This window comes from Vanellus vanellus (assembly GCF_965231255.1).
Source record: "Vanellus vanellus genome assembly, contig: HAP1_SCAFFOLD_34, whole genome shotgun sequence".
Lineage (NCBI taxonomy): Eukaryota > Metazoa > Chordata > Aves > Charadriiformes > Charadriidae > Vanellus > Vanellus vanellus.
This window is the reverse complement of record NW_028128340.1, coordinates 626,388-697,713: the sequence shown is the minus strand read 5'-3', so window position 1 is coordinate 697,713 and position 71,326 is coordinate 626,388. Positions and strand designations below refer to the sequence as shown.

General features: G+C 49.5%; 1 protein-coding gene across 1 annotated transcript; it reads right to left on the bottom strand.

The window, feature by feature from the left end:
* Positions 1 to 18,117: 18,117 nt before the first annotated feature.
* LOC309684549 (electroneutral sodium bicarbonate exchanger 1-like) lies at positions 18,118 to 70,644 on the bottom strand (the record flags this gene model as incomplete). Its single annotated transcript, XM_082500446.1, has 9 exons — positions 18,118 to 18,189; positions 61,261 to 61,395; positions 61,497 to 61,670; positions 62,935 to 63,003; positions 63,794 to 64,045; positions 64,641 to 64,718; positions 69,479 to 69,604; positions 70,042 to 70,129; positions 70,502 to 70,644. The coding sequence occupies 9 exons, from the start codon at positions 70,642 to 70,644 to the stop codon at positions 18,118 to 18,120; spliced, it is 1,137 nt and encodes a 378-aa protein (XP_082356572.1).
* Positions 70,645 to 71,326: the final 682 nt, after the last annotated feature.

The following is a 71,326-nucleotide window of genomic DNA, read 5'->3' as shown; positions in this document are numbered from 1 at the left end:
AAATACTGTTCTACAGACTGTGCTGCTGAGATTTTTGTTATTTCTTTGTCAGACTACTGATTTGTTTCACGGAAGTAAACTTGCACTTTGAAGGGTCAAAATTATGACTGTTCCTTCTTAGAAACTAAACTGCTCTATCTGGTACCCATTTGTAATACCAGGGACCCACAGATTGGCTGAAGTTACCTCTGATTCTTCAAGAACACAAAACTGTAGCACAGGCTTCATTTTTTTGGTACTTACAGAGCCGAGATAAAATATCTGAGGACTTCCTCTTGCACTGCCGTGTTCTCTATCTGTCAGTCTCAGAGTGCTTTGTGACCAAGGAGAACTGTGATTTGGGGTTTGGGTTTTTTCAGTACCAGGAGAGAACAGGTTATGTATACAAAGGAACTTCCCCGTTCACTAGATTGTCAGAACATAATGTTTTGATGTTCAGGTTTTAGAATGTGTTTTCACTGCTTTATGTTGGGTACAAGTGCTTTATTTGAAGTTCTGATCCCCTTTCTTTCTTCTCCTAGAAGTCGAACTGGGCCTACGAGTGGAACATCAAAAGCAGTATGTAAAAACAGTCTCAAAGGTTTTTCTACACACTGCACTTAATTCTAAACAATGTCGCCTTGTATTAATTTTCCAAACATTGACTTAATCTATTTTCCAGTAAAATGTAGTCTATGTGGCAAATACAATGTATTGAATTCAGCATAGCAAAAAGTGAGTAATGCCATCATTTGCGCAGTTCTCATGTGAATATCCGTATTTGTGCCCAGCAGTGCATTGTATTTCATAGTGAATATGCTGGAAAATTTCCTGTACGACTTTATGTTGTACAGATAATGTATGGTGGGTTTTAGATCATGCAGGTTCAAGGTTTGCACAGCTGAACTTGGTGCCGTGTTCTACCTCTGTCTGCCCGTAGCTTGTGATACGTATGTTTGTATGGGTTGTTGCGTGCTTTTTGTTTCCTGCAATGAAAATTCTTTAGAGGGTATTTTTTTCCTTTTTCACATTGTATTGCTTAGCTTTGGTTTTGGAACAACTTCCCCGACTCTTGAGTGTCCTTTTAATGCTGCAAAATATAAATAATGATAGTTGCATGCATCTTTCCCCATTAAATGAACAGTGGATAGCTTGTCCTTCTAATGGTCCGGAGCTTAAAAATCCCTTTAAAAATACGGGATAGTATATTTTTTTCTGCACATAGCTTCAGTCCACTTGGAAGAAAACTGGATTGTTCACACCAGTCTTTCTGTGAGGTACAAACAGATCCGAAGGTTCTGAGTGCCCGAGAATGCTCTTTTCAGGGGGGTGAACGGTCACATAAACATCACGCGATGGCATATGGACTCCCCAGAACACGTTCAGGACAACTGTATTTGATCGAAGCAGCTGTTTTCACGCAACCTCAGCTAGCGTTGTGCTGCTCTTTCCAGGATGGGGTGAGCGGTGCTGTCTGTGGCGGTGTGGGCTTGAACGTGTCTCTAACGTGTGCATCAAATCCTTCCCTGTTACACAGAGTGACGACCTGGCCGGTGCTTCCGAAGAAGATAGAACGAAAGCTACGATGATCCAGTCGTGCTGTAAATACGATCCAATGAAGTAAGTGTTGCTAATGTCACATCTCTTCTTTGAAGATTATGGAAAGATTGTAGAGGTGGGTTCTTTTAACAAGAGAGACAAATGCATACCTTTTTCTTCTTTTCCCAAAAAATTGTTAGTTCCATGAAGAAACCCTTGGCTCCACCTCCACCATCATACATTTGCTTTCGTTGCGGAAAACCTGGCCACTATATAAAGCACTGCCCAACCAATGGGGTAAGGTTGTGGGGTACTTCTGGTGTTACTTAGCTTTTCTTATTTTTACCTTGGCAGTTACGTAACAAACACGGGAACGCTCTTATTCGGAAGTGTTTCTCTTGGGGTGACAGACAGATGTTATATGGCAATGTTGCAAAAGCCTTCAAAATTCAAGGGAAACCTAGAATTAAAAATGTGACATTTTCTTTTTTCTACGTCATAGACATTAAATATGTCCATAGATCTTTCTCTGGGAACTTTCATGTGTATTTACATATATTTCAATACTATTGATGTTTCTGTTGACCCCACCTATTGAGTATTTGCCTGTTTTAATGACACAAGTCTCTGGCTGAGTACTCATGCCAGGTAACATCAGTCGCTGAATGCATGTGCAGCCTTCATGTATATAGGTGGTGAAAGTAAGTTTCTGCAGTGGCCGATTCCGAGCACTGAGTTCAGCTCTCACTCTGGACTGCGCTTTGGAGCCATATGCGATTGTGTCTCCTCTCTGAGTGGGTGGTGAGCTCAGGGATATGTTACCCTTATGGAACCTGAAGTTAAGCAAAAGAACATCGATTGAGTTCAATACGCTGCTCAAGTCTTTGAAACGTATTGGCTCTATTAATTTAGGAAAATAAGTATTTTAGTTGAGAAACCCTTGCGCTAGGTAAAAGGAGAGGATTAAGGGCTTTTGCTGCTTAAAATAATCATTGAAATGTCATTCTAAGCGTGGGTCTTAAGATGAGATATGTCTGCATTTCTTTTTTTAACAGGACAAAAATTTTAAGCCTTTTCCCAGAATTAAAAAGAGCACAGAAATACCAAGGAGTTTCGTGATGGACGTGAAAGATCCCAATAGAAAGGGTGCTATGCTGAAAAACACTGGAAAATGTGCACTACCAATTATTAATGCGTAAGTATGGAGTTAATTGGATGGACCAAAAAGTGAAGGAGACAAACCATGCGTAAATGCCTGAGGGACGATGCAACCGAGTTGGCCAGCGTCGGTCATTACGGGGGAGGAAGCACTGGCATTGCATCGTCACCTTAACAACTGTGATACTTGCTAGTATTAAAATGGGGTGGTCCTACTGTTCGTGCCTCTGGAACTTGGTTAAACTTGCAGTGCGCTAAGAATCTGTATTTCTGTAAAACATTTCTGTCGTGTTTAATGTGGAGTTGTTCTCTTGGAAAGCTCATTTTGCTTCTGTTTTATGTTCCAAAGGCTTCTTGTAAAATTTAACAAATAGCTCTTGGACTGAGATTTCCTCCCCTGCTCTGACTTTTATCAAATCCCATGTGGGAAACCCATTGAGATTTTCCTGTTGCTATAAACTAAGACAATAGTACTGTGTGCTGGCAGGAGTGGCTGTTTCAAAATGCACTTGGTGGCACTTCTGTTCTTCTGTCACGCATCTCCTTTTGTAGAAGCTGTAACATAGACCTCTTCCATCTATAAAATGCACTTACTCGGAGACAAACTTTATCCTGAGCCTACAATTTGCATGTACCCTCTGGCCCAGGAGAGGTGGGATTCATTGCACCTGATTTCTGGCTGTCAAGAAATGATGTTTCTAGTCTGAGCTAATTTCTTAGTTGATCCAATGAATGGGAAAGTTCTGCAGAAAGAAGATTGTTCCCACCTCCCTCTTCTCATATTGTGACTATTGCAAAGTGGTTTAAACTAAATGTCTGCGTCTCAGAAGGCAAATGTGAAATGAGAATTCCATCTATTGTCTTCCTCTGGTGATATCCAAAGCTTCGAACAGTTTTCCTTTACCCATCTGTAACTTTTTTCTTCTTCCTTCCCCACCCCACCCTCCAGGGAAGCTTATGCTGGAGGAAAGAAGGAAAAGCCTCCCTTTTTACCAGAGGAGCCGTCCTTCCCCTCGTCCTCAGAAGACCCTATTCCAGCTGAGTTTTTGTGTGTCATTTGTAAAGAGATAATGACTGATGCCGCTGTTATTCCCTGCTGTGGAAACAGTTATTGTGACAAATGTACGTGTTCTTCCCGTGTTTGTTAATTCAAAACATCACCTCTGATTTTCTGAGAGCAGAAATAGGAGACGGCGAAATTACGTTGTTGCCCGTTCTATTTCATACTAATGTATCCCCTGAATAGGAAAGGGGTCTTTTTGTATAAAGGAAAAAAAAAGGCAGAAAGCTTTTTTTCCTTTCATGTATCCGGTTAAATCCTCTTTCCATGCGGAAGGAGGCGTATGAGAAGAGTGCATAACTGCGCAGTGCATTGCAGTATTGGATATCAAATGCATTTAGTTTTTTCACAGCCCTTTCTCTCACACATAATTGTGTGCTCTGCAACAAACAGGTCGTTGGGCATTTAATCTGCATTCTTCTCCAGGGGAGAGTTGGTGGAATCCTTCAGAACTCAAACCTACTAATGTTTTGTTGAGGTGTGTTTTATTCATTAACTGTGAGGTTGGTGACATCTCACTGCAGCGGATAGTGGAAAAGAGACTGGTCGAACCATCAAGTGTTACACTGGTGAAATATCAAAACTGTATACCAGAAATAAATGCTGCATACTAGAAATGTTTTACACTATTGAACATTTACAGCTTCACGCTCTCAATTAAAGCCATATTCCCCCATCAGTCATATATGTCTTTTTATTAGAACCCCCAACATTGCTGTCCTTTGGCTAAACCTTCTGTGATGACTCTATTGACACACAGGTATTAGAACGGCATTACTGGAGTCTGAGGAACACACATGCCCAACGTGTCATCAGACAGATGTTTCTCCTGATGCTCTCATTGCCAACCAGTTCCTGCGCAAGGTAACGTGATGACTTCTACGCAAACTGTTTGTAAGAAAAGTCTGTTAGTAAAAGGTGAAAGGGAAGAAAATAATAATTTACGTCTCCTTAAGCAAGGCTAAATTGCATAATAAGGCCACGTTTACTTTCTAAATACATCATCTGCTGCTACAGAAGCTTACAACTCTTTAGAGACAATGGGGCCACTTCAGGGCACACTTTTGTTTTCCAATTTGGTGTTAACACTGAAGTGCTTTAAATACAGATACTCTGAGTCACTCGTCATCAATATCAGTGTTTAATGCGATGTGTTCATACACCTGTGTGTTGATTCATTTTAGGATTGATAACGTTTGCAGGAGCACACAAGTAACATTAATCTGTGGAGCCTTTTCTTCGTGTATCTACTGAAGTTTCATACTACCTTTTTGTAAACGTTTTTCTGCCTCTAGGCTGTGAACAACTTCAACAATGGAACTGGCTATGCAAAAAGGCTCCGTCAGCAGATTCAGCAGCAGCAGCCGCCACCGCCGCCACCACCTCCACCACCGCTCATGCCTGTTTTACCTCCTGGACCTTTTCGGTAGGAAATCTGTAGATCAACATGAATATGAAAGACACCAAAATGCTGCAGTCAGATTCTTCTTCTTGAGCTTCTCCGCTGGCGATTTATGCATCATTAGTGACAGTTCCAGATAACTGTGGAATTTCTGGGTTTTGTCTTTACTTTGAATGAGGACACATTGATAAGTTGGAAGTGTGCCTCATGCAAGAATTTTCTCAGACCTGTTTCTTGCTTGGTTGCCTTATCAGTCGTTCAGTAAAGGTTTACCCTGAGAGAGGAACGTTTTTTCCCCAGAAGCCCTTTGATTGCATGTGGCTCACAGTTCCTAAAGGAACCATTTAGTTATGTCAAATCTTCTTGAGTGCATCAATTTCTCTTTAGGACTGGGGAAATAATATTTTCATGAAAAGTGTAAAAGTACAATTATAGGTAAAATTGGCCAGGTGTTTTCACATTACTTTTTTCTACAGTCTTGATATCATCGATACTATGATAAGTCAGAGTCATCCTCAGCAATACACAGTGTAGTCAGTGCCACATACAGATTGGATAATAAACGTTGAAACACTGTAAATCTGAAGTATTTACAAACATGACAGACTAAGTTTGCAACCCAGTGAAGTCATATGAAAATACATGAGAAATCTGTGCTATTGTTTAGGGCTTATACCCTTTCGACTTCATGCGCTGAATGCAAACAGCCGCTCTGCCCAGCAGACTGTCGGGCTCGGCCGTACCGTTGAATGCACCGGATCACAGTTCAAAAGAACCTCTCGGGCAGTCTCTGAATGATCACATCGACATTTCCCAATAGAATTGCAGCTCTTCCATCTTCCCACACTGAGATTGAGCGTGTGGGTTACACGTACTCTGATCCTTTCATGTGCAGCCAGCTTAATAAACTATTTTTCCCGTGAGATTTCTCTTTCAATGCCAGTAGTCCATAGGGACTTCTCGACAGGGCTTCATTTGGAATCGGCCAACTTCACATTTGTAAATCTGAAGTTGTTTCTTTTATTTATATTTTTTTTCTCCATTTCCAGTAGTCAGCCTTTTCTCACCTTAGACTTTATATTTCAAGCAGCATTCCAAAATGCTGTTTGATTAATAAAAGTGTGGGTTTTTTGTAGTAGTGCCGATAGCGTTATACCTCTTGCTGCTCTGCTGACAGCTGCTGAACCTCCTCAATCTTCCTCTCTGTCAATCAGCAGTTTGTTGGAAGAGAAGGTAAGTTTGATGTCAACATAGGCAAGGATTCTTGTATTTTAGTAGAGCTTATTTTCCAACTGTTTGCATTTACTCACAAGACCTGTCAGGTTCCTGTGCTGCGACAACCAGCGTTCCCAACTCTTCCGGGCCCCCAGGGACAACCGATACCCACAACTGGTAAGGAACGATAACTTCAGAATTTCGTTTAAAAAATTGACCTTCAGACAAACTCAATGGGATTTTGCTCTTTGTCCTCTCCCCACTCCAACAGGTCGCCCAATGGGAGGCAGTGCGCCTCGCTCAGCAGGTGGCAGACCGGGCTGCGAACTGTAAGTGTCCTACCGAAATTCAATATGTTCCTACTTGTAACCTGCTCAACGAGGCCGTACCACATAACTTACACAACAGCTGATTTATAATGAAAAAAGTCTGCACAGATAGTTGTGGAGAATACAAGTGGTAATTAAATTTTAAATGCCTTAATTTGAATTGGCCTTAGCAGAGGGGATCTGCGCTTGCAGTAAGATGATTTAAAATAAAAGCCCAGTACAGGATTGAAAAGAGGACTCTGAAAAATGAATGCTTTTTGAGGAAACCATAATTCCATGTAAAACCTAAAGAGAATTAAAGGATCAGATGGAAAGCCGCCCTTTAGATTACTGGCTGAATAGAGCTGGAAAAATTGATTTCCCCATAGAAATCAGCCTCCAACATTCTTTTTTCTAAAAATTTTAGTTGATACTAATTGAGCAAATCCTTGGAAAAGTCAGTGCTGTCATTTTATGACAATTCTGAATTTCTTCAATGCGTTCATGTCCAACAGCCAAGCTGCTTTCTCTCAGTTGGAGAGAGCAGAGACTGTTTTATCCATCATTGCAGTGTCAAGCTGGTCCTTCCTTTTGGTATATATTTGTTCTAGATAGATTGTAAGGGCACAGTGTGTTTATAAAATGTTATGAGCAATAAAACCAGAAACCAGGATCCATTCCACAGATTATCTAAAAATCTCAAGTTCAGTAAGCAAGAAAATAACAATTCAGGGACAGGAACAGGCCAAATACATCATGGTGAGGCGACAACATCGGAAGTATTAAGTGTCTCACGGAGCGGCAGAGGAGCGGTGGGCGCTCAGCACATGGGAGATGGGAGTCTCTTTTAAGCACGGGCAGCCTCCACCCACAGTCGCAAGGCGAGAAGAGGAGAGAAGACTGCGGGAACTGTTGGGGGTGAGGGTGTGGAAGGCAAGTGAGAGGATCAAGAAATGAGCGTAGTCTCAAATGACCAGGAAGCAGGGAGCAATATGCTTACGTTGAGAACAAGAAGCCACCATGCTCCCGCTTTGTTCTCTTTCCTCTGTAAAATCAGGGCAGAGCGTTACAAACAGTGACACATGTCTTGGGGTCTCTTTAGAAGTTCAAATCGAGGATTCCCGCACAGCGAATGTTCCCAAAGAAGGGCTCAAGCCCAACGCTACCAACATCAACACCAGTCTTTGTGCCTGTGCCTCCACCTCCCTTGTATCCTCCACCACCCCAAGCACTTCCCCTTTCCACCGCCCTTCCACCACCCCAAGCACTTCCACTCTTCCTCAGTTTTCTTCCTCAGTTTCCGCCTGCTCAACTTCCATCTGCTGCGTACACTGTCCCCCCGCTCCAGGGTATGCCCCAGCTCCTGCAAACGTGTCATCAGCTTGGATAGCAAGAGCAGTACCATCCCCACGACACACGCACCTCCTGTATCTCGGGAGGAGTTTTACAGGGAACAACAGAGTCTGAAAGAGGAGTAAGTAGTTGGCTCAATGAAGTTGTGTTGCTCTTCACTTCTGCATTTTGAGAGCAGACCGGACTGCAGTTACACTAAAGTGCATCTGACATAAGCAAAAATGACATAGTGCTCTTTCCAATCTACGTTTTCATTGGAGACAGTAAACATGCAAAACTATTCTAAAGGATTCAAATGAGCATAGGCAAAAAAAGCCCAGATGACTGTTTGACATGTCCGTACTGGAGAAGCAGGTTGTCTAGAAGAATCAGGAGGAGTTCCGCTCCAGCCCCTGTCATTACAGGGGTTGGATGATTCAAGGGATCACCCTGACAGGAGTTTCCTACGTAGGGTACTAGCTCACATACGGCAGAGGTTACAGCAGAGCCATCGTTAGAATTGGGCAGCAGTTGTTCAGGAGCAGGTGTCTCCGTTACTAAAGCTTCACTGTAATGACATCCTTCACCTCCTGACAGCGGTGACGAGGCCAGAAGCTGAATAGGTGTTATTGCAGGATTTTCTGCGTCTCCCTGTTCTGATTGTAAGCGTTACCTCGAAGCGCTTTGAAGGGGACAAGGAGAGAAGGTGTCTTTCTTTCCTCTTTTCCTTATCACATGTGGATACACGTAGAGATATTTACCTGGGCTGAAAACTGGTGGCTTTGGCTAGTATTTGGTTGACATTGTTGTCGTGGTTTGGCCTCAGCCAGCAACAGAGAACCACGCAGCCACTCGCTCGACTCCCACAGCCGTGGGAAAAATCAGCAGAAAAGGGCAAAACTCGTGGGTTGAAATATTATAATTTAACAGAACAGACAAAGGGAAAAAGAAAGAAAAGAAAGAAAGAAAAACAATAACACCGGTAAAGGAATACAAGAACACGATTACAGTAACGCCGCGAAGTGCACCGACGGGGCCCGCACCGCTGCAACCCACCCCCGAGTGGCGACTGACTTCCCCGCCCCGGCTAGCTCCTTTTATAGCGGGGCATGGGTCACGTGGTATGGAATACGTGCCTCCCCTGCCGGCTCCTTGGAAATTAACCCCATCCTTGCCGGAACCAGGACAATTGTTTTCTTTGGAATTGAAAGATCAGACTTGTTTGTCAGGAAACTTTACACTGGCGAAGGACTTTGAGAGGAGGAATGATGCCAACGAACATATGAGGAATACTTTGAAAGGGTTCTTCAAAAACTAATGAAAGACAAACTTGTGAAGAAAAGACTCAAAGTAGCTGATGTCTTCTATGCCTAAAAGTCACTTGGGCAGGAGTGGGAATAGGCGGCTCTTAGTAATGCTGCCAGAATCTCTCCTAGAGGAATGGCATTGCGTCATAGTGCCAGAGGCTGAGTTTAGAAGCTTTTAGACAGGACTTTTCTTGAAATGCTGTCACTATCCTTGGTGAGAGCTATTATGGGCAAAATTTTGGTAGGCCATCAGGCCAGAAGTGTTGGTTAAACAGTCCTGTGTGTAGGACTGCAGGACATGTAGTTTGCATCCTGTACAAATTGCCAAATTTGTGAAGTTAAAATGACAAAGCTGGCATTTTAAAACTGAGCTTTACTGTCTGAATCGTGTTTTCCCGATGTTTCACAGTGTGCTGTAGGCATTAAGACTTGCTCTTTTTGCATCTTACTGCAACAAAAATGGTTTGCACTGCATGGAGTTGCTGAGTAGTGAAACGTGTGCGTTCACGCACCAGTAGAGGCCAGTATACACCACCTTATAGCAATCAATGGCTGTGGTAGTTGATGTGCTAGAAGTGAGTGGAAACAGACTTCCCCTTCCCGTATGCTTTTACCCTAACAAAGCAGCAGCTGTTCTGTCTTGGAAGCAGAAACTTTTACGTGCCATCAAGTTCTTCAATTGGCAGTAGTGCTGTCAGCAGCCAAAAGGAGTTTTGACATAAGCATACGGAGAGGGAAAAAAGGAACAAACCAAATTGGTGAGGAAACAAAATTTATTGCTTTTGTGTTGTGTTTTTTTAAAGGTCCAAGACTCCCTATAGTGCTTTATCTTACCGCCGTTCATATACCTACTCCACATCAAGACCAGGTTCTTGCCGCTCTCGCTCCCGCTCCCGCTCTCCATCATTTAGTCGTTCCCATTCTCGTGCCTATTCACGATCACCACCGTGTCCAAGAAGAGACAAAGGGAAGGGGCAAAGGGAAGTTCCAGCATATGACAGGGAAGCTTACTACGGCAGATCGGTTGACTTTCGAGATCCATTTGAAAAGGAAAGACACAGAGAAAGGGAAAGGGACTATAGAGGACGGTGTGGAAAGTATTACAAGGACTGTGCTGGTGGTGCTCATCCTCGACCTCCAGCAAGCAGAGACACATATTCTCCAGAGAGGTTTGGTCCACCTGGGAGCAGACGAGAACATTCACCATATGCTCGAGGACATAGGGAGGACTACCCTGGTGGGCAGAGCCACCAAAGTCATCATAGAGCTGGAAATCACCCTGAAAAACCTTCTGGAAGGGAGAGCCATGGCATCAGAGAGCCTACAAAATTGAAAGACAATCAAGTGGGAGATAACAAAGGACATAAACATCAAAAACATTCAATTGCTTTCAAACTGGTGTCTGAAAAGGAGAAAAAAGAGGAGTATAAGCCCAAAGCAAAAATTGAAAAGCGGAAAGTAGAAGCAGCCGTTCCTCCTAAGAAAGACAGTATTATAAAACCATCAAAGGCTTCCCAAGAGAAGGTCGACACTGATCATGAAAAATCTCCGCGAAAGGAACCTCCTGTGAAAAAGGTGAAAAAGGAGTTGCCAAAGACAGGCAGTGTTAAAACATCTTCCTCTTGAAAGGATGAAGCTATTTTGATACCATCATTTAAAGAGTAGTCCCCAGTGTGGGAAGACAGAAGAGCATTACCTTATCAGCCTCGGCGTAATGTTGTAACATATTACTCGTCTTCAGGTAACATAGCAGAAGCGCTTGACCTAGTTCAGATGAATTTTTATTTCTTGAAAACTGTTAATTTTCTCTTGTTTGCTACCATGTGCGTAAGCACAAATCCCATGTTCATCAATAAAGTTAACGGTCTTGTAGCTTCGTGTGTTCCCTGTTGTGTCCATATTACATTTCTAAGCAGCACCTTACCATCAGCTGACAGGTGTCTCAAAAAAAAAGAAAAAGGGAGAAATGCTGGAGTGGGAGAGAAGACTTAGTGTTAGTGAGAACTAATCAAAGTAAATGAAAGACAAAGCAAACCCATTCCCTTCTTGTTTGCTGTGACAGCACCTGGTGTGGGCTGTGGGCAGCCACAGGGAGGGCGGAAGCCTTGCGTCACTCTGTACGTTCCTCTCTCTCTCCCCCCCTGTAAAAGCACTGCGGCTGCAGGTGCTTCTCGTGGTGGAGACACAATCCGCTTAATTCTTAAAGCTAGCTCAGGGCTTGGTCTGAAGTGTGGGGGGTTTCTTCTCTTCGCCTTTTTTTTTGTTTGTTTTAAATCCACTCATTTCTGTACCTGTTTCAAAGCAGAACCTGGATCTTCGTGTGGCAGGAATAAATCACGGGGAAGCTTGCCAATTATTGTTGAACAGGAAAGCAGCAAAATTAAAATCAGTTCAGAATTTTTTCAAGAGGATGCACAAAAACTCATCATTTGACTATTTCTTCATTGTCTTGCTGCTCTTACGTTAGCTGTCATTGCACGCTTGCAAATCTGCGCTGCTGTCCTGCGATTACTACCACCAAAGCAAGAAAGCGGATGCGTTTTGTTTTAGTGTAACCACGGCAGTAACTGCACGGACCTCTAGTTGCTCTGTGTCCTGAGAGGCTGCAGAAATGCAGAGAGCCGTGCCCATTGCTGCATCGCCATCAAGCACAACTGTCATCTTTCCTGGCTGAATCTGTAGTTTAGTCAAGTTACTGGGTTTTAGGAAACCACCGTGAAGTAACTGTAGCACCCCAGCAGTGACCTTCCCCTTCCCCTCCTCTTTCCTGTCCCCTTTCCCCCTTACTTTGTGCCAGTTTCTGTTTAATCTTCTGTTTGAATGGGATTTAATACACTGACTGTCAATTCTGTTTTTGGGGGGCTTGTGGGGTTCTTTGGGTTTTGTTTTCTTTTTTTTTTTTTTTTATTATTCTGCAGTATTATCTTAGAGTTCTATACAAGTGTCATGGACATGTTGTTTCTGCTTGACTGACTGGAGGGAATACTTCAGTATACTTCAGTATTACTGAATAATACTCCAATCGAGAGCTTTCCTGATGTCTGGTTTGTGCCTGAAAAACCACAAAATGGGAAAGGCTGTGCCTGCCACGAGAGAACATAGGACTGGTTTTCCACATGTGAAAAAGAGTGGCCTATGGAGCATGAAGCTTCAAAATACTTGATCAGGCTTTCTTTTCCACAGAACTCGGCACAAAATGTTCTGAGGAGAGGGAAACTTGAATATTCTGGTGAGACTTGCAATGAAAGGAAGTTCTCTGTTCCCAGACCTGGGTGTTCCTCTCCAAAGGCACATTCTCAAGAACTTTATAGTTCTTAATACCGTAATGTTGTGTGTGCTTTCCTAAACACAGAGAGAAGGAATGATTCACGGAAGGGAGGTTGCAATCTACATACATCTTCTGCATGGAGATATTTTTCCCCGAGTCTGCTAAAACTACTCCCTTGGCTTCTTCCACTACATTCAGTAATAAAGGAGAAGAGCTTTTTCCAAGGAAGGGTTTTAATATCTCTTCCAATCCGTTTAGTGACCTTGCGAGGAGAGCTGTTCAGTTGGCATTGTGAAATTTTACTCTCCATTTTTGAACAACTGAAGACGGAATAAGCACTGATTCCAGTGTCTTTCTGAGAATGTTTCACTGGTGGAAGCTTAACTGCTGCTTGTGGCATAATATAATTCCATATCCCGAAAAAGGACCAAGATAAGAGTTACTCCTTTTACTTGTGGACCAACCACCCTTCAGAATTCCTTCTCAATAAACGCTGCCGTCCATTCCTAACTGGTGGCCTGAGGACTTCATTCCTGCAAGCTGCTGCCGTAGGTAGCCGGGAGGGAGGAGTCTGATTGCATTTGCAGGATTGTGCTCTGAATCCATGTTTCCATCATCATTAAAAACTTGTTTTGGTCGGATAGCAAGGAGAATAAGATCAAATTCTCACACTTCCCAAACTACTTTGGAGAGTATGGCCTGTGGTCTAATAAAATACATAGAAATAAAACAATACCTATAAATAAAATACGTATAAAACAAGATGTTTCTTGAGGGAAAATAGCAGAAGATCGGTGAGGAGGTTTGTGAATGTGTTCGAGTGACTTGCAGCTGGGGGGTAGAAAAATAAATATAACATTCTAATTGTTGTTAATTGCTGTGTGCTTGACAAGGAGAACATCTGTGCTTAGATAACATCAGCCTGTGATAGACTTAGAGGCCCCCTATGCAACGTGCTTGAGATTCTTGCCCTGCTACGGGGAAGGTCCAGCCACAGTGGTAAACTACTCCTGCGTGAATCCCTGAAAACAGGCAAAAACAGCAGGTTTGGTGACACTTGAGCACGGCCCGAGCTGCGCGGTGCCCGCATCCCCGCTTGTGTGCCTCTGCCCAGGTCCTGCTTCAGCAATCCCCGGTTGGCGAGTTAATGACAATAAATTTACTCGTTGCATTTTATCTGTGGTTTTGTGGTCGCTCCTGCCTCCTGCTTGTGCTGACTCACGCAGACACCGTACCCGACTCTGCACGCCTGCAGAGCACATGTAGTCCTACTTCCCCCCACCCACAACGGAAGAAGGAACCAAGCGTACAGCGCACGATGCCATTGAACAGAACACAAGGCTGACAGAGCAGATGAGAAACTGGCTTAGCTGCAACTCAAGTTCTTGCTAACCCTGATTTGAAGGCTGCAGCATAACAGTCTGCAATTAATGCAAAAGCAGCCAATGTGCTCTCAATAACAGCAGTAATGTGCGTTACACAGCGTCTGTACCCCATGGCGAACAAGGACGGGGTAAGACAGAACTCCCTTTGGAAATGCACTCTGAGCTGTGGTGAAGCGAAGGCTGAGAGCATCCCCGAGGCAAGAGAGCCAGGAGGACCATGACCCCAGTGGCTGTGAAGGGGTGCACAGCCTGTCCTGGGTCACCCCTGCATCCGTGATGTCATTACAGGGATGTGATGTCATTATGCAGCACGTTCCAGAGCCACCAGCCAGGCAGGGGTTGGGAGACGATGTTGGAGGGAGGGCACGGACAAAAAGCTGTAGCACCTCCGGGAGAAGCACCTTCCACTGCCGCAGGCTGTGACGTGGGCGATAGCTTGGCTCCCAGCAACACTCATCCTCACCCAGGGAGAGGAAGATGAGTGCTGTGCTTTGCACCACCTGCAGTGAGCTTTGCCTGGAGGAGAGACTCTGCGATGTGGTTATCAGCGTGGGTGGCATTGAGTTCAGTGCTCACAAGAACATCCTCTGTAGCTGCAGTCAATACTTCAGGTCAGTGCTTGGAACAAGAGGGGATGGGGACACACAGCATTTCCCAGGCTGTGTCACGCTGCCTTAGTGTCTCTCCAGCACTTACCTCAGCCTGAAAACTCTCCTCCAGCACTTCCCCATAGTCCTGGTGCCTCCCTGGACACCAGAATTCATCCCCAACCCAAGATCTCACAGCAGCGCTGGAAGCGGTGTCTGACGAACCCCCAGATGCGGTGCAGGGCTGGAGCGGGGCCAGCCGGGCTTGTCTGCCACGGGGCGGGAGGTGTTCCTTCCCCACACACCGCCATTCTCTGGTGGTCTTGTTGAAGCAAGGGGGGCACTGGCCATGTGGCTCTCTGTGCACAGCCGGAGGCAGTGACTCCTTGTTATACAACCGGCTCGTAACACATGAATTAATAAACCCCACGGCCTCCCAGCGTGGCTACTGTGCGTGCCCAAATTGGTGCCCCGGGAAGGAGGCACGGGATAACGGGATCTGGGTTTAACGCAGCAAAGCTGCTTTTCCCCCAGCACTGCTTTGCTTTTTCCAGGGCTTTGTTTTCCACCAGCTGGAGCAACGCCGGGAAGGTCGTCTATAAAATCCCCGGCACGTCACCCGAAATGATGCGGCTCATTATCGAGTACGCCTACACCGGCACAGTACCAGTCACAGCCGACAACGTTGAACATTTGCTGATAGCGGCCGACCAGTTCAACGTCATGGGCGTCGTCAGACTGTGCTGTGAGTTCTTAAAGTCCCAACTGTGCTTGGAGAACTGCATCGGCATCTGGAAATTCACTGAGTATTACTACTGCCCTGACCTGCGAGAAGCAGCCCATGCGTTCGTCCTCCATCACTTGGAGGAGATGATCAGGGTGTCGAGAGAGTTTCTGGAGCTCTCTGTCAACGAGCTCCAGCGCGTCCTGCAGAAGGAGGAGCTCCACGGGAGAGAAGAGGCCGTGTTTGAGGCCGTTCTGCAATGGATGGCTCACGACCCGCAGAACAGGAGGCAGCAGGTTGCAGTCTTGCTGGGCAAGGAAGAGTGGAAGGGGGGACAGAGGGGATGTATTTAAAACAAGGAAACTCTAGGTTATTCTTAGTTTAGAAAAAATAAACTCAGCATTGGTGACAGTAAGGACTTTGCTTGAAACTTTTGACATCCTGCCATCTCAATGGTATGAATTTGTCGTTCATATTCACTCCATGTACACGTCACTCACCCAAATCCGATTGCTTGTTGGCACGTGCATGGTTTCAGAAGGCACACACACTGACACTGATGGGATGGAAATGATCAGGTATCTGTTTTCCATGAGTGCCCAGGCCACAGTTGTGTGAGGCATTGCGCAAGCATCTGAAATCCTTGTCCAAAAGAGTTTGCAAACCACCTGTTCCTTTACACAGTCCCTGGATTGCAACCCTTCCCCCTGTGACAATCTCCTCTCGGGGCAGACTTGCCTGTTCTCATCAAAGGTTCCTTCAGCCGAGTCAATCCTGAACCAATATAAAAATGGAGCCCAACCTCTATGTTCACCCTTGGGCTACAAGACCCATACCACAGGGCTCTCACTTCAGTCCCACCTGAGGTAAGTGACTGTAATTTCATTTCCCACTGGTCAAATATTCCTCTTCAGAGCTCTCTTTAAATGGAGGTCTGCCGGTAAGGGAGAGCAGAGAGTTCCTCACCTCTTACGCAGCCAGGGCACGTTCCCCTGCTCAAAGCAGCATACTCAGGCCTCCCATTTGGGTGGCATCTGTTAAAAGAGGAACACTGAGTCTGAAGTTTATTCATTTCACAGAATCACAGAATGGTCGGGGCTGGAAGGGACCTCTGGAGATCACCTATCCAGTTCCAACCCCTGTGACAGAGCAGGGGCACTTACAGCAGTGGCACAGGACACGTCCAGATGGGTTTGGAATGGCTCCAGAGTGGGAGACTCCCCCACCTCTCTGGGAAGCCTGTGCCAGCGCTCTGCCACCCGCAAAGGAAAGAAGTCCCTCTTCATGTTGAGATGGAACTTCCTATGTTCAAGTTTGTGCTCGTTCCCTCTTGTCCTATCCCTGGGCACCACTGAAAAAAAAGACTATTCCCATCCCCCTGGCACCCTCCCTTTAAGTGTTTGTAAGCATTAATGAGATCCGCCCTGAATCTTCTTTTCTCTAGACTAAAAAGCCCCAAGTCCCTCAGTCTTTCCTCATGAGAAAGATGCTCCAGTCCCCTCATCATCTCCGTAGTCCTTTGCTGGAACCTCTCCAGCAGTTCCCTGCCCTTCTTGACCCAGCGCTCCTGATGTGGCCTCACCAGGGCAGAGCAGAGGGGGAGGATGACCTCCCTCCACCTGCTGGCCACACTTTTCCTGATGCCCCCCAGGATGCCATTGACCTTCTTGGCCACCAGGGCACATTGCTGCCTCATGGTGATCCCATTGTTCCCCAGGACTCCCAGATCCCTTTCCACAGAGCTGCTCTCCAGGAGGTCAGCCCCCAACCTGTACTGGTGCAGGGGGTTATTCCTCCCCAGATGCAGTACCCCACACTTGCCCTTGTTGAATTTCATAAGGTTTCTTTGCCCAACTCTCCAGCCTGGCCAGGTCACACTGTATGGTGGCACAGCCTTCCAGCGTGTCAGCCACCCCTCCCAGTTTTATGTCATCAGCAAACTTGCTGATGGTACACTCTATCCCTTCATCCAGATCATCGACGAATATATTGAACAGGACTGGACCCAGTACTGACCCCTGAGGGACACCACTCGTTACCAACCTCCAACCAGACTCTGCACACCACTAACCCCAACCCTCTGAGCTCTACCTGCCAGCCACTGTTCAATCCACCCCACTGTCCATTCATCTAACCCACACTTCCTAAGCTTGCCTGTGAGGATGATGTAGGAGACAGTGTCAAAAGCCTTGCCGAAGTCAAGGTAGACAACATCCACTGCCCTCCCCCTCATCCACCCATCCAGTCACACCATCGTAGAAGGCTATCAGATTAGTCAGATGTGACTTCCTCTTGGTGAATCCATGTTGACTACTTCTGATAACCTTCTTTTCCTACAGATACTTGGAGATGATGCCCGGAACAAGCTGTTCCATCATCAGGGATGGAGGTGAAGCTGACCAGCCTGTAATTTCCTGGGTCACCCTTCTTGCCCTTTTTGAAGACTGGAGTGACATTGGCTCTCCTCCAGTCCTCAGGCACCTCACCTGTTCTCCAGGACCTTTCAAAGATGATGGAGAGCAGCCCAGTAATGACTTCTCTTCCATCATCAGGGATGGAGGTGAGGCTGACCAGCCTGTAATTTCCTGGGTCACCCTTCTTGCCCTTTTTGAAGACTGGAGTGACATTGGCTCTCCTCCAGTCCTCAGGCACCTCACCTGTTCTCCAGGACCTTTCAAAGATGATGGAGAGCGGCCCAGTAATGACTTATTAGGGCATCTTCTAGTCGTGGAACTACTCCGGCTACATACAGGGAATCTGTCACTACATTTAAAAGTACTGTCAACCATATAGTTAAGGCCCACACTACTGCAGAGAGCTCCAATGTCTGAAGGGAGTCTTGCGGCTCTCCCTCTAGTACGTGCTGGCACCACTGTCCTCGATCTTGCCAGACGCATACCACACGGCGAAGCCGTTTTCCAGCATCTGTATATGCAGTGAGGCCATTAACTAAGGGTTCACGCTTAACCTTTGTCTGCGTCATCCATTGGTTCCGTTTTAGCACTTGCCACATTTTCCCTTTTGGCTGCTGCGAGTGCACACGTCCTGCATAACCTAATAACGCTTCCTGAATGGGGGTTGAATTGCGCAACCACCACTCTAGGTCTGTATCGTTTACCGGTACACTGATGTCGTCAGGTTCCTGTCCGCTAATCTCTACTATTCTTGTTCTTCCATTCCTGATCAATTCTCCTACTGCCTCCGGCCTTGTTTGAATGCTGTACCTGGGCTGCACTCTTAAGAACTCCCATTCTAGGATTTTAAACGTCTCCTGAAGCTGGTGTTTTGGCAGTGGCACAGGCTTGAACGCTGCTAACTCCCGCAGCAGAGGGAGAGATACCTTCCCCCTTCTCTTTTTGCCACTGACAAATCATTGCATATGGAGACTCGGCAGTATTACAAATTAATAGTGAGATGCAGTACGTGTGTAACCCACAATCGACATCCTCATAAAATTAATACACAATAAATATTACTGTTAAACACATACCAATCCATGAACAACATACACTACACCATCCAGTGCATGTATGTATAATAGACTTCATATTATATAATGTGTATCACATTATATCCATTATATCATACATAGATTATAGACCATAGGTTATATGTTATGCTTATTATATTATATGCACATATGCATGTACGTTTAACACCTACAACATACACTATATCTGTTATACATAATACAAAACACTAGACACATATGTCCATAACATTCTTATGTATAAGTTGTTATTTTATTTTGCTTCGTTTTGTTCCATCTTCTTAGTGCGTGCCTCTCTGTGGACATTCTTGTGCCCGCTGCAGTGGCCGGTCAGGCTGGTGGTGCTGCGGGTGCCCGCCGGTCGCTGCCTGCGCCCCCCGCGCAGATGAGTCTATGGATGGCGGTAGGGGAGGGAGGGCACAAAGGAGCCGAAGGTGCAGGTCGGCATTCTTCCCCTCCCTGCTGTGGCAGTGGCGGAGGCCACTCCTCTGGGGTCTCCTGAGGCACTCCTTCCGCATTTTGCTCAGTCGCTGGTCTCGGCTCGGGCGCGACAACTTTCACTTTTTGCGTACCCACGGCAGGTTCACCTGGGCTTCTGCTTTTTGGGGCGGGGGGACGGGTCTGCAAGTTCCCGAACTTCGGCAACGGTTCTAAACAGTGTTCCCAAGACCCCTCTCACGGCTGGCAGCCCCCAAAAATGTGCCCATGCACCGGGTCTTATTTCGGCGCTCTGTCCTCCAATTTTGGACTGCTCTGGGGCTAGCATCTCTGCTGCGGCACAAGCAACTTCCCTCTCTGCTTTCATGGCTTTCAAAGTTTTTAAGATCGTGCACCACAGCTCTCGAACGGTTTTTATCTCTTTCTCTTCTTCCCCGTTTATCGTCTTTTCCCACATTGTATCACCCAGGGATCGCCAGTCCGAGGGGGAAAACAGCAAAGCCATATCCTTAGTGTCCCCATCTCTGTCCCAGTTTAATCAATATGATTAGCTGTTCCTGCGATGCTTCCACACCTCTCTTAAAGAGTATACTCATCAGCAGTGCTGCCGCTGCTTCAAGCTCTGTGATAGCAGGTGCGGTCTTCCCTTTGTCTGGAAGGCAAGGAGCGACCTTGACCGGTGTCTGCCCTAGCTAATGGCACCAGGCAGCACGCTCTTCCAGCACGTTTCCCACTCCCCTCCTCTTGCTGCTTACCGCAGTCTCGGAGAACTCAGTCGCGCTGAAGGTGCATCCTCTGCTACCAGATGTCGGAGTGGGATTCTGTCCCGGAGTAACGACGTAGCCTCAATGTGAGTATGGTCGTTCTCCTTTATTAGGTGTTTTAGCAGAGTATATATAAGCTTGCCAGTAGCAGAGTATATAAAGGCTTACAAAAATAGCACACACAAACAATATGGTGAATATATATGTGATTCCAGAAATAGCACACATAAACAACGTGGTGATTGGTTTAACCCTCTTGCTTACACGTAACGCCCCCCAACCTGATCAGCGATGTGCTATGCCCATGGACACAGCACACGCTGATTGTTTTCCCTTCTGCAGTTTCGCTCCCAGGCCAAGTTTGTTCCCACGTTGTCCAGAATAAACTTCAAGGAGAGCAGGCGTAGGCCTCTGCGCCTGGCTAAAATCCTGGGTTGCTCATAGGAATCAAATCATGACCTCTCTCCCTCAGGAATTCCTCCACAATAGTTAATTAAGGGTAGTTGTGGAAGTGTGCCTTACTGAGCAACGTGCTGCTGCTGGCTCGGGGACTAAATATCTCCAAGTGCTTTAAGTGCTTTTTGGTTATTAGCTGGATGTCACTCTTCCAAGCGCCTCTTGCGCTCTCCACAGGGGTTTGCTGCTGCCTCCTGCGTTGAGCCGAGGGGACCGGCAGCCCTCAGGACAGGGACTTTCTCAGGCGTGGAGGTTAAACCCTGTCCGTGCTGCTTAAAAACTCCTCTGGTGTTACTGCGGCGGTCACGATGTGAAATCTGGTGGCTTAGGGGAGCCTAAGATTTGCATTCCTCGTAACTCCGGGGGATTTTGGGGAGCCTGGGTGGTACAGTCCCCTTCCTGCTCCCAGATTCCTGTCGCTGACCCTGCAGCGGGTGGTTGGAAGAGCTGATGCCCACAGTGGCTGAGGGTCGGCATGATCCCGGCATCGCCGGAGCTCTGGAGCCGAGGAATGGGAGCGTAGCCCGTTTCCATCACGGCTTGTGAGGGAAATAGTGCGGTTTGATATAGTCGCGGTGTGGAAATGGCGATTCCTCTTTACACGTGTGCTTACAGGGTGCACGCAGGTGTCTTAGGCTGACTGTTGCTTAACGACCACGAAGATTTATGAGATTGGTTAATGAGCGTTGCTTTGCTGTGCAAGTGCAAAGTGTTAATTTCATGGAGAAACCAGCTCAGATGTTCCCTTTATTTTTCTTTTCTTAAAGGCAGAATGCCTATTTTAAAGCTTTCCTTGCAGGCAGAATAACATCTGCTTTTGAGGATTGTTTCTTTACCTGCAGGGTGGAAAAATCTACAGCCTCGCTAAGGCCACAGAGGAAGAAAACTCATCAGTTTTCTAGAGAAAACTGCAGTTTGGAGGGGGGTGGAGGTCTGCCATAGCGCCTTTTAGCACCTCGTAGGGCACATTTCTTTTCCCTGGGGGCTGAGATGTAACATAGCCTTTTCATGTGGCTGGGTTTTGGTTGTATGAATTAATGGGTGTTTCAGTGAGAACCACAAGACCTAATTTCTGAGTCACCATCCCAAAAATTGTGCAGGGACGGAAGCAGGACACAGAGGTAACCAGAGTGAAATGCTGAAGGCTTTTAAGGATGGAATGAGGAATGGCCGGGCTTGTTCTGATCACACACTATGACAATAAAAGGCTACAAGTTCCCTGTGGAGGTAAAGAACCGACAATTCACATAGCCGCTCAAAGGAGGAGGGATCTTAACCACCTCTCTTATTTCAGGCTGCATCATGATAACGCCAGGGATTGATGTCCCGCTGGGGATTTTTCTCCAGTTCCCACCTTTTGCTGCTAAATGAGGGGCAGAGATTTCCCTGCTAGACATGCAGTGAGCTCTACGCAGGGAATGTGAGCATGGTTGACGGTGATTACACTGTTTTGTTCAGAGGCTCCTGCCTTCCAATGAAAGTCTGGAAAAGTGAAAAAGGATGTGCCTTTCTCCTTTGGGATTGCTATTGTAGCAGAGGGGATGGAAAGAGCCCACCGGGGTTTTGCTCCGCTCCTGGCTTTGGCTTGGAAAAAGCCCTGAACGGCTTAATCCCTGCGGGGCCGACTCTGAGCAGGGTGAGGGGCAGCTGTGCCAGGAGATCCGGAGGGTCCATCTCTACAGCTTACATTTCCAGTGAGCGATTTCACTGAAAGCAGGGAAATTCCAAGAGAATAGGGGGTGGTGTGCGATGATGAGTGCCGTGAGGCTAAAGGATGGTCTCAGCGGAATGATTTTTATCTTGAGTGGATTTTTTTTTTATATATCTTTCGGGCAGAATGGACGGGGACTTTGGGTTTTGGCCGATGAAGGATAACCCTAAAATCCACGTTGGGCCGTGAGTTCTGGCCCAACGGTCAGAATAACCGCAACCCCTTGGGAAACGGGGCTGAGGAGCAGGTGTGATGTTGGTTTGGTGCTGGGGCTCGGCCGGCCTTCATTGTTGCTGTTGTCCTTCTCCCCATGCCTCGGCCAGTTCTCCCACTGCCCCAAAGCACTGCTGAGGGTAACAGAGTGTTTTTGTTGGCCAGAGGATCCCCCCGAGCTGGCCAGAAATGGCCAGTGCTAGCCCAGGCTGGGCTTGCCACTCAGGCTGGCCTCATGATGCTGTTTGCCGGACTCCCACGTTCTACACAACATTCTGGCGCTCATTTTGGCCTGCGGTCACAGCTCTTCTGCTGCTGGCCGTCAGTCTCAGAGTAGATCTTGCCACTCGATCAGGTTTTGAGGAAGAAATACCCAATTTTCTTGCCTGATGGGGCACAAAAGGGCTCGAAGGGCAGCACGGTAATGCTGTTGGTGCCAAGACGGGGCTGTGGGAGTAGTTAGAGGGCAGTTGGTGATGCTCTGCTGAGAAAAAACTGCTGTACCTGACGCGTCCCTTCCTTTGAAGCAGGTGCGTGCTATCGTGCTGTTCCCAACTTGCCTTCCTCACCTCCTCTGTCTTATCGATTTCAGATACGTCAACGCCGGCAGCGACTTTCAGGCGGAGATCCCAGACCTGCAGGACAGATCCCGGTTGGAAGAGGAGGAAGAGGGAGCGTCGCTGGTGTGGAAGCCCTGGGGAGACATCGAAACAAACCTGGATACCTGCTCCAAGATCGTGCCGGGGGAAAGAGCCAACCTCGAGCATGCCTTGCACCGCCTGCATGATGCTCTGGTAAGAATCAGCTGTTTTTGAATTCCTACCGGTCTAGGACAGCCTTTGGTACTGGGGTGAGCTGGGAGTCGCTCCTGAGTTTTCTGTTCTGCAGGCTCAAATCTCTTTGCTAAAGGGGCAGAGTTAAGGTCTCGTGGGGTGACAGACCCCGTGTATCAATAAGAGCTTGTTTTGTCTCTTGTCAATTCTGTGACAATTGGGAGAACAGAAGTCCTCCTACTCCCAGTGCTGGGAATGAAGGAATATTCGCTAAAACCCGAGGTCTGCCCCGGAGAAACGTCCTGTCCTTGACAACTGCACCGTCCCTGGGCGCTCCTTGCTGAGCAAACGCCTCCAGCCTGACCCCGGTGAAGCCCCGAGCGGGTCTGCTTTGCTCCCTCTTCTTCGAAGAAGGGATTTCACAGTGCTGAGCTGCGGCAGAGGACTCGGTGTCTGCTGCGTCTGCACGAGGAGGCTCTGCCTGCAGCAGGGATGAGCCCAAAAGGACTCGAGCAGTGAGCAGTCTTCTCCCGGAGGTGGTGGCCATTGGGGTGCCACAGCTTGGTACTCGGAGATCTGCGCAGGTTCTGGTTTCTTAAAACACATCAGTGTGGATTGAGGAAATATTCCCATCAACTCCCATGTGGGGAGGTGACCCCGACACGCTGTTGCTGAGCATTGACTGAGCACCGTCTTCCCACAGTGGGCTGAAGAGTTGACCTTTTGGCCCCTCCTGAGGGGGAATCGAAGTCTTGTTCTCTGAACTCCCGCAGGAGGGTCTGGAGATGCTGCAGTCTGGGGCACCCCAGCGACCTGAATCCCATCCCCTGGCTGATTATCATTACGCAGGTAAACTGGAAGCAGAGCTTTTTCCTTCGCCGGGAATGCGAGCGGGTACTGCCATTCTCTTTGTTCTGATTGAAAGAAGTGATTTTTAAAAAGGTGCGAGCGACGGTCTGTGTTCTTTGGGTTGGGGAAAACAGTCTTTTTAATCTGTTCTGATGGGGTTTTGGCACAGGGTGAGTGGTCTAATCGTTTCCATGTCTCTGTTTCTTCCCAGGGGCAGACACTTGGATGCCTCTCGAGGAGCAGTTGTTTAAAGAGGCCTTTTCTGTACTCCAGAAGGATTTCCACCTGATACAGAAGAAGGTAAAGCCGTTAGACCGAGGCGGGTCTCGGGTTGTTAGCGTGGAGGGGAGTTTTAACCCAGAAAAGTCATCTTTTGAATGGTGTGTTGGAATCCTGTTCTTGGGATGCGCTTCACGCTAAAAAGACACCGGTACAAGACATAATGTGCCCTAATGTGTAATTACCACAGAATATTTCATCTCTCTGGTGCAAAATACCAGAAATACTAAAAGAATACTGACACGTTCCGCGGACCACCGGTGTGAAACGTACAATTCTGCCCTCCCATGGCTTCTTTACAGCCCTTTCAGAAGAAGGAGGCTCATTTTCTGCCTGATCTCTCCCATTCGTTGTGCTGTGAGAACCAGAGACAAGGGGGGACAGACAAACAGCGCTTGATAGATTTGTTGTGGGTCTGTACCCTAAATGTTTTACTGCAGTCTTTCCCTCATCAATCGCTTCTGTTTTTCTCCCAACAGATTCAGACGAAGACCGTGTCCCAGTGTGTAGAATACTACTACACCTGGAAAAAACGTGTCAGATTTGCAAATGGTCAAGCTGAATGGACAGAAGAAAAGCTGAAGGGAAACAAGGAGGAGGTGGAAGAAGCTGAAGAGAAGGTAGAAAAACTGCCGGGGGTTGGTGCGAGATGTCGCTCCTCGATGAAGCTATCGTCTCGGGATCTTGGAAATAATCCCCTTTGCGTTAAACTTGCTGATGATGATTTTCAGGGATGTTCCGTAACATCCCAATGCTTCATAAAAGGAATTGCTTGTCACACGGCCGTGCACAGGGGTTGCCAAAACGTTCCTTCCCAGGAAACAGGAATTAGGTTCACAGAATTTTTTTTTTTTTCTAGTGGTAGAAATTGGGTAACCACATCACTTCAGTGCTCAGTACTTCTACACTTTAAACCCATTGTACGGACTTCTGTGGAGGAAAGTGCTGTTCCACTGAGGACAGTAGGAATTATACGGTTTTTCTTTCAAGGTCTGTCTTTGCACCCCCTCCTCCCTGTTGAATTTCAGTGGTTTTTTAACTGTTTAGTGTTCAGAGGAGTTCAGCAGGGGAGGCTGGCACTGACAGAATGTGTTACACCCAGCACAAAAATAAATCCCTCACTGCCGTGGCCATTTGGGGATGTTTCCAGCTAGTTGTTCACTTTAGCTCTCCCCCTTGCTGAGGAGAAGGAGAAATAACTAAAGGCTGTCTGCTTTACAGGCTGCTTGCAGCCCCAAGAAGAGGCGCTGGCTCAGGCCAAAGGAAAACACCAAGAAAAAGCAGAGGAGTTGTGAAAAGACGCCCCGCAGCACGGGCAGTCCCTCCCGCTGTCCCCATGACTCTCCGTGCTGGGGTGGAGGCGCCGGCGATGTGGCTGCTTCCCTGCAGAGAGTGTGGAAGGTTAGCTGGTCGTTTTTCTTCTTGAAATCTGCTGCTTTGGGCTCAAACCGATGGAAACTTTCAAAGGTGCCCAGGGGGAGCGGAGCTAAGGGCAGCTGGAGGGTTCCCCCTGCCCCGCAGCCTTCTGTTCGACTTTTAACCCAAACCTCTGTGTTTTCTGACATGGGGAGACCCTCCCGCCGAGTCGCGAGGTTCGGACCAGACCCCCTTTGCTTTCTCACCTCCTCTGGGAGAGGAGTCTCGGTGTGGCTGTATCCAGCCTTAGCCTCCAACTGGGAAGGAGAGTCCGGAGCCCCGTCTCTGCCCCAGAGTGGCTTTGTTCCAGCTGAGCTGGGTATCTCCGAAGAGAGAGCCCTCTCGCTTGTCTTCCAGTGCCTTAGAAGGTCTATTCCCTGAGGTGTTCAGGCACCTATGTATTCTGCATGCACCGACTTTTTGTCCCAGCGATTTGTTTAATAGCTGCTTTTCCTCTGCGCTGATTGGAGCGACAATGCAGTGGGGATTGTTTCTACTCGTGCAGTTTCATCCTCCTCCCATCCAATCCGCACTAGGGTCTCCTCTGTCTCCTGCTGACTTCAGCTGGAACGCTTTCTCACTCTCTTTGAAGGCCCTTTCCTCGAATTACAGGCTTGCTCCGCTTCATCCGGTTGTGCAAGAATCCCAGCGTTTCTTTATTTTCACTAAGAAGAGGTTCCACTAAAGTTCCTTTTGTGCGGTTTGCAGCCTGAGGGCTTTCATGCTGCAGTAACTCGTGCCAAGCAACATCACTCATTCCCAGCAAAGCTGCTCAAGTTTCAATCCACCTTAATTTTAAGCAATCACACTGTTAATTCTCCTATTTTAATCCCCAGCAATCTCTCTTGTTTAACCAGCAAGTCCCTCCCAGCCAGGGGTACTGGCAGAAACTGTGTAGGACCATGCAGCAAAACACAGCAGAAACTCACAAAATAAAACTAATGAAACGTGGTCTAAGAAACTAAAAAAAGAAATTAAAAATTCCCGTTTCTTTTCTCCCTTCCAGGGTGTTTGGGAAGGTCAATGGGAGGAACGCTCACATGAAATGCCATCGTCTGTGGGACGGTTGGAAGGCCCCAGCAGCGTTTTTAAAGGGAGGCGAAGCCGAGAGAAACCCAGATGGTGACCTCCTCCAGCTGGCAACTGGGCAACTGTCATCTCAGACCGCCAACAAGGTCAATTTACTCTGTTTAGAAAACCCCAACGACCTCTAGCAGGGGGCAGCGCCTGAGCTCTGCAGAGGATCCACCACCACGAGGTCGCCCCCACTCCAGAAAGACCCAGGAGAAGCAAACAGCAGAGAAATAGTTATCGTATTTAATGGCGTTTCCCCCTTAGGTGATAGTCCCGTGTATGTTTTAGGTCTTCGTTAGCCATCTTTTAGGTCTTCGTTTTAGGCTTTAGTGTTCTTCTGGTAGGAGTGAGGTTTGGTTTTCCTCTGATAGGAGTAAGGTTTGGTTTTCAGGAATCATGAAATTTTCAGAGTTGGAAGGGACCTCTAGAGATCATCTAGTCCAGCTCCCCAGCTAAAGCAAGATTGCCTAGAGCACATGACTCAGGACTGCATCCAGGCGGGTCTTGAAGATCTCCAGAGAAGGGGACTCCACAACCTCCCTGGGCAGCCTGTTCCAGTGCTCGATCACCCTAACCTTAAAGAAGGTTTTTTCTTGTATTTGAATAGAACTTCCAACTTGTGCCCGTTGCCCTGTCACTGGGAACCACTGAAAAGAGTCTGGCTCCATCCTCCTTCAACCCACCCTTTAGATACTTAGAAGCACTCTCTTTGCAAACTCATCACCAGGGGAGCTGGAAAAATATTTATAAAATCTATAGCTACTTAGAGTCCAGATGATAAAAAGCACAACACAGGTCCCATGACAGAAACTGCAATGGGAAGAGGTCTTGGTTTGATTAGGTTGCTGGATAACAGCTTCAAGTTAAGGGATTTCTTGAGCTACCGCAACCATTTGCTGATTGTCCTCCTCTTCCTTCCCCCTTGCTCTTCTCCTCACAAATCAATGGCAAAGGACACAAAGGGACAGACTTCCTTCATTGCATCCAAATGCCCTAGTGCCTTACATGAACACATTTTAAGGAAAAGAGCAACAGAAGTGACTGACAACATGGAAGAAGAATGGGCAATAAACCATTAAAAAAAAACCCAGACAATTAAACGACACCAGAAAATGCAATTGAAATGCCTCCTCTCTTCTTTGGCACTTGGGAAACTTCATCTGGACTCTTCTGTCCCCCTCCTGGTTTCCACAGCCCAAGAAAAGACTTGCTGTGGGCCCAGCCCAAAGCCTTTGGGATGGTGAGGGGCACACAAGAGGCAGGCAGAGGGAGCTGCCTCTGGTCTGCATCAAGAAGAGGAGGCTCATGGTGGACCCAACTGGTGACTACAGCTGAACAGAAGAAATCCCAGCTAGATAAAAAGGAAAAGATTGTCACCATGAGGCTCCTCAAACACAGCACAAGGGCCCAGAGGGGTTGTGAAGCCTGTCCTTGAGGGTACCCAAACATGACTGAACTAAGTCCCAAGCAACGGGATCCAGCTGGGGCTGCTCTGAGCAGAAGCTTGGACTGAAGACCTCCAAGCGTCTCTACCAACCTCTATGCTTCTGTGGTTCTTCGAAGGTGAGCTGTCCTGCCTTCCCCAGATGGGCAGCGACAGCCACAACCTTGTGGAAGGCAGCCTGTTGCTCTACCACCCAGACACCTACTTCAGATGAAGAGCCACTATCAAGCACGGGGGGCTTTGCCACTTGCAGGGTACTGGGTCGGTGGGAGGGCACTGAGGACCCCCAGCCCTCCTGGGACACTGTTGCCACCATGTTGTTGAGACCCCAGCCACGGGATGAGGAGAGAGCTGGAGCCCAGGGCTCATGAGGGGAGCTGGAAGGTGGTCCCTATGCCCAAGGGGTGGCCTTTCTCTCGGGCAAGCAACATGGCGGGCAGGAGCGAGCCCCAGGAAAGAGGCTTTTGGCCCCCTCGACCCTCCTCCTCTTCCCACATTTGGGCACGTTTCAGGCCACAGCCCCCCCACGCCCAAACATACCATAGTTGGCCACCCGCATCAGCCACAGTCCCAATCAACATCACAATGGCTTCCTGATGTCATCAGCCACCTCACACTGCCTGTTCTTGGGGACCTATAAAAGCAGGGGTCCCTGCAGCTGGCCCACAGTTTGCCGAGCTTCCAGGCCCTCGGATGCCAAGCATGCTTGGAAGGAAGAGGAGCTGGAGCAGCGAGGCGCATGGCTGCCCACCTTTGTGTGGAACGCCGCAGAGCCACTCCCCGCAACCGCAGAGGAGGCAGGCTCATCCCAGGAGGAGGAAGCTCAATGAGCAGAGGCGGCACACCACTCCTGATGGCACAAGCGCGGATGACCTCGATATTATAATCAGAGGCATGGAGCGCTTGACCGTAAGCTCACCAGGAGATCACACAAGCGCGGCTGACCTCGATATTATAATCAGAGGCATGGAGCGCCTGACCATAAGCTCACCAGGAGATGACACAAGCGTGGCTGACCTCGATATTATAATCAGAGGCATGGAGCGCCTGACCATAAGCTCACCAGGAGATGGCGTGGAGCCCAAGCGCATCTGCCTGCCACGGAACAGCCAGGGCAGTGAGGCAGATGGCTGTCCACTTTGGCCACAGAGCCACTCCCTGCAACCAGGGAGGAGGAAGGCACCTGCCAGGAGGAGAAAGCGCAAGCAGCGGAGGAGGAATGTCACTCCTCATGGCACAGGTGCGAGTGACCTCGCTTCCGCGATCAACGGCACACAGCGCATGGCTGTAAGCCCACGAGAGAACGGCGTGGAGCCCAAGCGCATCTGCCTGCCAGGGAGCAGCCGGCGCAGGGAGGCGGATAGGTGCTCAGCTTGGCATGGGATGCCACAGAGCCGCTTCCGGCAACCATGGAGGAGGAAGGCGCCTCCCAGGAGGAGGAAGCGCAATCGGAGGAGGAGGAGGAGGAGGAGGAGCAACATCATCACCCCCCATGGCATAATTGTGACCTCCCTTGCTTCTGCAATCAAAAGCATGCAATCAACAGCATGCAATGAACTGCAAATTTTATGTCTTTAACTTATTAAATTGGGTTTGTGAATGTAAAAGTTCTGGGACTGCTCTTGCTGTTTGTGCCGTAACTAATTTAAGCAATTAAAACTCGTTCTACTGGGTTGGTGGTGGTGTTATGGTTGGAGAGACCCATAATAATTTATTGTCATTTAGGCAATCATTCTATCACCTGATGAGCCCTCCCCACCCGGGAAAGGGAATCGGGTAAAACAAGGAAACCCGGGAGCTGAAGTATAAACACATTTAGTAGAGTTAGATTAGGTAATTAACATTAACAGCACATTCTCCTTTTGCTCCTCATCACTTGTACGTAAAAAAACCTGAAATTCAAAGAAGCGGCGGTGTGTTCACACCTCCTCCCTAAGCCCGCTCCTTGCTGCTGGTACTGCCAAAGCGATGCCAAGAGGCAGGAGTTTGGGGAAAATACCCAGCACGGTATTGAAATACAGGTCCAAAACCCCCGTAGGTGGATTTAAACCACCGCTGCCCCACAGAAGGGCTCCACGTGCGGATTCCTGCTGCAAGTCTTGCTGCTGTTCCACACCGCTTCCAAAACCTCAAACTTCTGATGCATAAACATAATCTGGTCCAGATTCTCCGGCACCAGGACAGCGCGCCGATGCTCCAGGGAACTTTCCCCGGCAGCGAAGGCCTGGTCTGTCAGGAGGACGGTGGATGGGGATGGCAAGGTACTGCTGGCTCAGCCACCCCGCGGCTGGGAAGCGATGCTCGTTGCTCTGCCACCAGTGCAGCGGCTGGTGCTGCGCTTGCAGAGGGGCTCCAGGATGTAGTTTTCCAGTTGCTGGTGGATCTCGGGGTTCTCTCCATGGCGTCCTTCCCCAAAAGGATGTCGTAGCTGCTCTGAGACGGGGAGCTGGCGCATGGGTCCTTGCGAGCAGGCAGTTGGCTGCGCCCGCGGCTTTGGAATCCGAGTTTGGCACCCCAAACTGGGTGGCAGATGCGGACTGGCGGTTGCAAACTCGCAACAGCATGGTTCACACTGGCTGGTGCAGCTCACTTCTCAGGCTGGGGCTGAGAAACCGCATCTCCTGGAAGCGCTGCCTGAAACAGCGGCTGCTTCAGGTCTGGGGGTCCCCTGATGTGCTGTGGGTCCCTTTATGGTTTCCTGGTTTGTGCTGGACGGGCCCTTGAGGACACTGCGTGTCCGCTGCGGTGTCCTGGTGCTGTAGTAAAATCCCCAACATGGGTTCAATTACAGCATGTCTGCCTTTACCAAAGACAGCAAACTCTCCTTTGGAGCAGGGAATTTGAACCCTCGCTTTGAATTGGACCTTTGAAACCATCTTCATGAATGGAACTGGAAGATTAAGATTTAATTTGAAAAAGGAAAGGGGATTTGGATTAGGGAAATGGAAGGTTCTGGGGAATGATTCTGAAAATTGGTGTTGGCATATTAACGAGACCCAGCAACCTGTATTGGTTAAGCAAACAGGACCATGTGATCGATTCCCTCGGGGAATGCAGTTCCCTTCAGTGTGGAAGACTGCGGAACACGGAGAATGGCATTACGTGCAATCTACTCCTTGGTGTATGGATTGGACAGGGAATCAGTCAAAAGAGAAGATAGGAAAAATTAATTTGCCTCCTGCTTGGATGGCAGAAATCTACGAGAGGGAATAGAAGTCGGATGGTTGAACGAGATCTTGCTTGGATTTGAGTTTGCCCGGACCGGATGGCTGCAAAGCCTATTGCAAAACCCAATCATTTTTGTGATCGTAGTGATTTCTGTTTGTGTTTTGTTTAGATGTCTTAAGAGTATAGTTATCAAGCAATTATCTCAACCTTATGTATTAGTGATATGGGATAGGAAATGAGGCTCACTGAAGTACAGAAAGACTTGGCTAAGTCTCAAAGGGAGGGAATTGTAGTAAAATCGACATAAACCAGGAAAATTAAATGTAAAATGTAATTGAAGCAACAAAGGAAACCTGCTGCTGCTCAAGCCCTAGATACTGCCCCAACTCTATTTATTTACCTAATCTCAAAATAGAGAAATAATTAGTAGACACGATTTCTCTATGATTCAGTTAAGGAACTACCCAGCAGACAGTGTAGCACTGTTGATAAGCAGGGCATTCCTATCAAGAGAGCGACGAAATGTAGGCCTGGTCAGCAAACCCAGAAACACGCTTGGAACTGCCAAGATCAGAGAAAAAGCAGGTAAAAGGCAGTTCCGGCCGGGGGGAGATGGTGACCACCAACTCATTGACCACCTCCCCAAACAAAACCACTTATTGAAAACATAAGAGTGGAAAAAGAAGACAGAGTCTGCGCATTCATTTACGTGGGAAGCAAAGAAAACTTGACCAATCATTAGAGGGAATGACAGTGAATATGTATTAATTGTTTGAATATGTAATAATCAATGTGTAAAAGTGGAGATTTTTGGAACTAAGGTGTGAGCGCTCCCGTTTTGGGACAAGCACCCATTTCTGCGATTAATGGCATAAACTTAGAAATACCTCTGCTCTGTGTGTTTTACTGACTTGCCCAGCAGGTAAAGAACACAGATTTGGGAGGACAGTGGGGTGTGCGTAAGGGGTCCTGGGCGGCGCTTATGGGGTCCTGGGGGGGACTCCTGCAGGCCAGAGGGAGTCTGGGGCAGCCCTTCAAGGATCTGGGGGTCCCCTCTGGTGCCTCTGGGGAGGGTTTTGTGGCTGGAGAGGGCCCAGCTGGTTTCAAGAGGTGCTTCCTCCCTTTCTCCAGCCCACCCAGCTCCCCTGACACCACCCTGCCCCCCAGGCTGGTGGGTGCCAGCAGTGCCAGCCTGTCCCACTGGGTCGGGCACTGAGGGGGGCACAGCCCCAGCCGCGGGACGGGAGGAGGAACCACAGCACCAGGGATCAAACGTTGGTCTCTATTTCTTTAACATTTCCCATGGGGAGCACCCCAGGGTTCCGCAGCTGCACCACAGATGGTGCCAGGAGGGACTGCAACGCCCCCCCCGTGGAAAGATTAATAAAAATGATCAATAATACAGCATTGGTCACACGTTAAGGAAAGGGATACAATCAAAAGGCTTCTGTGTGAGCCGACTCGGGCAGGACGCAGGAACGACCACAAGACCACGGATGAAAGACAAAGAACAAATGTGATCTCAATACCTCGCGAATCGGGGAGTCTCCACAGCAACGCCCGGGCAGAGGGACACAAGCAGGGGATGCAGGTGCCACAGGGCGGGAGAACGTCCTTGTTAGCAGCAACGTGAGCTCCAATTCGCTGTTCTCTACTGCTTTTCAAGGGTTCAAGCAGGCATAGCTTTCCAGTGCGCTTTGATCTTCTTCAACACCAAAGCAGTGATCTCCTGTATGCCAGATAAGGTGTCCCTGAGCCCATCCCAGGCTCACGGTATCTAAGTGCGGATATTCCACTTGAGAGCACACATGGGGCTGAACAACAATTAGTGTGACACATGTGTTGTCCAGCACCCCAGCTGCGCGGCGCTTGAGCAGTCCTCCTCACCAATCTTCTGTTACTTTCCCACATTCCACCCCCTCGCTCAAGAGACCGCTTCTGCTGGGGCTGACAAAGTTGGAAATGTTCATTCAAACTTGTGGGGTGTAATACAGAGTAATTTACAGAGGCATGAAATAAACACACATAGAAAAAGGAATAAAATAGCCAAAAAGAAGGCTACATATGAAGACAACTCTTAAAAACTAAACTAATTCAGAACTTGAGTATCATTTTTGTAGGAGTGCAGAGGCTTCCTAGTATTGCCAGTTAGCGAAACTGGAAAGCCACTGTTACGAGAGACTTTCAGACAGTTCTGAAATGATTTTTGCCAGTCAGTGTAAAGCAGCTTCCTTGAATGGAATACCTCGTTGGTCAGTTTTGGGTCACCTGTCCTGTCCGCTCCTCCCCACAGGTGCGACACCTCTATGCTTTTCTGCTTAGAATCATAGAATCACAGAATTGTCTAGGTTGGAAGAGACCCTTGGGATCATCGAGTCCAACCATCTACCCTACTCTACAAAGTTCTCCCCTACACCATATCCCCCAACACCACATCTAAACGTCTCTTAAACACATCCAGGGATGGTGACTCAACCACCTCCCTGGGCAGTCTATTCCAATGCCCGACCACTCTTGCTGTGAAAAATTCTTTCCTAATGTTCACTCTAACTCTACCCTGTTGGAGCTTGAAGCCATTCCCTCTTGTTCTGTCATTAATTACCTGTGAGAAGAGACCAGCACCAACCTCTCTACAGTGCCCTTTCAAATAGTTGTAGAGAGTGATGAGGTCTCCCCTCAACCTCCTCCTCCTCAAACTAAACAGTCCCAGCTCCTTCAACCGCTCTTCGTATGATTTGTTTGCTAGGCCCTTCACCAGCTTCGTTGCCCTCCTCTGCACTCCCTCCAGCACCTCGATATCTCTCTTGTATTGAGGTGCCCAAAACTGGACACAATACTCGAGGTAACCTCCCTGGTATCGAGGTTAGACTGACAGGTCTGTAGTTACCTGGATCCTCCTTTTTGCCTTTCCTATAGATGGGTGTTACATTTGCCACCCTCCGGTCCATTGGGACCTCCCCAATTAGCCATGACTTCCTGTAAATCATGGAAAGCGGTTTGGCGAGCACGTCTGCCAACTCTTTCAGCACTCTTGGGTGTAGCCCATCCAGTCCCATAGACTTGTGTGCATCGAAGTTACGAGAGAGGGCACCAAAGCCCTCTGGGGTGCATCGGCCCCTCCAGCGTGCTCCAACACTCCTCTCCGCTGCGTGTGGCTGCTGCGGCAGGAGTAGGATGGGCTTTACGGCACTGCTTTTGCCTGGGACGGAGTTAGTTTGCTCCACAGCAGCCCAAATGGTGCCCTGTTTTGGATCCGTGACCAAAACAGTCCTGATAACACAACGCAGTTTTAGCTGTCGATGAACAGGGCTTGCACAGCAGCAAGGCCTTCTCTGCCTCTCATGCTGACCCACCAGTAACTAGCCTGGGGGTGGGCAAGAAGCTGGGAGAGGACACAGACGGGACAGCTGACCCCAACTGACCAAAAGGATATCCCACGCCATAGAACATCGTGCTCAGCAATAAAATTTGGGGAAAGATAGAGCAAGGTGTTGGGGGAAGGTCTGTTGAAGGCTATCGCATTTGTCCTTCCAAGTGACTGTTATGCGTGATGGAGCCCTGAACATAATGAGTAGCAAAAGGTGCAGTTGCTCTAAATTTTGGCATCTGTTGTCATCTCAGTTGGACAAAGGAATTTCCCAACAACCTCCAAGGAGATGACCCCAGATGTTGCCCGATCTCTCACAGTTGCTCCCTTAGAGCTTGCGGTTACCTGCACGTACCCTGGACCAACTCAGTACCTCCCATGTCACCAGGTGTTTGTGTCTCAGCAGCTCACCACTGCCCTCCACCTCCAGTCATTAGCAGCAGAGCCCAGACAAGGAGCTCCCATGAGGGCAGCTGTATTGTGCACATCTGAGCTGAGGCAAGAGGAATCCCACCTCCTTTGATGTATATGTAGTGTGCATGGGAGGGAACCGAGTTCCCTCCTGTCCCCAGGACTGAAAACACCAGAGGAGGTGCCTCAATTGACTCAGCTGAATCCCTTCCCTTCTCAGGGGTAAAGGAGATCCCTCCCTGGCACTGTCCAAGTGTCCTGCCTAACGATGGGACACGTTGCAAGGCAATTCTCATGCCCAGCTGCTTTCCTGGAAGGAGAAATGACACTGCTGGAAAGAAGCCTTTGGCCCCGGCTGAGGAAGCGAACAGCAGTGATTCCTTCTGCAAAAGGAGCAAGGAGACAATTCTGAGAGAATGAGGTAACTTCAGAAGGCGGCCACCCAGCAACCCAGAAAACCAATAAGAAATCAAGAGACCACCAACCCAGAATGAAGCGATTGCACTTGGGCATTGGGTGATGGGCGGTATTTTCTGGGGAATCTGTCTGTAAGGGTATAATTGGGGTGCGCAATCTGCAGTAGGGGTCCCTCCCTGGAGGCAACAGCTCGAACTGCTCTGTGTGTCGGGTAAATAAACCACTGAGTTACTCAGCGAACTGGCGACTCGTCTTCTGCGGGGGGCAACCTGGGGCTGAGCCCTGTTGGGGTGGCACACACATAATTCCTACCACAGTCTCGCTGGCGGCTGCGTGATTCCTGAAACAACAAGCCAGAGGCTTCTCCTGCCCTAACACCTACTCAAACACAGATGACATTACAAGCAGCTGCGCAAGCCAGGTCCTGCTCCTGCCCTCAGGCAGGCACCTCTTCAGGCACATGGGACAGCACAAGCACATGAACAAGCCAGGTGTGACCTTCTACACTATCACCTACTCACCCAGCTGTGGCAGCACAAGCAGCTGCACAAGCCAGGGCCTTCTCCTGCCTTAAATCCTGCTCAGCGACCAGTGACCTTAGAAGCACAGGAGAAGGCCATCCCCGTGTTTCGAAAAACGAGCAGACGGGGAAGAAGACCAGCCTGGCTAAATAGAGAGCTTTGGCTGGACCTCAGGAAAAAAAGGAAAGTTTACATTCTCTGGAAAAGGGGGTTGGCAACTTATGAGGACTATCAAGATATAACAAAGCTATGTAGGGAGAAAATTAGAAGGGCCAAAGCTCAATCAGAAATCAGCTTGGCCACTGCAGTTAAAGACAATAAGAAGAGATTCTTTGAGTATATCAATAGAAAAAGGAAGACTAGGGAAAATGTAGGCCCACTGGCGAATGAGACAGGTGCCCTAGTGGTGGAAGACACAGAGAAGGCAGAGTTCCTGAATGCTGCCTTTTCTTCGGTCTTCACTGCTAAAGCTGTCCCTCACAAATCCCATACTCTGAAGGCAAAGGAGAAGGTCTGGAGAGAGGAAGATTTTCCCTCAGTTGAGGAGGACCGGGTCAGAGACCACTTGGCCAAGCTGGACATTCATAAGTGCATGGGCCCTGACGAGATGCACCCGCGAGTGCTGAGAGAGCTGGCAGATGTTATTGCTAGACCACTCTCCATCGTCTTTGAAAGGTCATGGAGAACAGGAGAGGTGCCTGAGGACTGGAGGAAGGCTGACATCACTCCGATCTTCAAAAAAGGCAAGAAGGAGGACCCAGGGAACTACAGACCAGTTAGTCTCACCTGTCCCTGGGAAAGTAATGGAGCGACTCATTCTGGATGTCATCTCCAAACACGTTGAGGAACAGCAAGTTATTGGAAGTGGTCAACATGGATTTACCAAGGGTAAATCATGCTTGGCCAATCTGATAGCTTTCTATGATGTTATAACTGGCTGGCTGGATGAGGGGAGAGTCGTAGATGTCATCTACCTTGACTTTAGCAAGGCTTTTGACACTGTCTCCCACAACATCCTCATTGGGAAGCTGAGGAAGTATGGGCTAGATGAGGTGACAGCGAGGTGGATTGAGAGTTGGCTGCGGGACAGAACTCAGAGGGTTGTGATCAGCGGCACAGAGTCTAGTTGGAGGCCTGTAACCAGTGGTGTCCCCCAGGGGTCAATACTGGGTCCAATTTTGTTTAATATATTCATTAATGACCTGGATGAGGGGACAGAGTGTATCCTCAGCAAGTTTGCTGATGATACCAAACTGGGTGGGGTGGCTGACACCCCAGAGGGCTGTGCTGCCATCCAGCGTTGACCTGGACAGGCTGGAGAGCTGGGCAGAGAAGAACCTAATGAGATTCAACAAAAGCAAGTGCAAGGTCCTGCACCTGGGGAGGAAGAATGTAAAGCACCAGTATAGGTTAGGGGCGGACCTGCTGGGAAGTAGCTCTGAGGGGAAGGATCTGGGGGTCATGGTAGACAGTAAATTATCCATGGCCCAGCAATGTGCCCTTGTTGCCAAAAAGGCCAATGGAATCCTGGGCTGCATAGGGAAGAGTGTGGCCAGTAGGTCAAAGGAGGTCATTCTCCCCCTCTACTCTGCACTGGTGAGGCCACAACTGGAATACTGTGTCCAGTTTTGGGCTCCCCAGCTCAAGAGGGACAGGGAACTGCTGGAGCAAGTCCAGCGAAGGGCAACTAAGATGATGAAGGGATTGGAGCATCTGCCTTATGACGAAAGGCTGAGAGAGCTGGGACTCTTTAGCCTGGAGAAGAGAAGGCCGAGGGGAGACCTTATTATGGCATATGAGTATCTAAAGGGTGGGTTGAAGGAGGATGGAGCCAGGCTCTTTTCAATGGTTCACAGTGAAAGGACGAGGGGCAATGGGCACAAGTTAGAACACAGGAAGTTCCGTTCAAATACAGGGAAACACTTCTTTACGGTGAGGGTGACAGAGCACTGGCACAGGCTGCCCAGGGAGGTTGTGGAGACCCCTTCTCTGGAGATTGTCAAGACCCGCCTGGATGCAGTCCTGAGTCATGTGCTCTGGGCAATCCTGCTTTGGCAGGGGAGTTGGGCTAGATGATCTCTAGAGGTCCCTTCCAACTCTGAAAACTCCGTGATTCCAATACAGAATTGCGCAGGCATGAAAAATACCCCGTGATTCAACTTGTTTCACTCGTTTAAGACAAGGCTTGTAGCTACAAGACAGTTGAGACAATTTAAAACCAGAACTAACCTGCACTCCCCCTTTGACTGTCAGAACTGTCTTTCTCAGTTCTTTGTATTTCTTTCTTCCCTGAGGAGTACATATCAAGATTTTCCTGACTCAAAGAAACAAGAAAGGTCAGTCACAAACACACAGAAAAGCAGACACCCACCAACTTGGGGACTGCACAGGAGCACTCTCATGGTCCTGCCTATATGCACAAAATTACATTAAGGCACCATTCGCCTACACAGCGAGCAATTCCAGCTCAAAGTCCAGCAGCACTCACAGCCACGTATCCCACACACCCCTCCCTCCCCTCAGGCCCTCCCCTCCTCAGGCCCCTCGGCCCCGCCCCCGGATGGCTGTGACTGACAGCCCAACACCGCCTCCGCTGATTGGCTCAGCCCTGGCCAATGGCACGGCGAGGGAAGACCCCGTGGTGAACCAGTGGAGGAGGGCTCCCTCACAGCCTGCCCGGGCCTCAGGTACCCGTCGGCGGCCTGAGCCTCTCTTCCCCCCAGAAGGGCGCTCCTGGGTAAGATTCGAACACTTCCCCGGGACACTTAGAGATCTCTACAGAGTGGTTTTATAGCTTAGCGCATTTGTAACCGAGCTGCATTACTGACCTCTGTAGTATTCGCACGGGCTTTGCAGACAGTCACTGTCACCGGCAATCCAAAAGAAGTCGTGTCTCTGTTGTTTAAGCAAACAGAGTGTTAAGGAAACCACTCCTGCCCTTTCTCTTCCTGTGGGTTTTGAGAAGAAGAGGCCCCGTGTCCCCAGCCCACACGTGGGGTCTGGGCAGCTCCACGCCTTGTGTTTGAACCGGGAATTGGGATGTTTCAGTTTTCTTCTGCGATCAGGCCTGGTTGTGAAAGGGCCAGTTGTAGTGTTTAGGGTTTTGTGGGTGAGGAACAGTAAATCTTATTGAACTTTTCCTTTTTTTAGGTTTTGTTTAGGGGGCTCGTTGTCTTCACGCCCGCGAGTTCTGCTCCAGGTCAAGCGAAGCCCCATGGAACTGGCCCTAAGGGCGGCGGCGGCCATGGACCAGCGCCCCTTCGGCGTCGAGAACGTGGTTTATTTTGAGGTGAATCTCCCTGTTTTTCTTGAGAAGCGGGGGGCTGGTTTGTAGTGAGGCTTAAAACCCCGGGTTGTGCCTAAACGTGGGGCTGACTTCAACCTCAGGGGCTGCGACTCCATCCAGCTCTGACTCACAGCCCTGGCAGCACCGTCATCGCGCCAGGCTCGGCGTTCTCTTGTATTTTGAAGGGTTCTTACGGATCGGCAGCAGCCGGGGATACTTAGCAGCTGTGTATTGGTGGTGGAATCCGTGTGGTGAAAAGATCTTTGGGGTAAAGAGGTGAATAGGTGGTTTGGTTTTTTTCACCTCGAGAATGTTTCTTGTTGCCTTGTACCTGTAAAAAGATGTTCAAATCGTTAAGGTGTTCAAATCGTTTCATAAAATTACCCCCTAGACAGGAATATGTTTTGTGGTTGGTTTGGTTTTTTTTATGAGTCCTTTCAGCCTGCTCTCCAGGTGGAAATGGGCAATGCAAAGGCATTACAATGACAGATTTGCTAAATATGTTGCCAAGGTCTCTATTACTGGCTTTCCCCGAAGCGGGGAAAAGACGTCCTGTTTAATTCTTGTTTGCATTTGAAATTCTCTGTGAAATGGATTAAGCAGAGAGGGCTTCTTTTTGTGGGTCTGCCCTTGGGAGGAGAGCGCCTTTAGGAAAAGGCTTTTCTGGAGGGGACGGAGAACTTAATTGCTGATGGCTATAAAAGCGCGCCCTGTTTGGGTGGCCTGAAAACAAAACCCATGAAAATCCATGACTGAAAAATGAGACTTTCTCCTAATGATTGGGGCTGGTGTTTCTACTGATTCGCCAGTTAGTAACGGCTCGTTCCTTACTCGTGGCTGGGGACCCTTGAATTGTTTCCCAAAGCCTAATCCAGCAGGAAGTGCTGGGTTTGTCAAATCGCTGCAGATCAAATAAAACAGCGGTTTGGAGTTGTCTCGTTCCCTCTGTCTTTTCCCAAGAGGGTAAACAATGGTAAAATGTTTTGCAGCAAAGTTCAAAATGGCAAAGGATGTACCGTGCGGGGGGTGGGACGTGGGTTTAGGTGTTGGTGGGGACCCCAGCAATAAACCGTAAGAGGTAGAGCAGCTTTGTGGGACTTTTGGGGCTTGTTTTTGTGTGGATATTCGCTCGTTGCAGACCACGGGCCGGAGGCCTCCAACAGAGGCGTTAGAAAAAGAAGTCTTTTTATTAGTACTAATGCTTTGAATTTTCCAGTGTGGGAAAAGCCTCAGAACTGTGTATTTCTGTCCAGCTGCAGAGAAATGGGTAATACTGAGCCCTACAATAGCTTGGTTGGTTTTTTTCCCCTGTGTGATGACTGGTGTGGAGGGAGTTTGTACCAAAGAGTCAACTTCTGATTGTGGGCAGCCCCTGTTTTAGGAACTGTTGCACAGATTGCTTATCGATGCAACTGCTGCCGCGACTCCCGCACTCCCTGCTGCTGTCAAGCTTTTATTACTTGTTCTGAAAAGCTCTCGAAATTCGTGCTGAGCTGCGCGGCTCCCCCGAGCCAGGTGGCCACGGCCACTGCCTCCTCGGCTCCTGTTGGCCATGGCTGACTATTTTCAGCAGGATTCGAGTGTGTCTACGTGCTCCTCCTTCCCTTTTAGCCATCTGTTATTTGAGTTTGGGACTCGGAGGCCTTACTGTTTTCCTGCACTCTGTTTTTTATCACTGTTGACAGTTCTGGATTCACCAATAACAGTACTCAGCGCTTACATCTGGAACTCCCTGAAAACAATGAACTCATTGATCCAGGGCCAAAGGTTTAGAAATAAATTGAACAAGGTCAAGCCTTGGGATCTTTAGTAACGTGATTCGGAGCCTCTCACCTGGCTTCTTGGTGGAGCTGACGCAGAGGGTGGTGATAATCCAAAACTGCAGAGCGAACTGGGTGCCCGTGGAAGGGGAACTGCACTCTCAAGTGGAAATACTTGGGGTCTCGTTGCCTGTGGGAGGGAAAGGGACGTCAAGAGTCAACCTAAAGGAACTTCTCACCTTCAGAGATGGGGCTCTGGAGGTGATGGTTAATTGAGGGGAGTCGTGGAAGCGTGCCTTACTGAGCAACATGCTGCTGCCGGCCCGAGACTAAATGTCTCCAAAGTTTGGGGTTGGTTTAAGTGCTTTTTGGTTATTAGCTGGATGTCACTCTTCCAAGCGCCTCTTGCCCTGTCTGGAGGGGTTTGCTGCTGCCTCCTGCATTGGGCCAAGGGGACCGGCAGCCCTCAGGACAGGGACTTTCTCAGGCGTGGAGGTTAAACCCGGTGTGTGCTGCTTAAAAACTGCTCTGGGTGTTAGTGCGGCGGTCACGGTGAGAAATGTGTTGGCTTAGGGGAGCCCGAGATTTGCATTCCTCTTAAGTGCGGGGGATTTTGGGGAGCCTAGGTGGTACAATCCCCTTCCTGCTCCCAGATTCCTGTTGCTGAGCCGGCAACGGGGTGTTAGCAGAGCTGATGCCCGCAGCGGCTGAGGGTCGGCATGATCCCGGCATCGCCGGAGCTCTGGAGCCGAGGAATGGGAGCGTGGCCCATTTGCATCACAGCTTGTGAGGGAAATAGTGCGGTTTGATATAGCCGGGGTGCGTAAACGGGGATTCCTCTGTGCACGTGTGCTTACAGGGTGCACGCACGTGTGTTACTTGGAGTGTTTCGTAATGCCTTCGAAGCTTTACGAGATTGGTTAATGAGCGTTGCTTTGCTGTGCAAGTGCAAAGTGTTATTTTCATGGAGAAACCAGCTCAGATGTTCCATTTATTTTTCTTTTGTTGAAGGCAGAATGCCTATTTTAAAGCTTTCCTTGCAGGCAGAATAACATCTGCTTTTGAGGATTGTTTCTTTCCCTGCAGGGTGGAAAAATCTACAGCCTGGCTAAGGCTGCAGAGGAAGAAAACTCATCAGTTTTCTAGAGAAAACTGCAGTTTGGAGGGCGGGTGGTGGTCTGCCAGAGCGCCTTTTAGCACCTCGTCGGGCACATTTCTTTTCCCTGGGGGCTGAGGTTTAACATCGCCTTTTCATTTGCCTAGCTTTTGGTTGTATGAATTAATGGGTGTTTCAATGGGAACCACAAGACCTAATTTCTGAGTCGCCATCCCAAAAATTGTGCAGGGACGGAAGCGGGACAGGGAGGTGACTGGAGTGAAACGCTGAAGGCTGTTAAGGCTGGAATAAGGAATGGCGGGGCTTGTTCTGGTCACCCAATATGACAATAAAAGGCCACGAGTTCCCCGTGGAGGTAAAGAACTGACAATCTGGGAGGGTGTTCAGGGGCTTGCCTCATTGGAAGGGTTTCCAGGGGAATACGGGGATCACTCTCCATCTCATTCCTGGTGAGCTGCCTGCCTGTAAAGACCATTATTGCATTATAAACACAGAGGCAGGCCCTGAATTGAGGTTTGGGAAGTCATTAGATAATTTTATGGTTAATTCTTTTTTTTTTAGAGTGAGTCTCTGACTCGATCTCTCTGCTGAAGATGAGACACGTCCTTCCCTCTGCTTTGGCAATGGCCGCTTTCCTTGGGCGCAGGGACCGCACACCCCTCTGGTCCTTTCTCGGTAAGTAAATCGTGGCTGTGCCGCCTTCCTGCCCGGCCCGGGGAGCTTGTCCTTTACTGAGTGAGAAAGCAAGTTTTTCCCGGGAAGAAAAAAAGAGATTTAAAAATCTCTGTCCTTCTGTGCAGCAGTGCCGTCCCAATGCGGCCTCGGGAGAGGCACCTTTCCTCCAGCGCTGGAACCATGGCAGGGAAGGGACCTGCTGTCTTGTTCAGATGGATGAATTTCATCATTCTTTGGCAAGAAATGAAAGTGGTGACAATCGTTACCTGGTCCAACCGGCCTTGGTGGTCTGCCCACTCCTCTGTTTCCCTGTGGGAAGGCTCCGAGGATCCCCCGGGCTGTAGGAAAGGGGAGGCAGTAAGGATGCTGTGCTGGGAAGCTTTGACTGCCTTTGCTATCTTCCTCCTGCGGATGGAGAGATGGATCTGCAGCACTTTGGAGCTCACTTTCTCCAAACGCTGAGGTCGCCATTTGTTATACACAAACATTTTTCCATGCAGGAAATAAAATTTTTCTGAAATTCCAGCGCAGTACGGAAAGAAAACGCTTTTGGAGTTTTAATGCAGGTCATTCTTTTTTGGTGTCGTGGTTAAAAATTGACATCTGTAACTTTGAAACTAATATTGATTTCTATCTTAAGTGTTGTTTTATATATCTTTCAGGCAGAATGGACAGGGACTTTGGGTTTTGGGTTATGAAGGAAAACCCTAAAATCCGCATTGGGCCGTGAGTTCCGGCCCAGCGGTCAGAATAAACGCAACCCCTGGGGAAAGGGGGCTGAGGGGCGGGTGCGTGGTTGGTTTGGGGCTGGGGCTCTGCCGGTCCTTGATGTTGCTGTTGAGTTTCTCCCCATGGCTTCGCCAGTTCTCCCACTGCCCCGCAGCGCTGCTGAAGGTAATAAAGGGTTTTTTTGGCCAAAGGATCCCCCCGTGCTGGCCAGAAATGGCCTGTGCTAGCCCAGGCTGGGCTTGCCACTCAGGCTGACCTCATAAAGAGAGTTGCCGGCCTCCCACGTTCTACAAAACATTCCGACGCTCTTCTTGGCCTGTGGTCGCAGCTCTTCTGCTGCTGGCTGTCGGTCTTGGAGTGAACCTTGCCAATTTGATCGGGTTTTGAGGAAGAAATATCCAATTTTCTTGCCTGATGGGGCGCAAAAGGGCTCGAAGGGCAGCACGGTAATGCTGTGGGTGGCAAGAAGGGGCTGTGGGAGTTGTTAGAGGGCAGTTGGTGATGCTGTGCTGGGAAATAACTGCCGTACCTGACACGTCCCCTCCTTTGAAGCGGGTGCGTGCTATCGTGCTGTTCCCAGCTCTCCTTCCTCACCTCCTCTGCCTTAACGATTTCAGACACGTCAACATTGGCAGCGACTTTCAGGCAGAGATCCCAGACCTCCAGGACAGATCCCAGTTGGAAGAGGAGGAGGAGGAGGGAGCATCGCTAGTGTGGAAGCCCTGGGGAGATATCGCAACGAACCCGGAAACACAGGACAGAGGTTTCTCTTATTTCTTTGCTTCCCAGGTCCCCCCCGAGATACTAAGGGTCGAAAACTCTGCATTTTCACAGCAGCTTTTTTTCCATTGGGATCCTCTCCCTCCTTTTCTTTACTGCCTTCACGCCTGGTAGTGCCCGAGGGTGCTCAGATGTGGTGGGACAGTGAAGAGATAACAACTGGTGGCGCAGTCAGTCGCGTCCTCCGGGACAGACGGTCAGGGGCATTTGTAGCTGTCCCACCTCAACTGCGAGATCTGTCTCTGGAGCTACCGGTGCCAAAGCTGCTCTTAAGGCAGAGAGCGATACGGGATAACCTGCCCTTTTTTTGGTGCCTTTTCTGGGTCTCCAGTCTGTCTGCTCTGTTTGCATGCTGCCTTGGATTGCACCTTTTCTCCTTTCTTGATGGAAACTGACTTTCTGTTGGGTTTTGTTGCATTTCTAGTGACAAATCTGCTCAACTTCGCCTGCTCCGACATCGTGCCAGAGGAAAGACCCAACCTGGAGCACGCCTTGCACTGCCTGCATGACGCTCTGGTAAGAAGCAGTTATTTTTGAATTCCTACCAGACTAGGACAGCCTTTAGCGCTGGGGTGAGCTGAGAGTCGCTCCCGAGTTTTCTTTTCCGCAGGCTCGAATCCCTTTGCTAAAGGGGCAGAGTTCTTGTGTGCTGCCTGTTGGCCACCGTCTGCGTTAAGGTCTCGTGGGGTGACAGACCCCGTGTATCAATAAGAGCTTGTTTTGTCTCTTGTCATTTCTGTAACAATTTGGAGAAGTCCTCCTACCCCCAGTGCTGGGAATGAAGGAATATTAGCTAAAACCCGAGGTCTGCCCCGGAGAAACGTCCTGTGCTTGACAACTGCACCGTCCCTGGGCGCTCCTTGCTGAGCAAACGCCTCCAGCCCGACCCCGGTGAACCCCCGAGCGGGTCTGCTTTGTTCCCTCTTCTTTGAAGAAGGGCTTTCACACCGCTGACGTGCGGCAGAGGACTCGGCGTCTGCTGCGTCTGCACGAGGAGGCTCTGCCTGCAGCAGGGACGAGCCCAAAAAGACTCCAGCAGTGAGCAGTCTTCTCCCAGAGGTGGTGGCTGGTGGGGTGCCACAGCTTGGTTCCCAGAGATGTCCACAGGTTCTGGTTTCTTAAAACACATCAGTGTGGATTGAGGAAATATTCCCATCAGCTGCCGTGGGCGGAGGTGACCCCGACACGCTGTTGCTGAGCATCGACTGAGCGCCATCTTCCTCCAGTGGGCTGAAGAGTTGACCTTTTGACCCCTCCTGAGGGGGAATCTAAGTCTTGTTCTCTGAACTCCCACAGGAGGGTCTGGAGATGCTGCAGTCTGGGGCACCCCAGCGACCTGAATCCCATCCCCTGGCTGATTATCATTACGCAGGTAAAGTGGAAGCAGAGCTTGTTGCTTCTCCGGGAATGCGAGCGGGTACTGCCGTTCCCTTTGTTCTGATTGAAAGAAGTGATTTTTAAAAACGTGTGAGCAATGGTTCGTGTTCGTTGGGGCAGGGAAAATAGTAATTTTAATCTGTTCTGGGGGCCTTTTGGCACAGGGAATGCCTCGACCCTGTGTTCCAGCCTGCTGCTGTCCCGTGCGGTGATGCCCCACGCCGCCCAATGCTCCTCCTTTCCCCCATACGCCAGTGTTACTGCGTGCAGGGCTTGCTCTGCTAGCAGCCATAACTGCTCGTGCTTACCAACTCCGTGCGGCGTTGGCTAACTGCTGTCTGAAAGAGGAGACATTTTAACACGTGACGAAAAAATTGTGTGGGTTTCTGTGAGGCTGCAAGTGGTCTAATCGTTTCCATGTCTCTGTTTCTTCCCAGGCACAGACACTTGGACGCCTCTCGAGGAAGAGTTGTTTAAAGAGGCCTTTTCTGTACACCAGAAGAATTTTCACCTGATACAGAAGAAGGTAAAGCCGTTAGACTGAGGCGGGTCTCGGGTTGTTAGCGTGGAGGGGAGTTTTAACCCAGAAAAGTCATCTTTTGAATGGTGTGTTGGAATCCTGTTCTTGGGATGCCGCTTCACGCTAAAAAGACACCAGTACAAGACATAATTGGCCCTAATGTGTAATGACCACAGAATATTTCATCTCTCTGGTGCAAAATACCAGAAATACTAAAAGAATACTGACACGTTCCGCTGACCACTGGTGTGAAATGTACAATTCTGCCCTCCCAAGGCTTCTTTACAGCCCTTTCAGAAGAAGGAGGCTCATTTTCTGCCTGATCTCTCCCATACGTTGTGCTGTGAGAACCAGAGACAAGGGGGGACAGACAAACAGCGCTTGATAGATTTGTTGTGGGTCTGTGCCCTAAATGTTTTCCTGCAGTCTTTCCCTCATCAATCGCTTCTGGTTTTCTCCCAATAGATTCAGACGAAGACCGTGTCCCAGTGTGTAGAATACTACTACACCTGGAAAAAACATGTCACATTTGCCAAAGGTCAAGCTGAAAGGACCAAAGAAAAGCTGAAGGGAAACAAGGAGGAGGTGGAAGAGGCTGAAGAGAAGGTAGAAAAACTGCTGGGGGTTGGTGCGAGATGTCGCTCCTCGATGAAGCTATCGTCCCGGGCTCTGGGAAATAATCCCCTTCGTGTTAAACTTGCTGCTGATGATTTTCAGGGATGTTCCGTAACATCCCAATGCTTCATAAAAGGAATTGCTGGTAACCCGGCTCTGCACGGGGGTTGCCGAAACGTTCCTTGCCGGGAAAAAGGAATTAGGTTCACAGAATTTATTTGTTTTCTGGTGGTAGAAATTGGGTAACCACGTCACTTCAGTGCTCTGTAATTCTGCACTTTAAACCCATTGTACAGACTTTTGTGGAGGAAAGTGCTGTTCCACTGAGGACAGTAGGAATTATACGGTTTTTCTTTCAAGGTCTGTCTTTGCACCCCCTCCTCCCCATCGAATTTCAGTGTTTTTTTAACTGTTTAGTGTTCAGAGGAGTACAGCAGGGCAGGCTGATGCTGATAGAACACGTTACACCCAGCACAAAAAGAAACGCCTCACTGCCTGGGCCATTTGGGGATGTTTCCAGCTATTTTTTCGCTTTAGCTGTCCTCCTTGCTGAGGAGAAGGAGAAATGAGTAAAGGCTGTCTGCTTTACAGGCTGCTTGCAGCCCGAAGAAGAGGCGCCGGCTCGGGCCGAAGGAAAACACCAAGAAAAAGCAGAGTTGTGAAAAGACGCCCCGCAGCACAGGCAGTCCCTCCCGCCGTCCCCGTGAGTCTCCGTGCTGGGGTGGAGGCGCTGGCGATGTGGCTGTGTTTCCCTGCAGAGAGTGTGGAAGGTTAGCTGGTCGTTTTTCTTCTTGAAACCTGCTGCTTTGGGCTTAAACTGATTTTGAATTTATTTTTGAATTTGTTTAATATCCGCTTTTCCTCTGTGCTGATTGGAGCGACAATGCAATGGGGATTGTTTCTACTCATGCAGTTTCACCCTCCTCCCATCTAATCCACACTTGGGTCTCCTCTGTCTCCTGCTGACTTCAGCTGGAACAGTTTCTCTCTCTCTTTGAAGGCCCTTTCCTCGAATTACAGGCTTGCTCCGCTTCATCCGGTTGTGCAAGAATCCCAGTGTTTCTCTTTTTTCACTAAGAAGAGGTTCCACTAAAGTTCTTTTGTGCGGTTTGCAGCCCGAGGGCTTCCACGCTGCAGTCACTCGTGCCAAGCAACATCACTCATTCCCAGCAAAGCTGCTCAAGTTTCGATCCACCTTAAATTTAAGCAATCACACCGTTAATTCTCCTATTTTAATCCCCAACAATCTCTCTTGTTTAACCAGCAAGGCCCCACCCAGCCAGGGGTACCGGCAGAAACTCTGTAGTGCCACACAGCAAAACATAGCAGAAACTCACAAAATAAAACTAATGACATGTGATCTAAGAAATAAATAATAAAAAAAAAGTTATTAAAAATCCCCATTTGTTTTCTCCCTTCCAGGGTGTTTGGGAAGGTCAATGGGAGGAACTCTCACATGAAATGCCATCGCCCGCGGGACGATCGGAAGATCCTGGCAGCATTGGCAGCTGGGCAACTCTCATGTCAGACCACCAACGAGGTCAATTTATTCTGTTTAGAAAACCCCACCGACCTCTAGCAGGGGGCAGCGCCTGAGCTCTGCAGAGGATCCACCACCACGAGGTCGCCCCCACTCCAGAAAGACCAAGAGGAAGAGAACAGCAGAGAAATAGTTATTGTATTTAATAGCGTTTCCCCCTTAGGTGATAGTTCCATGTAGGTTTTAGGTCTTCGTTAGCCATCTTTTAGGTCTTAGTTTTAGGCTTTAGTGTTCTTCTGATAGGAGTAAGGTGTGGTTTTATGTGTTTACTCTTTAACTTATTAAATTGGGTTGGTGAATGTAAAAGTTCTGGGACTGCTCTTGCTGTTTGTGCTGTAAATAATTTAAGCAATTAAAACTCGTTCCGCTGGGTTGGTGGTGCTGTGATGGTTGGAGAGACCCATAACAATTTATTGTCATTTAGGCAATCTTTCTATCACCCAATGAGCCCTCCCCACCCGGGAAACGGAATCGGGTAAAACAAGGAAACCCGGGAGCTGAAGTATAAACAGGTTTAGTAGAGTAAGATTAGGTAATGAACATTAACAGCACATTCTCCTTTTGCTCCTCATCACTTGTACGTAAAAAAAAAATGAAAATCAAAGAAGCAGTGGTGTGTTCACACCTCCTCCCTAAGCCCGCTCCTCGTTGCGGGTGCTGCCAAAGCGATGCCCAGAGGTGAGAGTTTGGGGAAAATACCCGGCACGGTATGGAAATGCAGGTCCAAAAGCCCCGCGGGTGGATTTAAACCACTGCTGCCCCACAGAAGGGTTCCACCTGCGGGTTCCTGCTGCGAGTCTTGCTGCTGTTCCGCACCGCTTCCAAAAAATCCAATTTCTGATGGAAGAAGAGAATGTGGTGCAGGTTCTCTGGCACCAGGACGGCGCGCCGATTCTCCAGGGCGCTTTCCCCGGCAGCAAAGGCCTGGTCTGGCAGGAGGGCAGTGGTGGGGATGGCGAGGTACTGCCGGCTCAGCCGCCCCGCAGCCGGGAAGCGATGCTCATTGCTCTGCCACCAGTGCAGGGGCTGGTGCTGCGCTTGCAGAGGGGCTCCAGGATGTAGTTTTCCAGTTGCTGGTGGATCTCGGGGTTCTCTCCATGGGGTCCTTCCCCAAAAGGATGTCATAGCTGCTCTGAGACGTGGAGCTGGCGCATGGGTCCTTGCGAGCAGGCAGCTGGCTGCTGGCATCTGCGCCTGTGGCTTTGGAATCCGAGTTTGGCACCCCAGACTGGGTGGCAGATGGGGACTGGTGGTTGCAAACCCGCAACAGCGTGGTTCTCACTGGCTGGTGCAGCTCACTTCTCAGGCTGGGGCTGAGAAACTGCATCTCCTGTAAGCGCGGTCCAAAAAAGAGGTGATAACTTCTGGGCTTTCGAGCACTTTCTCATCCTCTGCTAACCCCCAGCGCTCCCTCAGCTCTGATCTGACGTTGCCTACAAACATCTTGATGGCGGCACCGCCCTGGAGGCACTTACGGGGTCAAGGGGGGCCTCTTCGGGTCTGGGGTTCCCCTGATGGTGTCCTGGTTTGTGCTGGACGGGCCCTTGAGGACACTGCGTGTCCACTGCGGTGTCCTGGTGCTGTAGTAAAATCCCCAACATGGGTTCAATTACAGCATGTCTGCCTTTACCAAAGACAGCAAACTCTCCTTTGGAGCAGGGAATTTGAACCCTCGCTTTGAATTGGACCTTTGATACCTTCTTCATGAATGGAACTGGAAGATTAAGATTTAATTTGAAAAAGGAAAGGGGATTTGGATTAGGGAAATGGAAGGTTCTGGGGAATTGTAGGAAGTAACTTGAGATATGTATCTAGCATAACGCGCCTGACAGAAGCGGACAAGATGGAACTCGACCACAGGCCTTGGAAAAGTGCAAAAGAGCTGACCTGAGTTGTTAATCACCAATCAGAAACAAGGACAGCATGTCCTTGTTGGGACAGTTAGACAAAAACGGGATGCTTGTGATAAAGAAGAATGAGGGAGAAGCAGAGAAAAAGAGAAGAGTAAGTGTAACGGTTTGCCTGGCGACTAACCAATCGTGAGCCTAGCTTTTGCAATATGCATAAGGTAATTATGTGTTTAGACCAATCAGTAGAAGACACGACTAAGTATGACTGTATAAAAAACTATCGCTAAGAGCAATAAATCGGAACCTTGCTTGCATCAAGCTGTCTCCCCGTCTCTCAATCGCGGCAAATTGGTCACCCCGACGTGATTCCAGGGTGCAAGAACCACCTATCTGCGTGGCATGCTGCGAGTCCCACAGAACTTTGAATGAGCTGCTGAAAGGAAGCAGGAAGAGGCCTGAAATCCCTCCGGAGTAGAGAGGTGAGCTGTGGGCAATATGGGGAACCAGATGTCTCCCCCAGAGAGAGACGTATATGAGCTAATGAAAGCTCTTTTTAAGAAACATGGGAAAAATCTCTCGGGGCATAAGTGGGTGCAAGTGAAAATTCCCACTGTTACTGCCTCTACTATCTTTACGCGGGAGTTATGGGATAATGTTGGAGTGAAATTGTGGGATGCAGTGACTCGGGGGAATGCTGAAGCCCAACGCATGCTCCCGTGGAGGAGGAGTATATTTGAGACTTTAAAAGCACAAGAGAAAGGGAATAAAGAAGAGCCAGAGCAAGGAAAAATTCGCCCAAGTGACGACGATGTTCTAGCACCCCCACAAGCGGCTGCAGCCGGGTATCCCCCAGAGGACGATCCTTTTGATCCAGGACCAGTGGACCCTGATGCGGAACCACAGCTTTATCCCCCCGATCCCCACGATGTGTGGGCTAACATAAGACATCAAGCCCTAAAGGAGGGGGAGTTGGAGATTGCAAAAACAATAGTGGCCCCTGTTATCTATCAAGGATGGGGAGCTCAGTGGGAAGCATTATCTTTCCCAGTAGTAAAAGAATTGTGCCGTACCGTTACTGAACACGGTCTTTCTTCTCCGTATTTTGCAAGTTTGTTATCCTCTGTTTTTGATACTTATGTAATGACTCCACATGACTTAAAATCTCTCGCGCAGCTGTTGTTAACTCCAACACAATATACTCTGTGGGAATCGCATTGGAGGGGGGGCTCCAGCAGGAGCCCCGGGAGCCCTACATGCAGTTTATTGATCGGTTGAAACAAGCCTTGGAGCGACAGATAGATAACCCTGAAGCACAGGAGATTTTGTTGTTAAAATTGGCGGTTGAAAATGCTAACGCAGATTGCAAAAAACTTCTAAAATCTCTTCCAAATCAGAATCCCACGCTAGTAGAGATGATAGAGGCTTGTAATAGGATAGGCACGGTGGACCATAAGTTTGAAGCCATGGCTTCTGCCTTCGCTGCCATGCGTGGCCTCGCGGGGCCTGGAAATTGTTTCGGTTGTGGTAAACCCGGTCATCTGAAAAAGAATTGCTTAACCACTAATGCCGGAACCAGACCCCCAGCGCCTGGAATCTGTCCCAGATGCCGAAAAGGGCGTCATTATGCTAACCGATGTCGATCTAAGTATGATTTCCAGGGACAGCCGCTACAGGGAAACCGGTCGCGAAGCGCGGGACTGCGGCGCGCGCAGACACAAGTTCCGCAACCAACATTTCAACCCCCGCGGAGGGAAGCGGCAATGCCTCAAGTCTCTGCCCAGCAACAGCGGGGAGCGCCGGATTGGACTTGGCAACCGCCCACACAGTAACATTACTTGATTCCTCTGTTCATTTATTGTCTACTGATATTTCGGGTCCCTTACCCCCTAAGACGCAGGCATTATTATTAGGGAGATCATCTACAACCTTGACGGGACTTTTTGTGTTACCAGGTGTCATTGACGCTGATAGTATTGATGAAATTAAAATCATGGCATGGACCCCGTTTCCCCCCTGCACTGTGCCGAAAGGCAGCCGCATTGCACAATTAATATTGATTCCCAAGGAAATGAGTCCCTCTACCCTTCAACAGAGGCAAGGGAGTTTTGGATCTACCGGGAACCCACAAATTTTATGGGTACAATCTATCTCACAAAAACGACCTATATGTCAATGTACCCTTATTCGCGGGGCCAGCAAGTGGTATTAAGTGGAATTATTGACACAGGAGCCGATGTTACGGTTATGTCTCAGGCCAAATGGCCCCCACAGTGGCCCTTAGCTAAAGTCTCTCAAACATTAGCAGGGATCGGAGGAACCGGGACCAGTCACCAAAGCTTGGAGCTAATTCAGATACAGGGCCCAGAAGGCCATACAGCCTCCATTAAGCCCTTTGTGCTACCCGTTCCTATGATCTTGTGGGGGCGTGATGTGCTGTCCCAGTGGGGAATGTCTATTCAAACACATTTTTAGGTGGGGTCATTGAAGCGCACGACACCCTGAAATTAACCTGGAAAATCGATACCCCTGTTTGGGTTGATCAATGGCCCCTACCGCTAGAAAAGCTTCGCGCCCTCCAAGAATTAGTTATGGAACAGTTGTCAAAAGGACATATTGTACCCTCTGTTAGTCCCTGGAATTCACCTATCTTTGTAATTAAAAAACAATCTGGCAAGTGGCGCTTGCTCCATGACCTTAGAAAAATTAACGACGCTATGGAAGACATGGGGGCCCTACAACCAGGGCTCCCATCCCCTACTATGATCCCTCGAGATTGGCATTTGACTGTTATTGATCTCAAAGATTGTTTTTTTAACATTCCATTGCATCCAGACGATGCTCCTAAGTTTGCCTTTTCAGTTCCAAGCGTCAATATGCAAGCTCCATTGCAAAGATATCAGTGGGTTGTGCTGCCACAAGGAATGAAGAATAGCCCTACAATATGTCAATGGTATGTGGCTAAAGTACTTAGCCCGGTCAGAGTTGCGATGCCCGATGTCTTAGTGTGTCATTATATGGATGATATCTTAGTGGCTGCACAACAACACGAGATTATGGAGGAAGCTGTGGCCCTTGTCATGGCTGCTGTTAAATCGGCAGACCTCTGTATTGCACCAGAGAAAATTCAAAAAACACCACCATGGAAATATCTGGGATGGCGTATAAGGGCTCAAACCGTTGTTCCTCAGCCCCTGCAGATACAGGCGGATGTAAAAAACCTGCATGATGTACAAAAACTGCTAGGAACAATCAATTGGGTCCACCCCTTGTTGGGGATTTCCAACGCGGACCTTAGTCCTTTGTTCGACCTACTTAAGGGAAGCTCTGACTTGTGTGCCCCTCGGAGCCTTACTCCAGAAGCTATCGACTCCTTACAAAAGGTTGCTACAGCGATCACTCACAGGCAAGCACATCGCTGGGCGCCTGAGTTACCCTTTCACTTAATCATTTTAAATCCTGTCCGACAACCTCATGCATTGATATTTCAGTGGGACTATCAAAAGTCAGACCCACTGTTAATTATTGAATGGGTCTTCTTGCCAAACCAACCTACAAAGACCATCTTAACACAACATGAAATGTTTGCCTCTTTAATTATTCGAGCTCGGCAGCGTTTGCTGACATTATCAGGAATGGATTTTTCCTGCATTTGTTTACCCATAGCCAGAATTTACTTACAGTGGCTCTACCAGCAGTCAGATGCCTTTAATATCGCAATAGCTGGATATGCAGGTCAGCTAATCTCTCATTCGCCTCCACATAAATTATTTAATGTTAACTTTCAAGTGATACCTAAGCCAAAAAAGAGTGATCAGCCGTTACAAGCCCTTACTGTGTTTACAGATGGGTCTGGAAAATCACACAAATCAGTCATCTTATGGTGGGATGATCAACGTAAACAATGGGACTCAGATATAGAAACTGTGCCAGGCTCTCCTCAAATAGTAGAACTAGCTGCAGTTGTTCGAGCTTTTCGAAAATGGTCTACACCTCTTAACATAATCACTGACTCAGCTTATGTTACAGGAATTGTTGAACGAGCTGAAGCCTCTGTATTGCGTGATGTTTCGCATTTTGAACTGTTTAACTTATTGCAGGAACTTATCTCTCTTTTAGATTCTCGCTCTCATCCTTATTTTATTATGCATGTTCGGTCTCACACTTCTTTACCTGGTTTTATTGCAGAAGGAAATCGACAAGCCGATATTCTTACATTACCAGTGCAAGTATTACCGGATCGCGTAGCACAAGCTAAACTCAGCCATTCCTTTTTTCACCAGAATGCCGGAGGCCTGAAACGACAATTTGGCCTCACCGCTCAACAAGCAGCCAACATTATTGCCGTATGCCCCGATTGCCAAAAACACTCCTTTCCGACTGTAGCGGGAGGGGTCAATCCCAGAGGATTGCAAAGTTTGCAACTCTGGCAAACCGATGTTACCCATTTTTCAGAATTTGGCCACCTAAGATATATTCAGTCTTCAATTGACACCTTTTCTGGTGCATTATTTGCCTCCTGTCTCTCAATCGCGGCATTTCCGGTCCCGCTGGTCCCTTCTGCCAAAAACTGCAGTGAGAACCACATTCACTGAACCCCCATTCTACATGGACAGGGTCAGTTGGATGTATAGGACCAAGTTGTTGGAATAACCTCAGCTCTTTTATTAGCAATTCCAAGGCATTGGTATGTTGGTCAGTCCATTCCCAGGATTTTCCCTTCCTGAGCAAATCATCAAGGGGCGAGCAATGATGGAAAAGCCAGGGGTGTGTTTACGCCAACAGCTTAAAGTTCCTAGAACTTGCTGTAACTCCTTCACACTGGGTGGATTCTGCCCCTGTTCTGTTTTTTTTAGGGTATCTTGAGGGACCGAAGCAGCTCCTTTAATCCACCAGAGCCCCAGGAATTGCACTTCCTGCGCCGGTCCTTGACACTTGGTGGGGAACGGCCCCAGTTGCAGATCTGACCTTGGGGGATGAAACCAGGCTTGGGTCTAGTGGGAGGTGTCCCTGCCCATGGCGGGGGGGTGGAACTCGATGATCTTCAAGGTCCCTTCCAGCCCAAACCGTTCCGTGAGTCTATGATGGTGTCTGTCCAGCTGATGAGCTCCCACCCGAGTTTCACTCGGCGAAAAGCAGCAGCCGGTGCTTGGGTACCCAAAGGCTTCTTTTACATTTTTCCTCTTCTTTGTTTCTTAACTTTTTCAACTCAAACCAAAGGTGTTGGAAAGGGCGGCCCTGTGGGCAGAGAAATCATTCCTCCCTGCGAGATGGGCTGTGGCACCACGGGGCCATCTCACCTGAAAGGAGGAAACCCACAGGTCACTCCTTTGGTCCAAAGAGTGGAAAAAAATAAAAAAGAGAAACAGCAACAACACCACACACACAAAAAAACCCCGAACCCAACCACCAAACCAGCCCCTCGCTGAAGGCGTAAGGTGGGAAATACTGCAACAACTGTATTTTTTGCAACAGCCCCACTTAAAAAACGCTGTAATGATTCATAACGACCCATCCGACTAAAACCAGGAGTAGCGGTGACCGACCCGTCAGCTTTTAGCATCCTGCTAACCAGCTTAAAGGCACCGGTGAGGAGAAGAGTTTAGCCACAACCAGCTCGAAGGAGGAAAAGAGGATCTTGCTTTTAGGGGAACGGCTGTCTTTGCAGAAGGTAAGTGCCCCCGCGGCTCGACCGCCCCTTCAAACCTCGATTTCTCCGGCTCAGTTTTCTCTGTAACTGCTCCCACAGCACTGCGGATCCTGCAGCTTTCCCTAAATCATAATAAAACCTTCCCTAAATCCGGCTGCCGGTTTCTGACGTCTCCAACGCCTCCGAGCATCGCATGGGGATCCCGCACGCCGCTGGTCCCCTGGGATTTCCAGGCTCTGACCCCTGGCTTGGCTCAGGTGCCCTCTTTTTTCACTCAGTTCCTCAAGTTCTGACCCCACAGACCTGTGCCAGAGGGGGGTTTGAAAGAAATGAATAAAAAAAATACTATATGAAAGATAACTAGAATCTCTTTGGATTTTATGTAATGCTAATTAACTATTGCAAATGGGCAAAAATATACCCCCAAGAATGTAGGAAGAAATGCTCAATTTCTGTTGTGCGCCGGCCCCTCCCTCCCCCCAGTCCCCTTTCTGAGCTCCCTGAGCACCCCACGGTCTGGCAGAGGGGACACGTGTGACACTGCTGTCCCCTCCCTCCTGCAACACAGAGCTCATTGCAATTACTTGCACAGAGAAACAACCAAAATTATATATAAAAAAAAACATTTAAAAACCCAAATTAAAGTAAACAACAAAATTTAAACCCCCAAATTAAAAAAAAAAACAAACAAAATTTAAAAACCAAAACATAGTTAAGTCATTAAATTTTTCAAACCCCAGACCCACTAATTTCAGCCCTTTCCCCAGTCAGCTGGTTCCCCACCCCCAGCCCCAGGCAAATGGGCTTCCTCCCAAAAATCAGTGCTGCCCACTCCCCCATCCCCTCCAGCCCCCCCCCCCCAAAAAAAGCTCCACAGCCCCCTCCGCCTCCTCCCCACCCTCCCAAAGACACGGCAGCGGCGCAGTGAGACAAACGAGAGGTTTATTCCATTCTTTTTCCCATTACGTTCAATGGGCAACAAGAGAAAAAGGGCCGACAGTCCCGGCTCCGGCGGGGGGAACCCCTCAGTCCACAGTGACGCTCCACCGACGGGACCCACGCGACAGCGACAGGGATTTGTGTCATTTGTGTTCCACAGAATGAACCCAAAATAAATTAAAAAACCCCAATGAAACAAAAAAACTAAAACCAAACACAAAACCACACAAAGATTCAAAGTGATAAATAACACAGATTCGCTTGGGGGATTCCCCCACCCCCAGTTTTATTTACAACATGGAGTGTTTCCAAACTAGATCATCTCTTACAATAAAATAAATATATTTCAGCATCTCAACAACAAAAATAATTGCTGTATTTCGACATGTAGTGCACTGGGGGTGGAGGGAATTAAAATAATTTTAAAAAACCCACCCTTTTTTATTACCTTTTTACATTACCCCCCCCTCCCCCCAGCTTAAGGATCTCTATTATGCGCATCATTTTAGGAAACTTCTTTCGAGGGGCCCCCGGGGGACGTGAGGAGCTGTTTGAAGGCACCGAAGCGCACAGCAGCCCCCGTCCCACCTCGCTGGGAAGGGGCTTTGCTGCCAACTAAAGCATTGCGGGTCACTGCAGGGATATCTCTTTTGATTCCTAAAGCGACTCCAGCAGCAGCTTTGAGAGGGATTCCTCCTCCCGCCTCCTCCCCGTAAAATTCTCCTCTGCACAGGGAAATATTAAATCCTCCCAAAATACGGAGCCGGCTGTGGGATCACGGGGCACGAAGGGGGGGACAGGCGCAGCACTGTGTCCCACAGTCAGCCCGGGGGGTTACAGCTGCCTTTTAGGTGGCTCAGTCACGTTGTTAACCAAGACCTCAGCTTTCATTTAATTAAAAATAAATACATAAATAAATAAAAAATCTCACCCTGTAAGCAGCAAAAACCCCCGAGCTTCGAATGCAGAATAGGGCCATGCCGGGGAAATTTGCTTTACTTTTTAAGTAAGGAATTTTGGAGGCAGCGGCCAAGGTTTTGTGGCCCCTGGGGAGGGGGGAGATGCAGAGCCGGACTCAGCCCGCTCTGCCCCAAAACCGGCCGCGTTTTCCCTCCAGGGTGATTTTCTTCCTTTCTGTCTCTGCTGGAGTGATGCCCGGCACGTGCCGAAAACAAGCCCAGGCTCTGGCCCCGGTCCCGGCCAGGAGGGAGTGAAGCTCAGCCCCACTCCCTCCTTTTACAGGGAGCAAAACAAAATGAAAAAAAAAAAAACCAAATTGTCCTATATTAGAAGTGTATAATTCCATTTTAAGGGCAGGGCAGCAACAGGGCTGGTACCACAGCCCCCCAGACCCACAGCCACTGTGAGTCACCAGCGTAACGATTAAATTAAAGTTTCTTTTGGGAAGGGGGGAGAGACGGGGACTCTCCTGCTCTGGGACCTTTCCCCTCCAGGGAGGCAGAGCCGGAGCAGCGAGCACGGTCCTGCCCGGAGGGCAGCGTGGAGGGGACGCGCACGGGCATCCCGGAGGAACAGCAGCAAGGAAACCCCGGTGCTGCACCTTTCCCTTCCTCCGAGCCTTTTTCTTTTCCTCTTTTTAAGGGCTCAACCAGTTTCTTCCTCCTCCGACCGTCACCATGGGGCACTGGCACCAGCAGCTTTGCAAAACCCCATCCCGTAAAAGCCGCCTGATTTTGGCCCTGTTTGGGGATGCGCCGCTTCCATCCTTACAGAGCAAACTGATAGATGATTTGTTTTTCTCCCCCCTCCCCATTTAGCAAGAAGCACCAACGTGCCGTTGTCGCTTTGGGTCAGTTTGCTGCAGAAAAAGGCTCCCACAGGGGACGGGATAAGCCGATGGCAGGAGGGTCCCTGCACCCATCCCACCGCTGCTGGTGGAGGGCGGCAAGGGGACCTTTTCTTCGGGGTTGTCCTCTCCTCCCGGGCTCCGCGGCCCCACGCCGCAGCCCAACGACCCCCCCGAGACGGGAAGAGAGCCCGAGAACCATCTCTGCTCAACAGCTTCTTCCTGCAAAGGGGCAGGAAAAAGGAGGAGGAAAAGGCACCTTCCCACTTGCCTCCGGGCTCATCCCACCCTGCGAGAGAGACGCGGTTTTGCGAGGAGAGGGGAGGAGAAAAAAACACCACAGAGAGAGAGCCAGGGAGGGAAAAGGAAGGAAAGCGGAGGGACAGCGGAGGGGCAGCCCGGGGACACAGAGCCCCAGGTCTCGCCTGGCCGCTCCCGCCACCACCCGGCGGATTGGAGGGGTTTGATCTGAAGCGCTGCCTTATATTAATTTAACAGCCGGGGGAGGAGAAGGCGCCGTTTCTGCCTTTTGCAGCTTCCAGGCTGACGGCAGAGCCGAAACAAGAAAAATAATTATCATAAAAACAAACAAACAAACCAACAAACAAAAAATCCAAAAACACTCCAGTGTAAAACTGGAGCGCAGGGAGCAAATGCTTTTCCTTCGCCTCGGCCCAACCGCTCGGGCACTCCGCGCTGCCCCCCCACGGAGGGCATATCCCTCTCCTGCCAGGGAGAGACAGAAGGGCGAACTGAAGGCAGGACCCCAAACCAGACCCGAGAACCTGGTCGTGATGAAGAAGAAAGTGGAGAAAGCGTCACATACAACAGAAACATTCAGAGTTTATTTTTGGGGAATAAAAAAAAAAGAGAAACAGAAGAGGAGTGAGATATTAAAAAAATAGCACTGAACGATGAAGCGGCAGCAGTCCCTCTACCGCTACAAAACGGCAACAACCCACACATGAACACGCGGAGGCGGAACACCACCGAACTCCCACTGACTGTCATGTGCACCTCAGTTTGCTGCTCTGGAGAGAGGGAATGCCTGAAGCACACCAAGGACAGCTGAAACCATCGCCGTGGCTTAAAGGGGAATCCTCCAACTGGAAAACAAAATAAAAGCGGTTTCTGCCCATGTCTGCATGGGCACATCCCCGAGTCACGTTCTCACGCCTCTCCTTCAAAGTCAAGATTCCTACACATGAAAACTGGAGTTGGGGGGAAGGAGGAGAGAGAAAAGGAGGGAGAGAGTCATCAGTGGGGCTGCTGCCCCGCTCGTGGGACGGCGCCAGCAGAGAGGAGCTGGTTCGTGTGCCGCAGCCCTCGCCGCTTGCTCGGCATTGCCGGCAAAAAAAAAAAAAGCCGTAGGCACGTGCCACTGCTCGCAAAGGAGCACAGCCACGTTCCCACACGATCCTTTACCTCTTTCCTCCCCAGATTCAGACTGTTTCCGTGCTCATAGTGAGAGCCTTCCACACGGGTGTTTTTGATATCTCATCCAAGATATTAATCTCCGAAGGATCAGTCCTGCAATAAATATTTGAGACAGCAATCTGTGACTGTGGGAACTGACGCCACCCAGCGCATCAGCACCAGCAAGAGGAACGGGGGGGAGGAGAACCAAAGCTGCGCATAAGCACAGCGGGTTGGGCGGGAGGAGGAGGTTTGGAAGGCGAGCCGGAGAGCCGCAGAGCTACAGCTCTGTGCAAAGGCTCTGCACAGAATCCCAGACTGGTCAGGGCTGGAAGGGCCCTCTGGAGCTCACCCAGTCCCACGCCTGTCAGAGCAGAGGCACCTACAGCAGTGGCACAGGACACCTCCAGGCGGGTTTGGAATGTCTCCCGAGTGGGAGACTCTCCCACCTCTCTGGGCAGCCTGTGCCAGCGCTCTGCCGCCCGCCCTGCCCATAAATTTGCTCTTCCCACCAAGCTGAGTGCATGGCGCTGGGATGCTCAGCAAAGAAACATGGAGAAAATTCTGCCAACCCACTTCAGGCTAATCTTGCCGGGGGTCCTGCTGCTTGGTGGGGCTTTACCTGTCGCTGCTTGGCTTTGGGATATCCGCGCTGCTGGTCTTGCCCAGTTGCAGCCGAACGGAGTTTGCAGCAGCAGCTTCCATCATCTCCTGGGACTCCTGACATAAAAAGGGACAAATCAAAGTTGTCTGTCTATGATCGAAGTGGAGATAAACTAAACACCCAGCAAAGCCCACGTGCTGCCCTCTCCTTCTGACCTTCTGTTAGCGCAGCCGGGGAAAGACCTTTCACTCCAAACATTTTGGGGGGGGGGGGGGGGGGAGTTAAAACCACCCTTATGAGCAAATCTTTCCATCATAATTATAATGTTTATTATAAATGGCACCTTTAAAAATTATACCGCTATTCAAGTGTTAAGATCACTGCTAATTTAAAAACAAGGTTATGATGCGGGATCCAGGCTGTCAGGATCTATTTCTATTGAGTTTGGATCTTCCCCCAACATTTCAAGAGAAGCTGTGACGGAAAGAGGCAATCTCAGAGCCCGAGGGAGACATCCAGCCCCGAGCACCCAGCAAGCATCACCTCTTCTTCTTTGGCTTCATTTTTGGCATCGGCCAACTTCTTCCTGCTTTCTGGCATAAGGTCATCCAAAAAGCTGAGCTCCCGCTTTGAGAAGCAGAAGTCCATCACTTTCCGGACAAACACGAGAGCCAAAACCTTCACAAAATGAGAGGGAAGAGGGGGTTGAGGTGTGAGATGATGCTACATTTCACTCCGACGCTGCAAACGTCCCACTGCCGAGCGGCACCGGCTCTTACCATCATGGGAAAGATGATGGCAGCACGGGACACCTTGATGGCCCAGAGCAGGACGAGGCAGATGAGCTGGATCAAGGTGAAGAAATGCACCTTCCGCAAGGGAACGTGCCGCAGGTAGATGAAATCCGGCTGGTGTTTTGCCGGCATCCAAAAGAGCTTCAAGCGATCGAAGAACTGCAAAATAAAAGCGGAAAAGTTACCCCTTGGGGCTGCGGAAAGTTTCCGGCCCTGTTGGGATGTGGAAGGAGTTTTCAGGATCTCGCGTGCAGTGAGAAATCCTGGATCCCACTTTGTTCCTCCCGGGAGCAGCACCCGTTTTCCCTTTGCTCCATCTATAAACCAGTGTGTCCATGAGAGCTGCCCACCAAATTGCAATTATTCCACATTCTTCTATTATAGAATCACAGAAGGGTTTAGGTTGGAAGGGACCTCGAAGACCAGCCAGTCCCACCCCCTGCCCTGGGCAGGGACACCTCCCACCAGCCCAGGTTGCTCCAAGCCCTGTCCAACCCGGCCTTGAACACCTCCAGGGATGGGGCAGCCACAGATTCTCAGGGCAACCTGCACTGGTGCCTCACCACCCTCACAGGGAAAAATTTCTCCCTGATATCTCATCTCAATCTGCCCTCTGTCAGTGTCAAACCATCCACCCTCGTCCCCTTGCTCCCCTCCCTCATCCAGAGTCGCTCCCCAGCTCTCCTGGAGCCCCTTTAGGCACTGGACTCCCCAGAGACTTCTCTTCTCCGGGCTGAACGCCCCCAACTCTCCCAGCCTGTCCTCCCAGCAGAGGGGCTCCAGCCCTCGCAGCAGCTCCGGGGCCTCCTCTGCCCCCGCTCCACCAGGTCCATGGCTCTCCTGTGCTGCAGCCCCTGAGCTGGAGGCAGCACTGCAGGGGGTCTCCCCAGAGCAGAGCACAGCAGAGGGCACAATCCCCCCCTCGCCCTGCCGGACACTCTGCTGATGCAGCCCAGGATGCAGTCGGCCTTCTGGGCTGCGATTGTGCATTGCCGGCTCATGGTGAACTTCTCATCAGTCCGCACCCCAGGTCCTCCTCAGACCATCTCACCCCCCCCTCCCTGTTCTTCTATAAAAATATATTTTTAATATATTCTATTCTTCTGTTTGCTATTTGGCATTTCTCAGCCCACTGAATCCCCCAGCGAGGATTCCCACCGGCAGTAGAAATCGCCTTCGCTTTGCACTGAATTCCCCCATTTTCACCACACCAAACACTGCCCTGTCCCAAACTGTGACGCAGAGCGCGCTGAACTTGCCTGGTCCTCCCGCCCTACGTACCTCCTGTGCCCCCACCAATCTTCTCCTTATACAAAATACTTTCACTGCCTGCTTTTGGGGAGGTTTTCTCCCACACCACTGCTTTTTTCCTGCGTCTCTGGAGATGACACAGCAGGGAGCTGCACGCTGTAAGAGTCCGTACCTGAATCCCTCGGAGCGACGACACACCCATATAGAGAAAGACACCATAAAGCACAGGCATGGGTATAAACTGGGAAATTAAAAAAAAGAATGCAATAATTAATTTTTTTAATTGCATTTCCAGTATTACTGCTCTCTTCTAGAGGCACTGCCTAAAATTGCCTAAAGCTTTCCAGTTTCCACATGGTTAGAGATGTTTCAGCTCTCAACACATAGAGGTTTTGTATGTGCGAGTGAGTGAGTGAATGCTCTGCTTTAGGCTGAGCTTCTGAGTTACGTTTCATTAGAATAATCCTGTTTTCCTGAAAGGTTGGAGGAAAATAGGTCATTTCACCCATGAAACTGTACGCCACGTTCTGTGACGGCAGAAGAACATTTCTACACATTTTTGTGGCAACACGCAAAAGCAAAGTGCCTCCTTTTAGCCTAGAGCTGTGGTGACTTTGTGGGAGGAACACACCAGGAAGCCCACGGGGATGATTTTGGTGTGTTTAGCTACTGGGAAAGGCTGTTGGGAGGCATTTGGGGGAGCAAATTGCATCCCATAAGGTGCTGCCTGCTTGAAAGAGAGCAGTGTACTGGTCTGAATCCGCTTCATCGTAACCCATAAACACAGGTGGGCCTGAGAGACACCTGGGAATTAAAGCAGTTGTCCTGCTCGCTTGCCTCGAGGACACCAAACTGGGGTGTGAAGGGCTGGAAAGCGTAACTGAGGCTGGTTCCCACCGTGGGCCAAGCCTCAAGGTTTGGGATCACCTCCTTCTCTGCTCCACACCTACTCAGGCCTGGAGGGAGGGGATGGTTTTTGTCAAACCTCCAAAAAGCTCACGCTTGTTGGGCATTTTGCATTTTCCTCTTACCTTTAACACCGAAGTGAAGAAGACAGAGCAGCCCATGAGCACAAAGATCATCAAGCCGGTGACTCTCTGCTCTCGTATCCCCAGAAACTTGGGTTGTTCTCCTGGAGCCGAGCAGCCAGACTCCACTTTGAGGCTATTGACGTGGGTGATGGACAGGACAGTCGCAGCCACAAACCAGGGCAGCCCCATCACGGAGCACACCCCGAGCATCACGGCCACCATGAAAAGGTCCAGGTGGTACCCGCATCCTTTCTGTGGGCAGCAAAACAAGGAACAGAGCATCTCACAGCACAAGAGCGAGGACAACGTCGCAACTCAGACTCAAACCCTACTTGGGCGCAAGTCACCCTCTTGAAAATTTAAGAGAAGAATTGGCAAAAATAAGGATGGATCCGGTCTTTGCGCAAGCACCTTGCATGAAAATCTGGCAGGAGTTCAGACCAAGTGGATTTGGGAGGTTTGTGCAATAGCTACTTCTCAAAAAAAAACAAACAAAAAAGACTATTTTCATTCATAAAGAAAGTTCTACCACTGGCAAGCAAGGCGTGACCCCGAGTTATCCCTGGCAGTACGTCAAAACAGTTCGTTCCCCCAGCTCCTGCTGGCGTTTTGAAACGAAAACACGCTTCTATAGTGCTCGAAAATTAATTTGTTCCTCCAAAAGATTGCTCATCTGAACTGCCCTCGTTTGCTCCCTGTGACATCACTAATCCAGCAGAGCATCCTGCCACACAGCCTGACGTTGTCCCAAACCAACGCCTTCACAAAGCACTTGGCATAGGAGCTTCTCCCCACACCTGCAGCCCAGAGTGGGGTGGGGATGGGGTCAGCTCTTGCAGCCCCTTACCTTCAGCTTGTGCTCCTTCCTGTTGACAATGACAGCCGTGATCTGCTGGTCCATGAATATCAAGATGGTGCAGAGCAGAGCTGGGATGGGCGTGGCCAACACCGTCCACCAAGGGTTGGGCCCTATGGGGTTGATCAACCACCCGCGGTCGTCTCTGGTAGGCTGCAACAAAGCCAAAACACACATCAGGATCAACTCCCAGCCCAGCCACTTCACTGGCTTTGATTTTCCTCTCCATCGCTGTGCCGCCTCATCTCCTGGCCCTGCCTTCATGTCACCCTTTCCTACGGGGTTCAGCAGTGCCAGCGTCCTCATCGCAAGCACCTATAGATACTTCTGTAGGTATCAAGTTTTGGGGCTGGCTTCCTCTTTCCAGAAGGAAACGATGCACTCGGAGGTGGAAGAGGAGATGGTAACACCACCAGCATCCCCAGACTCAGCCCTGTCCTGTCCCACCATCACCCTGTGGCATCCCCAAGGGCTGAAAGCGGCTCCACACGAAAACACCCCATTACCTTGAACATGTGGGGGACATGGAGCTTCGGCGATGGGATCCCAACCAGGAAGTCAATGAGGACCATGATGACGATGGTGAGGAAGACACCGAAGTCACTTACTGTGGACCGTACCTGGAGCAAGAAAGCAGAGCTGAAAGGGACAGCACAAACGGGGCCATATCGTGAGATGGAAAAGTTAAAGACATCAACAGCATTAAGGCTGGTTAACACATTCCCACCACTCTGAGAAGATGCAGCCAAATCCCTCGGTTAGATACTGTTGCTGTGTTTGTACCTGCGAGATCTGGGGTCAGGCAATAAAAAAAGTTTAATTAGGTGGAAAAGGGTGGTTTAAATTCAAACCTTAAAAAAAAGCCAATAAATATTAAAAAATAACGAAACAGACGTCTGCCACTACAGCTGCACTCACAGCTACAATGGGAATAAGGCACTGAGGCATCATTTACTCCTCAAAAGGAAGAAACAGTGTCTTTTGTGTCTTTTTCTATGGCAGTTCCTCATTTGAATCAACTTTCCCCTTGGGCACAGAAGGTGAAAAAAACCACAAACAAAAAACCAACAAACAACCCACTTTGGAAGACCTGATTTCCCACTGCCTGGGCAAAAAACTGCTCCGGGGCAGGTCGCGAGGCAGGTGGGAAACGTTAGGATCGTTTTGCACTCCTGGAAATGAGTGAGGGACATGGAAGTTTGGCCTTCAAGGTCAACATTTCCCAGTTTGACCAAGCGGTGGCAAACACTGCTTAGTGCTCCTGGAAAGCCATTTTGGGAAATGAGTGTGGAGACTGCTGCTGGCCACTCTCTTCTACCTACTCTGGTTGGGAAGTAGCGGCTGGTTTTAAACTTCCTCAATAAGCCCGACAGGACAAAGGTGGAGAAGAAGAGGATGCAGCACCAGAAGAAGACATCAGGTGTGTAGGGGCCATTGTGTCCACAGGCAGGTCCACGAAACTCTCCATGCAAATACCGACATTCCTGGGGAAACAGAGCGTCAGGACACAAAGGTAGTGCACATGCGGCAAGGAAACCTCGGATAACTAGGGAGTTTGGAGGATCTTGCTCCAAGATCCGTGACCTCGGGACTGCTGCTGCCAGTGGCGATTTATATTTCACGATCAGCAGCAGCTGAATAAGTGACACATGGAACTACACACGACAGCGGAGAGAGGAGATGTGATGGGACACTGTACCACAGACCTATGGCACATCCTCTGCTTGAACAGCAGGTAACCGTGGCTGAAGAAGACACCAGAGGGGAAGGAAACACTGGAAACTCTTGGGGACGGGGAAGGAGGGCTAAGACAACAGTGGCTGGAAAGGAGAAGAGACAAATTGTCCCTTCCCAGGGGCGGGCTCACAGGACACGGCCAAGGGGGGTGAAGATGTCCATAAGAGCATCCCACCCTGTGCCTGAGCTCTGCTTCCAGCAACAATGGCCCAAGGGGCTGCTCAGACATGCAAGTTTATGCACGTACCTTCAGACAGCGCGGAGTAAGAAAGCAAGGCCTGGAGTTACTAGGAACCAATTAAGGAAGCTAATTACAGCCTTCAAGCATGAACTTAAGTTCTCCAACTTCTCCAATAACCAAAACACCCACTGAACCTTGCTCCCAGACAGAACCGCTGTCCTGAGGACGACAGTTATTGCCCACCATGTCAGGGATGAGGTGGACTCTCCTTCCCAGGCCCAAGTGGGTTAAACCCACACCATAGACTGAAGTAACGACTTTTCAGAGCAGCACTGGAACAAGTTGGAAGCCCACCATCACCTGAAGGGCTCTGAGCTTTGCACCAGGCCAGCACCCCTGGACCCCGCGGCCACGGCACGAGGAAGCAGTGACTCGGGGCACTTACAGTCACCGTGAGGTTCTCCCAGGTGATGCCAGACACATTGATCTTGGTGCTCTCCCAGAACTGCAGGGTTTCGTTGCTGGGATGGGTCGGTGCCTCACACTTACAGCTGGGAGGAGAGAAGCCAAGACAGGGGTGAGGGGAAGGCGATGGAGGTGCAGCCCTGAGCTCCTGCCAAGGGGCAGCGGCGTTTTAGGAGGAAGAAACCCACTAGGAGATGGTGAGGAAGTCCAGCTTGCTGTGCGCGTGCACAGGGTAGGTCACTCGCAGGTGACTCAGCTTCTCCAGAGCCTCGTAGATGAAGATGATGCAGGTGAGGGAGGCGAAGGCTTCTTCGGTGAAGCGGGTGATGTAGCACACCAAAGAGCTAGCATCGGTGGCCACCAGCACTACGCAGAAGAAGGCGGTCCACAGACCGATGCACGCCCGTAGAGAGAGATAGGAGAGCGCGTAGTCCCTGGGAAAGTAAAAGAAAACGCAGGGTGGAGAGGGCAGCAAGAGGCTCCGAGCCGTGCCTTCCTTCGGGGAAAGTCGGCAGCAATTCAGGAGCGTGTCAAGGCTGCAGATGGTAAATGCAGTTTCCTGCATTCCTGCCTCGGAGACTAATTGAGGTCAGGTCCCTGTTGTGGAAGGTGGTGTTCTCCCACATCACCCCAATGCCCTAACAGCAAAACCGGCTGGGTTTGCACTCAGTTACTTGCTGCCAGCAAGCTGGGGCTTCATAATAAATTTAATTGCAAAAAGGGGGGTTAATCTCCCATCACAGTTGCCACAACAAAAAGACTGTCATGGAAAATATCCATTTCGCCTGAAAAGCTCCTGCTTTCTCAAAAATCATCAAAACATTGGACCAGAAAACTCTTTGGATATGTGGGTAAAATATATTTCCACTTCCAGCAAAAATCATGCAAAAAAGTGCCCGAGTTTGTACTGAGAGGAAAGCAAATCTTCCCTCATTCCCAAACCAGAGTCATTTGTCTCATCTTCCCTGTGCAGCCCATCTCGGGCATCCACATCCTTGTGGTTTCTCCTCCTCCTGCTCTTTCACTTTAACCCTAAAAACCCCGGACCACCCCATCCAACCTTCAGAGACCGAGGGCTCCTGCACTGTCACATACTAAAGCAGCAGCGCGTGATGTCTGTGACACAGAAGACAACTTAAATCTACCAACTACCACTAAGAAAAACATCCTTTCTCCATCCCTGCCTTCTTCCAAAGGCGCTCGCAGCACCTGGCCGCAGCAGCCAGCCTTACTTGCAGAATTTGTAGAGGACCTTCTCGAACACAAGGACGGGGCCGGTGCTGCCAAGAAGGGCGAGAGGTTGGCCAGCAAAGAGGGAATACACCACGCCGGTCATGGATGCGCCCAGCAGCGACTCCATGGCACTCTGTCCGGGGAAGAGAGGCAGCAGTGAGTAATTAAATCATTAGAGGGAAAAAAACAAGTGCAAATTCACTGCAGCAAGGACTTTTGCATGAGTTTTGTCCTCCCCCGTGCCACCCAACAGAGAGAGGTGCTCACTATGTGGCCGTTGGTCGCCTCCCCCAGCAGTCCCCCGAAGGTGATGATGGGGGACATGCAGGCACAGTAGAGGAAGAGGAAGGACGCCAGACACTGCAGGCTCAGACCATCCCGAAAGTCACTCCAGAACCAGGGGGCTTTTCGCTTCACATCCCGGATCAAACCTCCAAAGAGCCTGGAGGAAGAAAAAAAAAAAACAACAAAAAAACATTATCGTGGAAGACCACGTTAAGTTTTCTTGGCTGAGGAAGGACAATCACAAGCACAGAGTAACTTCCGTTGCTAAAAAGAAGTCTCCTTCTTCCATTTTAGCCCCAGTAGAAACTGAGGCATACAAAAAAACCCCTCCAACAAAAAGAAAAAGAGACCAAACCTGAGAGCCCGTCCCCTCTTATTGCAACAGTCCCTCACTTTGAGAAGCAGCAGAGCTCTACCTGGAGGTACTTACACATCTGCTTCCACCCCAAAGCAAGAAAACCTCTGTGCAACCATGCTGTGGCTCAGCCCAGCTGCCCAAATGTCCCACCCACCCAGCCCAGGGGACCAAGCTGGGAACCTGGAGCCCCTTCACTGACCCAGTTCACCCCAAAACTCTGCTAGAAGGGAGGTGCGCACTCAGATTTTAGGGGCAAACAGAAAAGCACCCCACCAAACTATTTCAGTTCACACCTTCCTGTCCGCTCCAGTTCAGGACCGCTGTGCTTCTCCGGCTTGCTGTGAGAAGCGCTGTCATCGAGAGCTTCTGGCAACTTCCTTTTTTCCTGTTAAAATGGAAATAAGATAAAGATATGTCTTTGCAGCCACTGGCTTGTTTTGCTTTTTGGGCTGGGTACGTGACCTGTGAATTTGGGCCCCTGAGCAGCACCCCCAGCCGTGCTGCCCTCCTGCCCATCCCCCTCGTGCCTCCTTCTGCCGCAGCACCCACCTGCGAAGGGACGTTTTTCGGGGGCTCAATTCGGATAGAGGGATCCCACTCTCCTGGCGGCAAAACCATGACCTGATCCAGAAACTCATCGATGCCAGCCACCAGGTCAGCCCGGTTCTTGGCTTTATAGGCAACGTCGTGGAAAACCTGCCGTAGGAGACAACCTGGTGAGAGGATGACCCATCTTGGATGTCCTAACCAGTGCAATAAGCTCTTGGCTAAATGCAAGGTCATTTCCCCCAAATCGCCTGTTGGAAGTGGCAGGAAATATTCCCCCCAAAGGAAAAATCTGTGCATCACAGTATTTGTAACCATCTCCACCAGGTTCCCGTCCCCCATGGCACACCACAGCCTTCTGCTTCAAGAGGAGAAGTTTCACTGGCCCTGGCAATGCCACCACTGGGGACAGCGTGCTGGGGACCCTGGGGAGAAGGATGAGGCGCGGGCTGCAGACTCGGTAGGATTTTAGCCTCCTGCAGGCAGCTAACAGGGACAACAAACCCTCTTCCTCACTACTACAGAGACAGGAAGAGGTGAAGAAAGCCCAAAAAAATGACCCGGAGATATCTCTTATCTCGTCACACCTCATCCGTCATGATAGTAGCCATGGACCTGCCGATCTCGTGGTACTGATGGGCTTTTCCTCCTGGTCCAAGCAAAACAAACAGGAACCTAGGCAAGAAAACCAAAATGAGAGAGAAGAACATGGCCTCACTCAAAGGGCGCCCAAGGAAATCCCTGGGAGCTCCCAGCCCAGAGCGTGGCTCCAGGGGGGACGTGTAGGCTCACCGACTCCGGTGATGTATTTGAAACGCATCAAAACCAAGTGCAAATTTGAGTTTTGGGCAAACTTTCATTAAAATTGGCCAATGGGTTTAAAAGCTCCAGCAGGGAAGGGAGAAATGAAAGCACGGAGATGTGGGTGGGAGAAACGTGCTTGCTCCCACTGGCCGTGTTCCCCTGGGACGCCCAACTGATGCGTGCAATTTGGTGGTTTGTTGTGGTTTTTTTTTTAAATACAAACTTTGTGCTTCTCATTCAGACCTCGTTGGGATGGGAACTTCCGTCATGCCCGAGAGGAGGACAGCTGGGGTCAGGCGGACAAATGCCACGATGGGCTGGCGAAGGAAATCCAGCTCTCCTACGAGCACGTTGCACGCTTCAGCCCCGGTGGGAATTTTCTTCATGAAGCGCAGCTCAGCCTGGGCATGACAAAGGATTTTCAGGCCATTACCCCAAAAGCAAAGCGCACCGCACTCTGCAGAACACTCTGCAGCCAAGTTTGCAAGAGCAAATGTGGCCCTAAAGGTGTAAGAAAGCTACGAGTGTCTCACCTTGCTTAGATCCATCGCATGGCTGTCATGGTTCACCCCATTTTTAGCTTCTGCAGTGGTGGGAGATGGGTGAGGAGTGAGTGTTTGGGTTGGGAGGAGAAAGAAAGACACTCAGAAAGACAGGCAAGGAGCAATCGGGACACTTCTCCTTTGCCGGGAGAAGTCTAATGGGGCCAAAGCCCTGCAGAAACCTTCACCTGGTGCCAAAGCCTGGCAGAAACCCTCATCGGGTACCAAACCCTGCAGGAACCCTCACCTGGCTTGTCGAGGGGATGCACGTCTAACTGCTTCTTGCTCATGTCAGGAAACGAGCAGACGATGGGGAGAAGGTTGTTTCTTTTCTTCTTGTTCTGATGGTGATGTTTCTTCAAAAGCACTTCTCGAACTTTCGCCCGCGTGCACTCATCAAACTCTGCGAACTGCTCTTGCTGGCCCAGGATCATATCTGGAGATGGCAACGGGAAACGAAGCCGTCAGAGCAGAAAGTCCCCAAGCCCCGACCCGACCCGTCAAGCCCCCGGAGAAGGCTGCGCCA